The sequence below is a fragment of the Castor canadensis genome, chromosome 5 (genome assembly GCF_047511655.1).
Source record: "Castor canadensis chromosome 5, mCasCan1.hap1v2, whole genome shotgun sequence".
Lineage (NCBI taxonomy): Eukaryota > Metazoa > Chordata > Mammalia > Rodentia > Castoridae > Castor > Castor canadensis.
This window is the reverse complement of record NC_133390.1, coordinates 113,953,499-114,025,587: the sequence shown is the minus strand read 5'-3', so window position 1 is coordinate 114,025,587 and position 72,089 is coordinate 113,953,499. Positions and strand designations below refer to the sequence as shown.

The 72,089-nt window shown below is 37.8% G+C and overlaps 1 long non-coding RNA gene across 1 annotated transcript; it reads right to left on the bottom strand.

Annotated features, from left to right (window-relative positions):
• Positions 1-40,806: 40,806 nt before the first annotated feature.
• Positions 40,807-65,974, bottom strand: LOC141423310 (uncharacterized). The gene is made up of 3 exons (XR_012448072.1): positions 65,832-65,974; positions 45,635-45,767; positions 40,807-41,267 (listed from the first exon to the last, which is right to left on the bottom strand). It is a non-coding gene; the product is annotated as an uncharacterized lncRNA (long non-coding RNA).
• Positions 65,975-72,089: the final 6,115 nt, after the last annotated feature.

Below are 72,089 nucleotides of genomic sequence, written 5' to 3'. Positions count from 1 at the left end.
CTGATCTAGTATTTCCAAGTACAACAAGAACAAGTCACTTCTTGAGTCAACCTCGGTTTACCTGATGTATCAGTCAATAAGCAGTGGTATAATGGGAGAAATTCGAAGATAGCAAACAATCATGTCAGAATGTCAAAACAAAAGATATGGATTAAATTCAATATATAATTTAAAAAATAATTATTCAAACTAAACATTTAAACAGAGCCACCAAAAATTCCCAAGTAAAATATTAAAATGTAAGTCCTAGAAGAGTGATATCAGTAGGGATAATAAAAGAGTTTGGCTTTCTGGTGAAGATCTTGGAAGTCAGGCTCATTATACTGCATGGAAAAAATGTTAATGAAGATGCCAACAAGTGTGCTTTGTTTAAACTTAGATTTGACTTAGGTCCACAATACATCCTCTTAATATCCACCAGTCATAGCAAAAATACATCTATCCTAGCAAAGACATAATTTTTTATCGGGTAAAATACATGTTAACAATAATAAGCTTTATCATATTAAATTAGCAGTGATAACAGTGTAATAATTCGTATGTTTACTCAGCGCCTCTCTAAGCCTGTTAAAAATCAGTGCTCTCATTTTCAACTGCAAAGCTTGTCATAATAATTTGTTTTTATTCCTATGACATGAGGCATTCCACTAGGCATTGCCTTGATCTAAATGCAGAAAACCAACACATGAATAAGCTATTTCACTCTTGCTAAGCAGATTGACCTTACTATAATCAGTATAAAAGGAAGTTGGTTTGGATTCATGAATTCAGCTCCTAGAAAAGCACTTTGCCTACCCAGTAGGCACCCAAACAATATTTCCTGCATAAACAAATCAATTATACCTGGTAAATAAGCATAAAAGAAGATAGCATGTCTTTCTTTGAACATGGTAGCAAAGGAATTTGTGATTCTGTATTTACTAATAAAGTAAAACATAAACATAGAGGGGAAGACTTCTGGTTTTAGACCTGGCATGGAAGGAGCTTAGAAGTTACCACTCTGTCCTCAAAATAATTATAAAATGCTTTCAAAAGTGAACATCTTAGATCTATCAGAAAGTTGAGGTCACAGGGTAAACTATTGTTCCCATGTTACAGAGACAGACGGGTACAGTCAGAGAATCACAACTTAGTGAAGTATAAATCCATGAGCAAAAGCCCTCAGGGACCAGCACCAAGGTGGGAAAACCTGAACCACAGCTGATGAATTGCTGAATGTTCATTGTGGACAAGGCAGAGAGTAAAGCTGCAGGGATAGCCAGTCAAAGTGGGTCCTACACATTGGGAGTTTTACCTTCAGCAGCTCCATCAGTCATATTGGAGAAAAATCTCTTCCTATTTCTTGGGAGGAGGAAAAGGAACCAGTTTGAAGTAGTCTAGAGCATTCTGTTTGTTGTAATGAGCTCTTCCCTCAAGATACACAGTTTTAGGAAAGGCTAACCTGCTAGGATTTGATTAGAGCCTAACTTATCTGCAGATAGGGAATACTTAACTTCAGGTAGATCTAGCCTTCTCATGGGGGAAGGAAGTCTCAGCTCCAAGCCCTCTAGGGTTCTGTCATTCTGTCAATCTACCTGGGGGGAAGAGGAGACATGAGAAGCTCTTGTGAGGCTCCCAGATGAGGTGCTAGCTCACCGAAATATGGAGATCTAATCATTAGACTTTTGAAGTGTTTCCTCTCCTCTCACACTTCACCACAGGATTACTAAAGGCTTATTTGCCACAGTTTTGTTTGTTTGTTTTTTCTTTTTGGCAGTACTGGGGTTTGAACTCAGGGCTCACATACTTGCCACTGCTTATGACATGCCTCTTTCCTTTTTTTCCTCTGGTTATTTTGGAGATAGGGTCTCACTTTTTAACCCAGGTTGGCCTGGACTATGATTATTCTAATCTAAGCCTCCCAAGTAATTTGGGATGACAGGCACATGCCACTGCACCCAGCTATTGGTTGAGATGGGATCTTGCTAACTTTTTGCCTGGGCTGGTCACAAACTCCTAACCTCCAGATCTCAGCCTTTCAATTAGCTAAGGGTTTTTTTGTGTTTTGTTTTGTTTGCTTATTTGTGTTTTGGGGTGGGACTGGAGTTTGAACTCAGGGCTTCATGCTTTCAAAGCAGGTGCTCTACCACTTGAATCATACCTCCAGTCCATTGTGCTCTGGTTATTTTGGAGATGAGGTTTTGTGAACTATTTGCCTGGGCTGGCCTTGAGCTGAGATCCTCCTGATCTCAGCCTCCCAAGTATCCACGGGCACCCAGTTTTATAGTTTCTTTTAACTAGTATATCATGTCTGTTTCTCAATAAAAAAGTACAAGGTGTGCTGGAAGGCAAAAAACAGTTTGAAGAGACTGAATAAACATCAAAACCAGTTACATGTGGCAGCAATGTTAGAATTAAAAGAGCAAGAATTATTTAAATCTATGATTAATATGCTAAGAAATTTAAGAAGTAGCATGTGAGAAAAGGTAGGCAATAGAAGCAGAGAGATGGAAATTTTAAGAATCAAAAAGTAATGGCAGATATCAGCATTGCAACAAAAATAAAGCATAGTTTCATGGACTCATTAGAAGACTGGACAAATGTTACTGAGGCAGGCTAGAGTTAAGGATAATTCAGGACTCATAGAAAATATATGACTTAATATCACATTTCAGATTGACCAGGCCCTGGCTCAGGGACGGCTCGGACCACCCTTACCTGGCCTAGAACTGCCCATGCGCCTCCCCACTCACTGATTATTGGATGGAAATCCTCTGGTTCTTCCCTTTCCATAGGTTAGAGTAGGTTTTAAAAGCACATGGAGAAGAGAAGCATGCTCTACTGGGGCCCACCATTCTCCCTGTTGTATTTCCCTTCCCTAACTTTTAATAAACTCCAATTATACCCATGTGTCCTGCTATGGATTCTTCCACACAGAACACAAAGACTTTGGAAATTTGATCAGAGACTGCACTGTTGCCGTTAACATTATGGTTTGGATGTGAAGTTATCCTCCCACCCTCTCAAAAAAAGGTCTTGTGGGGTTGTCTGAACCCTAGTTAAGAGGTTATTGGTTTTAAAGAGTGCTGACCACATCAATGGATTAATCCATTAATGATTTCTGCCACATATTCATCACCATGATGTTTACCCTCATTTCATGTCTATAGCAATGGAGTCAGTCAACCATAGACTGAAACCAAGTTGCTTTTCTCAAGGCTTGGGCCAAAGTGAAGAAAAGCTGACTGACTTACAAGGCTGAAGAAAGACTTTCAGGTTGAGACATGTCAATGGAAATTTAAATAAAGCAAAAACAAAGAAACAAAAGATAAGGAAAAAAAGAACAAAATATCCAAGCTCTGTTGGAAAACTAAAAAATGTGTTAGTTTTAGTTACGCATAGTTGGGATATCAGAAAGAAAGAAATGAGAAATATTTTAAACTAATATCTATGACTATCCTTAACTGCAATCATAGCTCTAGGAAGCTGGGAGAGCACCAAACAAGATAAATTCCAAAACAAGAACAGCTAGGCATGTCTTATTCATATTTCACAAAATCAAGGACAAAGAAAAAAATCCTGAAAGAAGCCAGAGGGGATAAAACACCTTACCTATAAAGGACCAAAGAATTAATAGGACTTTTTCTCAGGAGCCATGCAAACAAAAAGAGAGTGTAGTGAAATATTTAAAGTGTTGAAAAAACAACTTAGAATTCTGTAACTTGTGAAATTATCCTTCAAAAGTGAAGGAAAAATAAAGATCCTCTAAGTCTAACCACAACTGAGAAAATTAGTTGCCAGCCTTGAAATGAAATGAATGACAGAAAGACATTCATCAGAGAGAAGAACAATGATCTAAGTAGCAAACTTAGATCTACATAAAGGATGATCCTCAGAGAATGAATAATGAAAGTAAAACAAAGGCTTTTATTTTTCTTATTCTTAATAGATCTAACACATAACAGTTTATGCAGAATAATAGCAATAATGTACTTACCTATGAATAGGAATACACACATACACAGATATATATACCTATATATGTATACTCACACATAAACAAGTATATTAAATTTATGTGCAATTGAAATAAATAACAATAATGATTCAAGGGAAGGGAGAAAGGAAATAAAGTTATTTTGTTATCATAAGGTACTCATGTTAACTGTGAAGTGGTGTTGAGTTATTTGAAAGTAGACTTAGATTAATTGTAAATGTACATTATAAACTCTAGAGTGTCCACCAAAAAAGCAAAGATATCTAATTGATATAATAAGAAAAGAAAAGAAAATTACATAAAATTTGCAATTAAAAACACAAGAAGCAGAAAAAAATGTGGAAAACAAATACAGATGTAAAGAATAAGAGCATAAAATAAATAGTAGTAACAAATAAGGGAAATATTCAACCAACTATATCAATAATTACATTAAATGTCAATGCTCCGAATGCACCAATGAAATGACATAGATTTTCAGAGTGGATCAGAAAACAACCTAACAATATCTTGTCTACAAGAAGCCAAATTTAAATATAAAAACACCCATAGATTAAAATGAAATGGAATTCCAAGAGCCAGACCCCTGACTAGAAGTTCCTAATGCTCGTCTTCTTCTTCCACTAAAATGGACCAAAACAATGACTAAGCAAGTACATTTTGACTAACATCACCTAAAGGAGAGAGCTGGAGCTCATCAAGGAAGTGATAGAAACTCTATGAAGCATAGAACTCAGAAGAAGTTCTGAGTTCTCCTCAGAAGGAGACTGAAACCTCCTGCCTCTGCCATCCCATCCCCCCATTCAAGATGTTTGGAACCAGGAGAGACCACTCCCTACAAGGAAAGGGTAAAAGACTCCCAGCAACCTCCCTTACTACCATGAACACCTCAGTTTTGCTGGTGGAGAATCCAACAGCCTGTCAGGCTCTGAGCCCAATTTAGGTAACTGTCTCAAGCTCATAGGAAAGGAAAGGAAGCAGCTGAAGAAGGTAAATGGGGACTACATTGCTGTTGCCCTTTAGAACCAGAGCCAAAGCCCCATATCCAACCCACACCCCAGCAGCCATCAATAAGGGAAAGTCTTTCCCTACAAGAAACTCTATAAAATTGTAAGAGGTGGCTATTCCTCCAAATTCACTGATACATTAGTCCAGGGACAGAAGGAATATGAATAAACAAGGAAGCATGATACACCAAAGGAACACAATAATTCTCCACCAACTCACTATGAACAAATGGAAATTTCCAAATTGCTTCAAAAGGAATTCCAAATAATGACCTAAAGAAACTCGGTAAGATACAAGAGAATGCAGATAGACAATTCAATAAAATCAGGAAAGCAGTTCATGACCTGAATGAGAAGTTCAATGAAGAGATAATATAAAAAGAATCACACAGACATCTCAGAGCTAAAGAATTTAATGAACAAAATTTAAAAATACAATTCAGAACTTCAATTAAGACTAGATCAAGAAGAATTTATGAATTTAAAGGCAGGTCTTTTGAAATAGACCAGTAAGTTGGGAATAAAAGAAAAAATAGCTAAAAAGAGTTAAGAAATCCTAGGTAGCACTATTGAGCAAGTACATGTTTACGTTATAGGCATTCCATAGAAAATGGGAAAAGGCACAGAAAGCTTATTTAGCAAAATAATTGTTGAAAATTTCCCAAGACTTGGAAGGGATATAAACATCCAGATCCATGAAGTTCTGGAGTCCCCAAGTAGAGAGTTGACTCAAAGACACCCTTTTCAAGGTACACTATAATCAATCAAACCGTCAAAAGTGAAAGACAAAGAGAATTTTAAGAGCAACATAAGCAAATTTTTATGTAACCTATAAAAAATCTCCATTATACTATCAGTGGATTTCTCAGCAGAAACCTTGCATATCAGGAGAGAATGGCTTAATACACTCAAAGTCCTAAAAAAAAAAAAAATGCCATTCAATAATACCATGCCCAGTTAAGCTGCCTGTCAGAAATAGAGAAATAAAGTCCAGAAAACCAAAGACAAGGGAATTTATCACCTCTTACAGACCTAAGAAAATTGCTATAACAACAAATGTTAGCAAGAATGTGGGGGAAAAGGAGCCCTCATACACTGCTGGTGGAAATGTAAATTAGTACAAACACTATGGAAAATAGTATGAAGACTCCTCAAAAAAAAAAAATCAAAACACTAAAAATAGAACTGCCATATGATCCAGCAATAACACTCATAGAGCTATACCCCAAGGAATGTGAGTCAGGTTACAACAAAGGCACTTGCACACCCATGTTTATTGCAGCACTGTTCACAATAGCTAAGCTATGGAAATAGCCAAGATGAAGCACAACTGATGAATTGGTTAAGAAATGTGGTATGGATATACAATGGTATACTACTTAGTCACAAAGAAGAAGGAAATTCTGTCATTTGCAGGTAAATGTATGGAACTGGAGAACATCATCTTAAGTGAAGTTAGCCAGGTTCAGAAGGACAAAAGCTGCATGTTTTCTCTCTTATGTAGAATATAAAGCTAATACAAATACAGCAATATTATAAAAAACAGTTCATACTAAGGCGAGGTCACACACGAGAGGGGTACGGTAAAAGAAGGAAACTAAGAAGGTGAGTATTGTTGATGTACCCTTTATTCAATAATGAATATAGAACTTTTTAAATGGTTGAAACCACCATAAGAAAGAGAGTAAGGTAGAATGAAGAAAAATAGAGGAGATGAACCAGTTGTGGTTGTAATACATATATACAAGGAAACTCCATGTGCAACTATGTTTATCTTAAATAATGAAAATGTCATTTCTTTCTTTTTTTTTGCTACAAAATTAGAGAACAGGTCCTGTGGTAGGAGGGAGAGGAGTTGGGAGAGAGTAGGAGGGAGGGGAGATCAGTACCAGTGGGATGGGGGAGGTGGTAGAGAAAGAGGGTAAGAAGGTGAATTCATTGCAAATATTGTATACACATGTATGTAAATACAAAAATGATACCTGTTGAAACTGTTCCAGGAATGGGGGAAAGGGAGGATAAAAAAGAGCAGTGGAGGGTCTAAGTATGATATATTTGATACATCTTAAGAACTTTTGTAAATGCCACAATGTACCCCCGCCCAGCATAACAATTGAAGAAGAAGGAAGGAAAACACACACACAAAAAGAAAACTGCTTAAGGAAATGCTTCAACAGGATGTGAAAGGATAATTACTATCATGAAAATATGAATTTCACTAGTGGCAGTAAATTCAAAAACAAATTCAGAATGCTCTATCACTGCAATTTCAAACTTCTAGTATAAATGTTAAAAGTCAAAATGGCTAAAAATAGCTATAGCTACAATAAGTTGTTAAGGAATATGCAATACAAATTGTAGCAAAAAATACAGATTGTATGAAGAGAGTAAAAGTCTAGAGTATTTGCATATAAGCAAAGTTAAATTATCATCAGCTTAAATAACCTGTTCTAACATAAGGTTTTTTTATATAAGCCTCAAAAAATTATAGCAGATACCCAAATGAGAACAAAAAAGGAATCAAAGCTTAGCAATATAGAAAATCACCAAACCACAAAGATACAAATAAGAGAAGATAAGAAGAGATGAACAAAGCAACCAGAATTTAATAAACAAAAATGGCAGCAGGAAGTCCCTGCCTAATCAGTAATAACCTTGAGTGTAAATGGATTAAACTTTTCAGTTAAAGGATATACAGTAGCTGAGTGGATTTTTTAAAGAGATCCAAATATGTACTGCCTACAAGAAACCCATTTTAACTTTAAGGACTCATATAAGCTGAAAATGAGGGGATGGCATAAAATATTCCATGAAAATCATAATCAAAATAGAGTAAGCATGGCTATACTTACACCAGATAAAATAATTTCAAGTTAAAAACTGTTCCAAAAGAGAATGATGGGCAGAATGATAAGAAAGTTAATTCTTCAAGAGGACATAACAAATATAAATATATATACAACCAACATTGGAGTACCTAAATACATAAGGAAAATATTAATGGACATGAAGAGAAAGATAAAAATGTAATGATAATAGGACAATTCAATGACCTACTTTCAACAGTGAATAGATCAGACATAAAGTCACCAGGGGTATTGGACTGGAAATGTAAAGCAAATGAACCTAACAAATGTATTTAGAACTTCCCATGTAACAACAGCAAAATGTGCACTCTTTTCAAGTACATGTGGAATACTGTCCAGGTCAGACCATATGTTAGGTCTCAAAATATGTCTTAACAACTTCAAGAAGATTAAAATCCTATCTAGCATTGCTTCTGACATCAACAGTATGAAACTAGGAATCAATAACAAGAGCAATATTGGAAAATTAAAAATGGTGCGGAAACTGAGCAACCAATGAATCAAAGAAAAAAAAGCAAGAGAAATTAGCAAATACCTTCAGATAAACAGTAATGGAAACACAACATACCAAAATATATGAGATGCAGCAATTTAAAAAGAGGGGAGATTTCAAACAAATAGCCTAACATTATGCCCCAAGGAGCTAGAAAAGAAGACCAAACTAAACCCAAGTTAACAAACATAAAGAAATAATAAAGATCAGAGCAGAAATAAGCAAAAGAGAACAAAAATACCCAAAGATAAAAGCAACAAAACCAAGATTTATTTCTTTGAAAAAGTAGACTAAAGAAACAGAGAAGACTAAAATAAAGAAAACCATAAGCGAAGGTGGAGATATGACAATCAAGGATTCAAAAATAAAATGGATCATAAGGTACTATTATGAACAATATTAACAAATTGAATAAAGTGGAGGAAATGTATAAATTCCTAAAAACAGGAGGAATTATTACAATAAATAAGAGACAGATATCGGAGTAATCCCAAATGTTTAGAAATTAAATAATGCAATTCTAAATGGGTCATGAGTTAAAAAGGAATTAAGAAATCAGAAAATACATTGATCTGGATAGAATATGAAATTCAATTAAAGTGCTACTTAGTAAAAAATTGTAGTAGCAATGGAAGACTATGAAAGAAAAAAAAGCCCAACTTAATAACGTCAACTTCTACAGTAAGAAACTAGAAAAGGCTATACAGCCAAGATGACCCACTACTGATGAATGGATCAAGAAAATGTGGTACCTATACACAATGGAATTTTATGCAGCCATGGAGAAGAATGAAATGTTATCATTTGCAGGTAAGTGGATGGAATTGGAGAACATCATTCTGAGTGAGGTTAGCCTGGCCCAAAAGACCAAAAATCATATGTTCTCTCTTATATGCGGACATCAGATCAAGGGCAAACACAACAAGGTGATTGGACTTTGATCACAAGATAAAAGCAAGAGCACACAAGGGAGATATGAGGATAGGTAAGACACCTAAAAAACTAGCTAGCATTTGTTGCCCTTAATGCAGAGAAACTAAAGTAGATACCTTAAAAGCAACTGAGGCCAATAGGAGAAGGGGACCAGGAACTAGAGAAAAGGTTAGATCAGGAAGAATTAACTTAGAAGGTAACACCCACGCACAGGAAATCAATGTGAGTCAACTCCCTGTATAGCTTCCTTATCTCAACTAGTAAAACCCCTTGTTCCTTCCTATTATTGCTTATACTCTCTCTTCAACAAAATTAGAGATAAGGGCAAAATAGTTTCTGCCGGGAGGGAGAGGGAGGGGGCAGGGTGGGTGGTAAGGGAGGGGGTGGAGGGAGGAGGGGAGAAATGACCCAAACATTGTATGCACATATGAATAAAAAAAAAATTGGAAAAAATAAAGAAACTATAAAAGGAAAAGCAAATTCAATTCAAATTTAGCAAAAATTGTTTGTGAATTTTATGTGAATAAAATTAACTGAGTTGAAATGGGAGAAAATATTTATCAACCCACCTCCAAGAAGTAGATAACAGAAATAATTCAATATTTACTTTAAAATTGAATTTGTAGTGAAAAACCCTCACAAAAAAAATCACACCCAAGTAACTTCTTGAGGAATTCTAGCAAATATTTAAGGAAGAAATTTTACCTTGTAAATAAACAGTCTTTGAGAAAACTGAGAAGGAAAGAAGATCCCCAACACATTCTATGAGGCCAGCACTGGCTCTACTAGCAAAATCTGACAGACATGACTAGAAAACTGAAGACTATAATTCCTCACGCACACGTGGCAGAGTTCCCAAGCTGAGTCTTAGCCTGTTTTGTTCACAGTTAGAAAAAAATAGTTGCACCTCATACCTTCTCTTTTCAGTCACAGTCTGTTTATATACAAATTTGTTCTATTTATGTTCTCAGATCTCATATAGGGCTTTCTGAAGCCATTTTCTGTTCATGTTCCAGTGGAGTTTGGTAAACTCAGAGAAGGAAGCCTACTCACAGAGTACAGCCCAATGAACTTTCTTACACTGAACAGCTACCTTGCCAGACCCAGAGGGAGAAACAGAGCATCATCTGCACCAGAACCCTCTTTGTGTAGCATTCTGGTCACTCCCTGTCCCTCCCAATAATAATCACCATTCTCACTTGTAATTACGAAGATAGTTTTAAGGTACTTGGTCTTTACCAGTCAACTTTCTAAAACTCTTAGGCACTTGATGGTCATTTAAAATTAAAAATCCAAATCTTTTTGGATGATCATCCATTTTATTAAGACATCCCTACTATTTATGTACACAAATATCAATTAAAAATCATTAGCTATTATTATTTCCTAGCACAGTTGTGGTGGTCTGGTCTCAGGTGTACTGTAGCAATTGCTGGGAACTTCGTCTTTCTTAAGCAGTAGAAGAATGGCACAAAGTCATGAACAGCAGGGTAAGCAAAAGAGCGGAGTTTTTTTTAAGCCGAATGACAGGAGTAGAAAAGCTTCCATACACATGGAGGAGTCTCAGAAACACTGAGCTCTCAAGGCTCTTTGGTGGTTTTATAAGGATTTTATTTCCTGGTTGAAGGGAAGCCAGTTGTGTCTCTGTGCTATTGGTCCATTCAGGGGATGGACATCTGTGCCAGCCCATGGACATCACAGGGGCACTGTGAATGACCCTCTTTCCCTGCCCAATGGCCCTGAGATCCTGTGCACTGGGCAAGACATCCTACCAGGTTACTGGCTCATGTGCCATTCATTTCCTTCAGTAGTTTCAAGGCCTGGGTGAGCAGTTTCAACACGCCCCAGACTCCTCTTACCTATTTATCTCATCTCCGTGTCCTTGGTAAGTTTCCATCTAGATTCCCCATCTGTGTTTTGCCTGACCATTTCCTATCTCCTAAGTTCCAGTCTCACAATTTTCTCTATGAGATGGTTCATCACTAACATAAATCCATTTTAAGTCGATTTCCTGGTAATTAAAGTTGTATAACAAACTCTCCTACTACATCATGATTCTATATTCCTTGGACTGAAGTTATGAAGTGCCATGATGTGTAATTCATTCTTGATCTGAACATAATCTCAATTTAAGTGTTCCGTAGAGAATCTTTTTGGGGACACTTGTCCATTTTGTGAGAGTAATTTTGGTTAAAACTGCTTAATAGTCTGCAAGCCTACTGAGCTAAACACACTTCCATTGTAATATAGTCCATTTTTCCTCTCAATTTCTTGATGGGTATGTATCAGTCAGAGTTCTCAGAGAAATAATATAAACAATATGTGGAAAGAGAGGAGAAAGAAGGAAACCCAGAGATTTGTTTTAAGGAATTGATTCACACACTTGGAAACTTGGTAAATACACAATCTGTGGAATGAGAGTGGTAAGGCTGGAGACCCAGGGAAGAGTTGTGGTATAAGTCCACAGGCAGCTGGCTGGCAGAAGTGCCTCTTGCTCTGCAGGTCATTCTTTGTTCTGTTAGAACTTCAACTGGTTGGATGAGGCCCACCTCCATTAGGGACAGTAATATGCTTAACTCAAAGTCTACTAATTTAAATATGAATTTCATCCAGAAAACATCTTCACAGAAGCATCTACCATAATGTTGGATCAGATATCTGGTACCTTGGCCCACCCAATACAAAATTAACCATCATAGCACAGAGCTTATTCTTCTGATGAAAAGGCCCCATGCCCTGAAACCTTGACAAAGGAGGACTCCTGCACCAATCCAGGTTTGAAAAAGCAATGAAGTAGCATGCCTTATTATTTTAGATTTAAACATGTACATTATTAGCATATAACAATATAAATATGTTTAAATGCAAATAAAATTTGTAATATAGTCAACCACAATGACTTGTCTTCTAATGTCCTGATATTTTTTCTAATTGATGCAGGGATTTTTACTTTTATTTATCTATTTAATTATTTTTCATTGTTTGCAGTACTGGGAATTGTACTCAGGACTTTGTGCTTGCTAGGGAAGCACTTTACCATTTGAGCCATACCCCGACTAAAGGCAGGGATTTTTAAAAAGCAATATTGGTATAAGTGAATAAAATACATCTTAGCTTAAACAACTTGGTAAAATAAAGCCTTTTGTATTGATTATATCATCACCCCAAATATTGTATTTCTATTCAGTTATTGTATTCATCTTTACATGCCTATTACCTACAACTTTACTTATAAGTGTCCTGGTACCCAACAACTTAATCAAGCAATGATCTGGGAAGGCATTAACTCGAGGGAAATTAAATCCTCTGTGAATAGATGCAAAATATTCTGCTAAGTATTTTGTGTATTTTTTTCTGTCTGCAGTACTAGGGATTGAACCCAGCCCTCTATGCAAGCTCTCTACCTCTTGAACCACATTCCGGCCCTTCTCTATATTTTTCGAGATCAGGTCTTACTAACTTTGCTCAGATTGGCCTCCAGTGGTGAGTCTTCTGCCTTCACCTCCCCAGTAGCTCCAATTATAGTCATGTGCCACCTCAACAGGCTGCATTGTTTGGAGAAGTCCAAGATTCATTCATTTTTGACCAATGGACATTTTCAGGCTCTGTGTTTCAGGTAAACAAGCATCTGCTTTTTAAATACTCCAACAATGACAAAACAATAAAGTTAGAAATTTCTAGTTGAGGCAACCTGGACCCCTGTCTCTGTCTGGCCACTAGTGGCTGATATACAAGATGGTGAATATTAACCCCAAAGAAGGACTAAAAATGCTCCCCTCTTTCTGGAAGTGTTTGTGTCATCCTCAACTAGGCCAGTAAGAACAAACACTTTTTTTGTTGTCATTTTGCTTTTTACCTCTTATGTGGATGTAGGGAATATTTAGGAAAAGATGTGTTTTATATGGAGTAAATTTTAAGAACCAAAACATAAAAGGAAGGGGATAAAGGAGAATGATGGAGGGGGTGAATTCAACTATGATATATTGTTAAAAATTTTTGTGAATGTCACAATGTATCCCCTGTACAACAATAAAAAAAGAACCAAAGCATATTTTATTTTAAATAAAGCAATTGACCTTTATCTTACACAGCTAAATTAGTATATTTGCTGAGCTTATTTAAGGGTTAAAAAATTGTATGAATTTTATTTTTTGACTTCAGAGCCTTCTTAACAAAGTCTTGTTACTAGAAAAAAAATCCTTCAACAAGGGGAAGTACATCTACTTCAGACAACTGCATGTTAACAAACATGCAATTCGTTTTTATTCGGATTTCACTCTGAAGAGCTAGCTAGTATCCGCACTTGCGTGGGTGATTCGGTTTCACCATTGTGTACACAATAGCGGGGACCCGCTCAGCCTGGGCCACAGCTTTGGTTTACATTTGCTCTCCTAGAATTTCATTGTGATAGTTTTGTTTGGTATCCAAAGCCTGTGAAGTCCCAGTTTATATTCTCCCCTCAACTGGGTAATTATTAGTTCCACATTTCCTCGGTCCTTGCCAGGGCTTTTTCCTTTCAGCGGTACTGGAAAGTAGTTTTTGTTCTGATTGTGTTTGTTTGCCAAGGGCATTTATTACCAAGACTTGGTAACGGCTCTGATGGGGCCCATTTTCCTCAGCAGGTTCCACTCATACCTGAGACCTTGACTAGCTCCTTTGGTTTGTTTGTTTTAATCTAAAGTTGTTGTTTTTTTCCCCATATGTGCCTTCATGACCTGGAAAGTTTTCGGGGATTATTTTTTTAATCAACTATGAGATCTTCTGAAAACCAGAAGTGCAGCCAAAATCACTTCATTTGTTGAAAGGCAGAACAGCAAATGTTAAAAGCTCAGACTTTGGAGCCTGGGACTAGGCACAATAGGTTTGTGTTGTGGCCCCAAAACTTACTAACCTTCTGTTTCCTTATTCCCTGCTCTAACAAATGGGGAAACTAATAAGAAAGTAGCCTAAAATGTTGCATGTCTATTATGGAGTGCCAAATACACTCTGTTTTTGGAATAAATAGTTGAACAAATTAAGTAACTTAGAGAGTTCATAAATTCTGTAGTAGGTAGTGTAGCTGAATTAGCCAATGTGTTGTTACAATTTCCATACAGGCAAATAACTCTTTTAAATTCAGTGAATTTAAATTTAGAGGCGTTAAGTAGATTTAGTACATCTCCTGGGAATAACTATTAATCATGAACCTCTAGGTGACTAAATTATTAAGATAAAATGAAAGCTACTGTCATTAGCTCCAAATTAACATACTTCGTTGACTTAAAGGCACTTTTCTTCACATTTTAACATCTCTGGTATTAGGATAGGTTTTGCCATCTATATTCTCAGCCAGAGTCAGTCAAGCCTTGACCAAGCAGTCTCAAGATTAGTCATAGTTTTCATGTTCTCATCAATTCATTCAGCTAAAGGTCTTGCTAATATTTATATGTATTGGGTTTACGTGGCTTTTTAAAGATTACAACATAACTGAGCACTGAAGCAAAAGAGTCATCATTTCAGCAGCAAAGCACGGAAACAGAATGGTTGGGTGTACATTCATGCTGGAGAGACAGACGTTCATCTTTGAAGAAGCAGTCAGGATTTCTTTTTTCCTTGCAAAGCAACAATTATGTACTCTTTGGGATCTACAAAAGTCTGACACTAACAAGCATAAAACTTCATGATATGATTTGTTCCTGAAATACATGTAACCATCCATAGTCAGGTCAATAATTATGGAGAGAAAAACCCACAGAATATATTGGAAAAGTCTTTAAAGTAATGCTATGTCCTTAACTTTTTAATAACACAAAGGGTAATATTATTTGTGAGATACAGACACCACAATTATAAGTTGAAAAGTCAGACAGAACTATTAGACTCTGATGTAAAGACATTTAAGAAATACCGCCTCCGGAAGCCAGTGACTCATACCCATAATCCTAGCTACTCAGGAGGCAGAGATCAGGAAGATCACAGTTCAAAGCCAGCCCCGGGAAAATAGTTCAACCCTATCTTGAAAAAACCCATCACAAAAATAGAGCTTGTGTAGGGGCTCAAGGTGAGAGCCCTGAGGTCAAGCCCCAGTACTGCAAAAAAAAAAAAAAAAAACCATCATTAATGTATTGCATTAATATTCATAGCTATACAAAAAAAATATGATTTTTAAAAATTATGTTCAAAGTCTAAAGGAGTTCTTTCACTGACTAAATTTTTAGCTAAGCAATATAGATGCATTGAGTATAGAGTCATTGGTAGTTTTAATCTCTTATTTTGTGATGTAAAAATTGCTAGACCAGGAATAGTTCATGGCCCAGAATGATGTGTGGGCCACACTTTGAACATCACTGATCTTTGTGACTATAGAAATGACTTAATCATTGAACTGTTAGGTACTCTCAGGGATGGCTAGTGAAGTTCAGAAAAAGATAAGCCTTAGGTTTTCTTTCTGATAGATGTCAACACCATCTCTTATATTTGAGCAGATCTTTACAGTTTATAAAATACTTTTCACAATTAAGCCTTTCAATCAAGTTGGCTGCATAAGCTCAGGCTTTGATGCGTACTCTATATCCCAAATACAGACATAGAATGGTTTTGACCCTTGGTTTACAGAGGCCAAAGAGGTGAATATGGTAGAAAGATTATGTGCTCGTGTATGTAAATGGAAAAATGAGACCTGTTGAAACTGTTCCGGGAATGGGGAGAGAGGGATAAAGGAGAATGATGGAGGGGGTAAATTCAACCATGATATATTGCAAAACCTTTTGTAAATGTCACAACATACCCCCAGTACAATAATAATTTTAAAACAGAGAGAAGGAGAGAGAAATAGCGAGGACAAAAAGACAAAGTCCAGCTCAAAAAAACAAAATCAGCCTTTTTATTGGACAGAAATGCAAAACAAAGACCAGAAACACAGGCACTAGCAACCAGGAGCTTAGCCCTCATTGAGTAAACAGACCAGACAGTGCTCCATGCAGGAAGGCAACAGATATGCCAGAGGCTGGAATGAAGTTCCTGCTCTCATGAAAAGAGGTAGACAAAAACAGCTGCTGACTCCAAGTCTGAAAGAAGCTGTGAGTGCAAAGAGGCAAGATCACAAAGAGATGTTTTGCGACCAGGCACTGGAGCGTGCCCACATATCCTGGCGGTTCTGGATTGGAATGCCAACCTCCTCGGCTCCCAAGATGCTTCTGTGCTCTTTGGTTCAAATGATCCTCTCAACTTCCTGAAAGACAAACTCCTATTTTACAAATGAGAAAACTCCTATCTTAGAAATAAGATTTACCTAGCTAGGATCAAGAGCATTCAATCAAGTATCAGAATCAGGGCTATGTCTCCCTGCCTTGTGCTGTGCGCAGCCTGCAACGCTGTCTCAAAAGCACAACCTTAGTTGGATGTGATAGTTGACGTTAACAGAACCACTAGTAGAAAACTTGGTCTTTCTTGCAAGTTCAGGAATTTTTCAATTAAAACCGAGTAAGTATTATGTATGCTTCATGGCTCCTGCAATCATTTTCCCTCTCATACGAAAGAATGTTAGTTTTTATGTTAACGTTTCAACAGGAAGGGAATGGACAAACTTTTGCCTCTCCCAGTTCAGTATATTACTTCCCATCTGGTATAACAGACTCTGATGTGTCAACACTTTTTTCAAGAAAGAGGAAAGAGAGGGTGTCCATGTTTTATTAGATGTGGAGTAGCCACCAGCAACCTAACCAAAACCCCAGGCAGGAAACTTCAAAGGACTTAGGACAATAATTGAAAAAATACTACGCACCAGTACACATCCTGGAATTTTCAAAATAGTCCCAATTCCATGTGACTTTTTCTTCTTCTAATTAGATTTGTTTACTACATTATTAATAAATGTGATTTAATTCCAATGGCTTTGTAAGGTGCAGTGTATAAATTACAGTACCTTGATCAATTTCCAGTACTGCCAAAAAATAAAATTAAGAGATAAATCAAGGCACAAAGCAGAAAAAAGAGCACAACTTTTGTCAGATCATTTAACCTAACCTTTTTTAAAATCCAGAATATCCCTGCTGTATTTGAGGGAGAGCCCCTGAAACCAAAGTGCAGCCAGCTGGTCTGTGGGGTCAGGGTTGAACAGACATAGAAACTAGTACAGGAAACACAGTCATAAGAGTGAATATTGTTATCCTATACACCAAAGCCAATCTTACTTTGCCCAGGCTCTTTACTCCTGCCATCTGCCCATCTGTCTGTTGACAAATAATAAGCGCTTTGATCATCTAATTTCACTCTATATCCTGCCAACTGCTTTAGCCAATCCAGGAAGACTTTACAATAAAGAATATATTACAATACTCTACATTCCTTGAAACTGTGTAGCCATTTGTTAGAACTTACAGAATATGTGGTTATGCTTTTTAATTTAAAAGCAAGTATGGATTTTTCTTTTTATCATATTTAATAATTATTCATTCGTATTCTGATAAGACATTAAACTGTGTCATACCATCAAACCTCAGCTATGTTTATAAGTATAGACTTCTTACTATATATGTTAGTTTACATGGGCTTATCCATCACTTGACATCTAATTCTTAGTTTGCACCTTGAAGATGAAAACATAAAATCATTTCCATGCACACAGCGGCAGAGTCAAAATGAGCACACCTTGATTTCTTGTTCTGTGGTTGAGAGACCTTGGAGATTTATTCTACTTTCTTCAAAAGCAATCCAGAGCACCATTCTTAACCCTGAAGTCCACTGGGGAAAGGATTCCAAGAATATTAACTCATATAAAAATAGTTGATGATTTGAAACAGTCTGTTTCTTTCAAGGTTATAAGAATGAATAAATAATGAAAAGATTATTGAAATGTTGAGTTTATGTCTTAACAATTAAGAGTATTAATCACAAAAAAACAAAAAATATTTACAATTTGCATATTTGTAAAATCTCTGAATTTGAAAATGAATAGCTATGGGGAAGGATAATATTCCTAATATTTAACAATCATTTAATAACCCAGACACTCACTCTGGTTTTCAGCATTGAACCAGTGCCAGCAGCACACCTGCTGTGCCAATTGGGTTCCATTGAAAAGATTGGGGTGGTTGGCACTTGTGGTGGTGAAGGACATGGGGGCTCAAGACAGGGAATGTTTTCTAAGTAAGCAGAAGGCTTTTTGGCATTTAAGCAACTGGAATGGCTGAATATTAGCTCTGGTTGTGATGGAAGGCAAAAATAGCAGGCCCCAGGAGAGATTCACTCCCATTTCTAAACAAACCAATTACCACGTAAATTCACAGAAATTTTCTTCTGTGCATCACGAAACACTATCTACCACCTCAGTTCAAGGTCTGGTGAAAAAGAAAAAGAGTTGAGAGTTGAGGGATCCAAGTTGGTGTTCTGGCTCTGCCCTTTAATATTGCACGACCTCAGGCAAATATTTAACATTTCTGAACTTCATTATTTTCCTTTGTAAAATAGAACTAATAGCATTTACCCTACTACCTCCCAGGGATGAAGTGTGGATCAAGTAACATATTATACACAAAGGAGCTTTGTGGTTTCTGAAGCTGTCCATAAAAGATGGTTATTGTTGCAATAAGACTGTAACCTGAGTTTCCCTAAGCATCCTCAGGCTGCAGAAGTTCTAATGACATAGGAATGACATTAATTTAAGATGCAGTAGATAGTCCTTGTTCCTGCCTGCACACTCAGGATCTCAGTTCCAGCAGCATTCTCCTGAGCTTACCAGAGCTCTTAAAGTAGTCCACCCTTCACCCTGAGTAGCACAACTTCTGTGAGGATACACCATCTTGAAAGCATGGCCATTGCTTCTCCAGATTCCAACCGGCACCTTCCAGGGCCCTGCAATGATACATCACCGCTTCCTCACTGTCTCTCAGTCACTGCCTTGTTCCACCAGGAATTATGGCTGTACCCTTCAACCACTTCCTGCTGGGTGCTTCTACTGTAGCCCAAAGAAGGCCTACCTACAGCAGTGATCCTCAACCCCAGCTTCACACTAAGCTCTCCTGGGAGGGTTTAAAAAACATGTATCAATGCCTAGATCCTCCTTCTACCAAACAAATTGAAATTAAGTCCTTCATTTAGAGTGTAGGCACTAGCACTTTTTGGACACACAAGTAAGTCTCTTGTGAAGTGTTGAGGCACCCTGTGGGGTGGAGGAGCAGCCATCTCTCCTGCAAGGTTTTTCCAGTTAAAGAAATCACAAAAACAATGCTGAAGATGACCAAGGCTGGAACCTTGAAAAAAATACAGAATTAAAACAATGGCTATAGTATATTTTTCTTTATTTTTCAATCTGTGGTTATTGATACACTATATGAGAAAACATTATTCCCTTCTTATATACTTTTATGTTATTTTATGCAAGTTTATTGTATAATATAGTACATAAATGAGTGCATATTTATATATCAATTGCATATACTCAAAATATTTTATTTGTAAAGATATAAGGTCAAAATTTATGGAGGAAAGCTATTGTCTTTCGGCATTAATGACATACCATAGTTTCTTATTATAAAATTAACTCAATTTTTTCCTAAACTAAAGTATATCCACAACCCATTCATGAAATAGTCTTATATATAGGTTGCTAAAAGTTATAGATGCTTGTTTGTTTTTGTCAAGCTGTTCTCCTGACTCCAGGACCAAGAGAATTTTAAAAACATATTTAAATATCATATGTTTTAAACTAAATATGAGGGCATATATACTGAAAATTAGAGTTCTGTCTGTGCAATAAAGATAACTTTAAAATTATGGAAGCTACTTCCTTAGGGGTTTCTAAACTGACAGTAGAATACTGATCTGTATTTTAGCACGTGAAGCCCTCCAACATAACACTTATTACCTCCTTTCATGATGACTTTGTAAACAGCATGCCCCTCAATTAAACAACATCAAAGTGCACATCCAAGTGACTCGTCACAACTTTGTTTCTTGGGGATTGAAAGGGGACTGTAATTACTAGGACATGTTCCCTGCAAATAGTTACACACACACACACACACACACACACACACAAAGTATGCTTGCCTTTTTCATGCCATGCTGTGAATTATTTACTCCACTGTACAAGTTATTGAAACAAAACAGGTACAAAAAGCCTTAGTTGTCATATTATAAAATCTTTATATTTTATTAGAAGGTGGAAAAAACATTTCCTGTGATTCTCAAATCAAAACTCCTTTGGGTCCCATTACAGGCCCTTCAGAAACAGCTCTCAGCATTGAGACAAGGATATTTTGCCCACATAAGAAGCTCAACTCCACTTTTTTTCGGAAGTGATGACTAAAGTTGAATTCATTGGATCACGTGGTCCGGAAATGCTGTGCCAGTTTGGAACTAGTTTGAATTTCCTTAATAAACTCAATGCATTTTTGTTCAAAGATGTGGAGACTTGTTGGCAAGTTTTTGGAAACATTTAGCAAACCATATTAAGGCCAACGTCAAGACACTTCATTTATAACCTGTAAGAATTCCAGCTGTTTTTCCTTGAGTCTGTTTTTCTGTGGACTACTTTTCTTCCATTAAATTCTATATCACAGAGGAAATAACTTTCTATAAAACATACTCATTAATTTTCTTTTAACTAAATATGTGTTCAAGGAAAGTTGTCTAAACCCTTCAAGCCATTACTAAAATTAGAATGTCCTAGATTTAGATAATGAGTCAGGAATGTAAACTTGATTTTGGTCACAAAAAATTACTCGTTTTAGATATTTCCAATCATATAATTTTATTCTAAGCTAGTTTTCTTTCTTCTCCTCTAGTTTCCCCTGGTCATCTCAGAAGTTGGACATTTTTTGCATCCTCGTGCACATGCACTACAGATGGGTGGTATTTTATTTCAAAGCATAATCACCATAACTAACAAAGTCACTCCACATCTCTCTCATGTCTGTATTTCCCTTTGATGAGAAATCGCAACAAGTGCTTTTAGTAAACAGGGAATTCAGATGAAAACAATCTATTACCTAGTGAGGAAAATACAAAGTAAATATTTTTAGTTATTCACAGTGAATTATTTCAGAATGTCCCTGCTTTTAAAGATTGGGCTTCTGAAGGGTTAGTCTATATTTTTAATAGAGATTATTTTTTAAGGCAGTCTAGGAAATGTCAACATTATTCACTGATTCTGTTTCTCAAATTTTTTAACATTTATATAAGAACATTAAGAGATAAGAACCTACTAGAAAATAGGATGCAGATAAGAAGTCAAACAGATATGGCAAAGACATAACTTGAAGTAGTGGTGACAAAAATGCCAACAACAGGCCAAGATAAAAGATATGGAAGAAGAAGTGTCTGTAATATTTTGGTCCCAGGTATAGATTTTAAAAAAATGCCTGGCTTTCCATATGGGATCTTATAACTCTTTGGACTGGATTTAGTGTACAAAAGTACTTTAAGTTCTAATTTCATATTGATTATTTTTTCACCTCAAGCACACATACACACATGATATACTAACATACAACCTTGGAAATGTAAGGAAATGCTATATAAGGAAGTTCCAAGTAAATCATTTACAAAGAGGAAAGCTACCAATATACATATTTAAAAATTATAGAATATGTAATTAAATATATATATATTAAATGAATTAACAGCTAAAAATTATCCAACTGTGGATAAAAATTGTCCACAGCTCTAAAACTATGGCTTCAATTGTTTGCATGAGTTATTTTATTTACAAAAATAAGACATTACCATTAATGAGAATTTGACAAAGAGAAAACATTGCATTTGTTGTTTCATCAGATGAGGGCATACAGAGAAGAGAAAAATGACACAAAATCAAGGCTGATTTGGGCAAAAAGAAAAGAAAATCCAAAGTAATTTACTTATTTGATGAATGATGAAATGAATTTCTTTTAAGCATTGTTTTAAAGACGTGGCCTATTATGTCGGATTTCGCTTCAAGAGGTAAGTAGCTGGTGATAACTTTCGTTGAACATCTGACTGCTCTGCTCTTTCCTTTAACCTCACAATACCTCTGCAAGTCAACAGCTGCTGTCTCCATGTCACAACAAAACAAAGGCTTAGATGGGCTAAAACTTGACCCAACTTTTAGTTGGGTGTCAATGAAGAAAATATTTTAAGTCCAGCTCTGTATGTGTCAAATGCCACTTTTAGAATCTTTAATTTCATTTGGGAAAGCCCTGTGTGTCAGAAAAGGTGTCAAAGGACAAGATGGACAGGATCTTTGGAACAAAATTATTTTACTGATCTATATGAGATCAGTAAAAATATATAAATAAGTCTCTAGTGAAAAAGCTTTAAAACAGTCTACTATACAATGTTGCCTTCTGGTTTACCTTTCAGAAGTTCCAAACTGAAAGAATCTTGACAGATAAGCATACCCAGTTGACATTCTTTCTCTGGAGATGCTAAAGCAACAATGAATAGTTGTATTTTGAGAATGAAGTATACTCACTTTCTTCCTTAAACTACAATATTATAAGAGATTACTATTCAGATACTTTCTAGACTCAGGATGACAGTTTCAGGGCACCCCTGCATGCTTATTAGTTAACGCTGGGCTAAACTGGAGCCTTAGAATGACTTTCAGCAGAGCATGCCCAGCATTTCAATCAATCAGAGGTATATAAACTATTTCATGTTGCTTATAAACCCCTCTTTTCCTGAAAAAAGAAAAAACTGCAATAGTAAAAGATAGAATAACATATCCTGAAGAAATTTACTTTCCTCAAAATTAAAAGAAAAAAGGACTTCAATCTTGAATCTTCAAAATTAAAAAAAAAAACAACTCAGTGCTGTTCCTATAGTCAGTGAAAAGGACTCCAGTGCAGACTTTGTACTGATGCTCCTCCTTCTCCATTTGTCACCTGTGACCCACAACTCGCCCTGCTTCTCTCATGTTCACTGCTTTCATTGGTCTCTGTTGGACGACTCAGCTCAGGCTAAATGGAAAGAGTAGAAGAAAAAGGCTTTCTTTACCCTTTCTGACAACTTGCAGATGTATAACCCCTCTAGAATCACAAAACCCCAAGGCAATGGCACTCTGAAGCTCGTAAATGCGATCAGAATGTGCTACTGTGAGTAGCAATTCTATGAGCATTTTGTTAAAAACCTGGACGTGATTTATGTTAGAAGTAGAAAGTGTTAGGGAAAACACATGTTGTGCCCTCCCTATTCCTGTCTGCATTTCACTTCTGCCTTCTCCAGGATGAGATCATGTCAGGTATCAAGATCAAACTAACAGCTACTGCTGTTAAGAGCTCACTTAGAAACGCAGAGACTGAAGGAGAAAGAGTGTTCATTAAATCTGGGTTCAGGAAAGGTGACAAAACTATTCTCTCCCTTCCCTTTGCAAGAAGATATAAAACAGACCAGAATGTCGGAAAACTTTGTTAGGTAAAAGGAAAAGATTTAAAAGTTAAAAAGAAATTTAGTAGCTGGTGGGCACATTTTTTCTGCTCTACTTTTAGGAGTGGAGTTTCAGATGATGGGAATTTGTCTAAGACATTTTCAAGGTTTCCAAAGCTTTCAAGAGATTTCATGGGCTGTGCAGGCAGAAAGGAAGGCAAGATGGTTACACATCCCACAAAACCATAGAAGGCCAAGCTGGAGATGCTAGACTATTGGAACAAAGGTCAACAGGGTCCTTGAGATTTTTTTGTTTTTTCTTAGAGACAAGGTCTCCCTATGTAGCCCAAACTGTCCTGGAACCTACAAGCCTCCTGACCTGGACTCTGGAATGCTAGAATTACAAGTCTAAGCCTTACATCAACTTATTGGCATATATTAAATATACATACTAAGGGGCTTCATTATAACATCTCCATACATACATATAATACTTTCAGTGTTTTGTTTTGTTTTTGTTTTTTGCAAACACTAACGATGGAACCCAGAGCCTCACACATGCTAGGCAAGTGCTCTACCACTGAGCTGCATCCTCAGCCACAAGATTTGTTCTTGCCTATCCAACATTAGGCTTAGCATTAGGAGGAAGGTTAGATTCCAGGATAACTCCACAGAAAGACAAAGCCATAGAACACTGCAATCTCAACAAGATCTTACTGGCTTAAACCAGCAGCTTTGTTTCTGCATATCCACTTACTATGTTTGTGATATTCTCTCTGGGAACACCTACCGTCTCAACCATTTATTTGAGAGAAAAGACAATTCTTAAGGCTCCATATCACAATAAATGATTGCTTTAGAAGTAACACATTACTCGGAACCAGTCTCATAGCCCCACTTAGCCACATGGGAACAGGAAGTATGAACCCAGGTGCCCAGAACAGGAGAGGGAGGAACATTAGGTGAACAGAAACTAGAGTGCTCGAAAGTCAAACAGCGTGCAGGAGTTGATGAGCCACTAGAAGATAAAGAGACGCCCATCATTTTTAGGGTGTGCATCACTGGGCTTGCATCAGCATCCTGGGGCAGAAGCTGAACTATTTTTAGTCATGTTTCCACCTCTTAGCTGGGGCAGGGCAAGGTGTCCTTATTAACAAAATAATTAGTCTTACACAGGGTGGGGAAGAGGCCAGTTCCTGAAAAGAATGTGGGTTGTTTTAACCAAGGTCGAGGCAAAACAGCATGCTGGCTAATATAACAAAATAAAATAGCAATAAAATAACAAATATCTACTGTACTAGGATCTATTCCTAAGAATTTTGAAATTTAACAAAATGGTTTTCAAATTGCACACAAACTTCCACATAAGTCCTGTGGTAGAAGCTAGATAACAAAAGACCTTGTATGCTAGGTGGTTGGGATTTTGCCATGTAGGCAATGAGACGCCACTAAAGTGTTGCTTACACGTGATACCATAGGGTCAGATTCATGTTTGTGTGTTTGTTCAACTATACTGATGGAAATGTGTGGAGTGGGTTAAAGAAGTAAACCACAGGAAGGAGGAAGCCTGGTTAAGCAATTGACAGTAATTTAGTGCAAAGTTATAGGAACTTGATCTAAGACAAATAGCAGTGGAGACAGGAAGAAAAGAACTATATAAATCAGCTTCTTTTCATATAGCAAACCACCCCCATACTTAGAGGTTTAAAGCAAATACCATTTATTTAGCTCATTGGTCTTCAGCCAGTGGAGGAGAGGGTGACATTTGGCAATGTCAGAAGATATTTTCAGTTGGCTCAATTTTGGGGTGAAGGTGTTACAGCAGTTAGTGGTGAGAGACCAGGGCTGCTGCTAAACATCTTATAGTGCACAGGACAGCCTCCCAAGAGTCATGGGGTCCATAATGGCACTATGTTGAGAAACTAATTTAGTTTATGGTTCTTTGGGCCATCTAGGTCATTTGGTTTAGCTAGGATGCTGTTGATTTGGGTCAGTCTCAGCTGATTGCAACTTGCTGGTTCAATTATCTGCAGTCATGTTGCTAGTCAGCTAGGATCCGGCTAATCTAAGGTAACTAAACTAGCCCCTCCCTGATCCCCATGGTTTCCAGGGTTTATTCACGTGGTAGAACCAGGACTGTAAGAGACCAACAAGAAATGTGCAAGTCATGTGGCCCAGCCTCACAATGCATCAAGAGCACATCAGCCTCATTCTGTTGGCCAAAGCAAGTCCCAAGACCAGCCCAAATTAAAAGAGTAGGGTTGGAGATGGAGCTCAAATGGTATAGCACTTGCATAGCAGGTGCCAGGCCCTGAGTTCTGCAATAATAATAATAATAATAATAAAGATTAAAGAGTAGAGAAATAGACTGTACTTCTTGATACAAAGGCTACAGAGAATTGTCGTCATTTTTGTGTCTACCAAACAGACAGACTCTTGAACTTAGAGAATATAGAATCAAAACAGTAAGCAGCTGATGGTAAAAGGGAAGAGATACTGATGTTAAAATTATGTCAAGCAAGTAAACAGATGAAATCAATTTAAGTGTCCATCTAAGGATATGTGGAAAGAAAATGTGTATACATATATACAATGGAATATTGTCCAGCCATGAGAAAGGATGGCATCCACTCATTTGCAGCATCATAAGAGGAGCTGAAGGCATGTTAAGTAAAATAAATCCAGTCCAGAAAGACAAATACCACATTTACCTGTGAAAGTTAAAAGGTTGATCATACAGTACCAGAGAGTTGAAAAGAAATTACCAGTGACTGAGAAGGGCATAGGAAGGTAAAGAGGGTATGGATAGTAGGTACAGGAGTACAGTTGAATTGGAAGAATAACATTTAATATTCTATAGCACAATAAGATAACTATGACTGACAACAACTAATCATGCATTTCAAGAAGCAGTAGAGAGGATATGGAATGTTCTCAACAAAAAGGAGTGATAAATGCTTAAGGTAATGGATATGCCATTTACCCTGACTGGATCACTAGCATGGAAATCCCACACTGTACCCCATAAATATGAACAATTATAATCTGTCAATTAAAAATAATTTAAAAAGCATTTGAAAGATTATATTGACCAGAGATCTATAGTTAATTAAATCCTGTTTTAGCTACCTACCTCTCCACATAGTTCCCAGAAGAAAGTATTTGCACAGAGAACAAAGTGAGGCAAAAATGACCCATTCCATTTTCACCTGGGGATTTTGACTGAAAAACTAGTAGAAAGAGCTTGCAAATTATTTGTTTTCAAGAGAAGTTTGTTTTACTAAGCAAATTCAACCTTTAAAATCTGTAAGAAAAGCAGAATGAAAGACCTTCTCTGTCTTGTCCATCCCAAAATGTAATGCTTTCTCCATTATGCAGAAATATCATATCCCTGGAGAGGTGAGGTGAGGAGGAAGCAAGATAAGGGAAAAAAGGGGGAAGTAGGGGAGTGGAAAGAGGAGAAGAGAGGAGACATGCGGTTGACTGGAGGCAGTGGGCGTGGGGGACCCACATCCACGTGCTTTCCTCTCACCAGGGTAGTGATGGAACACAATGCTCTGGCACTATCCGCACCACCCCCAGGAAGTACACAAATGACTGCTCTGCAGTCTGATCTGATCTCTGGGAGAGAAAGCAGGGAGAAGGAAATTAGTCAGTTCAGCTTCTATCTGCTAGTCAGTTGTGACATACTGGATGTGAGAGATGAGAGAAGGAAAAGTCAAAGATGACTTTCAAGTTCCTAACTGGGCACTTGCGAATTCAGACTTTTATCTGGATTGAACGTAGATATTTGAGAGTCCTTCAGCACTGTTGATAGTAGACATTGTGTGTGTGTGTAAAGATAATTAACTGAGGAGTGTGTTCAAAGAGTGAAGTAAGCCAAGGACAGAATCTTGACAAAAAAGAACATTTAAGCAGTTAGTAGGAAAAGAGGGCTCAGAGAGTAGACTTAATAGATTGGAGGTGAAAAATCAGGAGTGTATATGAGCTAAACAGTCAGAAAGAAGAAAGGTTCAGAACAGAGCCTATGACCAATGAAGTCAAATGCAACAAAGGGTACAGGGAAGATTCTTCTGTAGTTTCCAGAAGTCTGTGGAAAAAGAGATTGGGATTATAAATAGAGTTGCAGGTAGTGATTACTATTTTATTGCATAGAAACCAGGAAGCACAGAAGTATAGAAACACTTGAAAGGAATGGGAAAGTGAATGTGGTTTGTGGAAGAGGTTAGACTTGTGGGTTTTCAAGCAAATAGATGCTTCTCTCTCTACCAAGCAGGTGAGAAGCCATCAGTTAAGTGAGACAGGCAAAGGCCATGGGGAGATGAGGGCCAGAGGACTGCAGGATAATGATGATCATCATTTTATACTCTTCATGGACAGTTTCTATTTTATTGAGAATGGGAGGAACTAAGATAAAAAATAGTGATATCCAGAAAATAAACAAAAATTATAGGTATTTGAATAGAAGCTGATTTAGTAATGTTTAATTTCATGAATCGAAGACAAACACAGAAGAAACACACATGAATTATGGGGAATGCACAGGAACATACTGCATGGCACATATTCTACGTGCACTGAGTAACTGTGCCAGATCTTCAAGGAAAAACGAAGAACCCTTGGTCCTGGCCATTGAAGAGCTCACACTCTGGCAAGAGAGAAAAATCAGACAAATCCTTGTAAGAGAAGTAAACCATGATACAGACAGGCACATGTGGCACCTGGAAGGAGATGAAGGAGCACTTAACCGATCAGGAGAGGAGGAAGGTAATCAAAGTCAGAGAAGGATTCTGGAAATAAGGAGCATTTGATCTGAGACTCGAAGATAGGAAGGAATTCATTAAGAGGCTAGAAACTGGGTCACAAAGGGCACTCTGAATAAATGTGCAGAGGTGCTGAGAGAGTATCGAGAAGAATCAAGTAAACTGCGCGATCAAAAGCCCTCATTTCTCTACTGGTTACTCAAATAGGAGCTAGCCAGGCACTTCAATAATCCCTGTTTCCATTTAAAGCTTCTCAGCCCTTCAAACACATCCCGAATAACAAAAGTGGGGCAAGAAAATCAGGGCTTTCCCTCCTCCATTATTATCATAAATACTTGGCACTATTCTCCCCCAAGTTCTTGCTAGGTAATCTGATAAATATATTTCCACAGGAGAGTCATAGATGAATCCTTGCTTTGCATTTAACTTCTTATACAGGTATTTGCATTCTATTCCCACACTTCTAGACACAAAGCCTCTCTAATAGAGAAATTTTAGGCTCCAAAGAGGAAGAAAAGGGAAGGTAAGTAGAAAAGAGTGATTCTTAGCCCTTCTTCTCCAATCCTATGTCACAGCGTTTACTCCACTATGCTGGTCCTGAATGACTGAAAATGTTGTCTTCAATTTTAAAAAGTCATGTAATATACAAACTACTCACCACGTTAATTCAGATGCAACCTTGGACAAATTGCTTTTGTCCAAGCAATTTTTAGCCACTAAGCAAGGTTAACGGGAAATGCTCCACTCTGCATGACGGAGCCTCTGGGAAACAGTGAATTTGAAATTTTAAAAGTAATTCAAATGCATACAGAAAAGATAGAAGAAATATGTTTTCTAAAATATTGGTAAAAAATGCTAGCTGAGTTCAATTTAATGTGCTATTATTCTAATCTTTCTATTAAAAGATAAAACATGAGAGAAAACCTTACATGCTTTTCTAACTTTTGCTTATGTGTAGGAATGCAATTTATTTTTTTAAAGAACATAACATACACACAACTTCAATTCTTGAAAATAACAAGCTTAGTTAAAAATGAAGTGGTTTTTTTTTTGGGGGGGGGAGGAGGAATTGCCTGGACAAGCAAAGAAGCATAAGTAAATGCATTTTTAATAATTATAAAAGCCTTTTTCATGAGGCCCTCACCTGTGTTTGTCAGAGCTGTCAGCAAACAACAGGAGCTTCTTTACTGGTTCCAGTTAAAAAGGCAAAAACCAACTTAAGCAGGATTCCTAAATCTACAATCATGTTTTTCTTGAATATGAAAGAGAAATTTGAATATTTCAGATGCTTCAGGATGATACTGAGTTCCTTGCATTTTGTTTTTTACCCATGAAGCCCCAGATGTGCTGAAGATCTAAAACCATGAGCAGCAAGATCCACTGGGCAAGGCATGGGCACATCAAATATTTCGTATTTCTTTTTTTTTTTTTTCCATTTTTCTTTTATTATTCATATGTGCATACAAGGCTTGGTTCATTTCTCCCCCCTGCCCCCACCCCCTCCCTTACCACCCACTCCATCCCCTCCCGCTCCCCCCCTCAATACCCAGCAGAAACTATTTTGCCCTTATCTCTAATTTTGTTGTAGAGAGAGTATAAGCAATAATAGGAAGGAACAAGGGGTTTTGCTGGTTGAGATAAGGATAGCTATACAGGGCATTGACTCACATTGATTTCCTGTGCATGGGTGTTACCTTCTAGGTTAATTCTTTTTGATCTAACCTTTTCTCTAGTTCCTGGTCCCCTTTTCCTATTGGCCTCAGTTGCTTTAAGGTATCTGCTTTAGTTTCTCTGCATTAAGGGCAACAAATGCTAGCTAGTTTTTTAGGTGTCTTACCTATCCTCACCCCTCCCTTGTGTGCTCTCGCTTTTATCATGTGCTCATAGTCCAATCCCCTTGTTGTGTTTGCCCTTGATCTAATGTCCACATATGAGGGAGAACATATGATTTTTGGTCTTTTGGGCCAGGCTAACCTCACTCAGAATGATGTTCTCCAGTTCCATCCATTTACCAGCGAATGATAACATTTCGTTCTTCTTCATGGCTGCATAGAATTCCATTGTGTATAGATACCACATTTTCTTAATCCATTCGTCAGTGCTGGGGCATCTTGGCTGTTTCCATAACTTGGCTATTGTGAATAGTGCCGCAATAAACATGGATGTGCAGGTGCCTCTGGAGTAACAGTCTTTTGGGTATATCCCCAAGAGTGGTATTGCTGGATCAAATGGTAGATCGATGTCCAGCTTTTTAAGTAGCCTCCAAATTTTTTTCCAGAGTGGTTGTACTAGTCTACATTCCCACCAACAGTGTAAGAGGGTTCCTTTTTCCCCGCATCCTCGCCAACACCTGTTGTTGGTGGTGTTGCTGATGATGGCTATTCTAACAGGGGTGAGGTGGAATCTTAGTGTGGTTTTAATTTGCATTTCCTTTATTGCTAGAGATGGTGAGCATTTTTTCATGTGTTTTCTGGCCATTTGAATTTCTTCTTTTGAGAAAGTTCTGTTTAGTTCACATGCCCATTTCTTTATTGGTTCATTAGTTTTGGGAGAATTTAGTTTTTTAAGTTCCCTGTATATTCTGGTTATCAGTCCTTTGTCTGATGTATAATTGGCAAATATTTTCTCCCACTCTGTGGGTGTTCTCTTCAGTTTAGAGACCATTTCTTTTGATGAACAGAAGCTTTTTAGTTTTATGAGGTCCCATTTATCTATGCTATCTCTTAGTTGCTGTGTTGCTGGGGTTTCATTGAGAAAGTTCTTACCTATACCTACTAACTCCAGAGTATTTCCTACTCTTTCTTGTATCAACTTAAGAGTTTGTGGTCTGATATTAAGATCCTTGATCCATTTTGAGTTCATCTTGGTATAGGGTGATATACATGGATCTAGTTTCAGTTTTTTGCAGACTGCTAACCAGTTTTCCCAGCAGTTTTTGTTGAAGAGGCTGCTATTTCTCCATCGTATATTTTTAGCTCCTTTGTCAAAGATAAGTTGCTCATAGTTGTGTGGCTTCATATCTGGATCCTCTATTCTGTTCCACTGGTCTTCATGTCTGTTTTTGTGCCAGTACCATGCTGTTTTTATTGTTATTGCTTTGTAATATAGTTTGAAGTCAGGTATTGTGATACCTCCTGCATTGTTCTTTTGACTGAGTATTGCCTTGGCTATTCGTGGCCTCTTGTGTTTCCATATAAATTTCACAGTAGATTTTTCAATCTCTTTAATGAATGTCATTGGAATTTTGATGGGAATTGCATTAAACATGTAGATTACTTTGGGGAGTATCAACATTTTTACTATGTTGATTCTACCAATCCATGAGCATGGGAGATCTCTCCACTTTCTATAGTCTTCCTCAATCTCTTTCTTCAGAAGTGTACAGTTTTCCTTGTAGAGGTCTTTCACATCTTTTGTTAGGTTTATACCTAGGTATTTGATTTTTTTTGAGGCTATTGTAAATGGAATTGTTTTCATACATTCTTTTTCCGTTTGCTCATTGTTAGTGTATAGAAATGCTAATGATTTTTCTATGTTGATTTTATATCCTGCTACTTTGCTATAGCTATTGATGATGTCTAGAAGCTTCTGAGTAGAGTTTTTTGGGTCTTTAAGGTATAGGATCATGTCGTCTGCAAATAGGGATATTTTGACAGTTTCTTTACCTATTTGTATTCCTTTTATTCCTTCTTCTTGCCTAATTGCTCTGGCTAGGAATTCCAGTACTATGTTGAATAGGAGTGGAGATAGTGGGCATCCTTGTCTGGTTCCTGATTTTAGAGGGAATGGTTTTAGTTTTTCTCCGTTAAGTGTAATGCTGGCTGTAGGTTTGTCATATATAGCTTTTATAATGTTGAGGAACTTTCCTTCTATTCCTAGTTTTCTTAGAGCTTTTATCATGAAATGATGTTGGATCTTATCAAAGGCTTTTTCTGCATCTATTGAGATGATCAAGTGGTTTTTGTCTTTGCTTCTGTTAATGTGGTTTATTACGTTTATTGATTTTCGTATGTTGAACCACCCCTGCATCCCTGGGATGAAGCCTACCTGGTCGTGGTGAATAATCTTTTTGATGTGTTGCTGAATTCGATTTGCCATTATTTTGTTGAGGATTTTTGCATCAATGTTCATTAAGGAGATTGGCCTATAGTTCTCCTTTTTGGAGGTGTCTTTGCCTGGTTTTGGGATAAGTGTAATACTGGCTTCCTAAAATGTGTTTGGCAGTTTTCCTTCCCTTTCTATTTCATGGAACAGTTTAAGGAGGGTTGGTATCAGTTCTTCTTTAAAGGTCTGATAGAATTCATCAGAGAATCCATCAGGTCCTGGACTTTTCTTTTTGGGGAGACTCTTGATTGCTGCTTCAATTTCATTTTGTGTTATAGGTCTATTCAGGTGATTAATTTCCTCTTGGTTCAGTTTTGGATGATCATATGTATCTAGAAATCTGTCCATTTCTTTTAGATTTTCAAATTTATTTGAATATAGGTTCTCAAAGTAGTCTCTGATGATTTCCTGGACTTCCATGGTGTTTGTTGTTATCTCCCCTTTTGCATTCCTGATTCTACTAATTTGGGTTTTTTCTCTCCTCATTTTAGTCAGGTTTGCCAGGGGTCTATCGATCTTGTTTATTTTTTCAAAGAACCAACTTTTTGTTTCATTAATTCTTTGAATGGTTTTTTTGGTTTCTATTTCATTGATTTCAGCTCTTATTTTTATTATTTCTCTCCTTCTATTTGTTTTGGGATTTGCTTGTTCTTGTTTTTCTAGGAGTTTGAGATGTATCATTAGGTCATTGATTTGGGATCTTTCAATCTTTTTAATATATGCACTCATGGCTATAAACTTTCCTCTCAAGACTGCCTTAGCTGTGTCCCATAGGTTCCGGTAGGTTGTGTTTTCATTTTCATTGACTTCCAGGAACATTTTAATTTCCTCTTTTATTGCATCGATGATCCATTCTTCATTAAGTAATGAGTTATTTAGTTTCCAGCTGTTTGCATGTTTTTTGTCTTTACTTTTGTTGTTGAGTTGTACTTTTACTGCATTGTGGTCAGATAGTATGCACGGTATTATTTCTATTTTCTTATATTTGCTAAGGCTTGCTTTGTGCCCTAGGATATGATCTATTTTGGAGAAGGTTCCATGGGCTGCTGAGAAGAATGTATATTGTGTAGAGGTTGGATGAAATGTTCTATAGACATCTACTAGGTCCACTTGATCTATTGCATATTTTAGATCTTGGATTTCTTTATTGAGTTTTTGTTTGGATGACCTATCTATTGATGATAATGGAGTGTTAAAGTCTCCCACAACCACTGTGTTGGTGTTTATATATGCTTTTAGGTCTTTCAGGGTATGTTTGATGAAATTGGGTGTGTTGACATTGGGTGCGTACAGATTGATGATTATTATTTCCTTTTGGTCTATTTCCCCTTTTATTAGTATGGAATGTCCTTCTTTGTCTCGTTTGATCAATGTAGGTTTGAAGTCTACTTTGTCAGAGATAAGTATTGCTACTCCTGCTTGTTTTCGGGGGCCATTAGCTTGGTAAATCTTCTTCCAGCCTTTCATCCTAAGCATATGCTTATTTCTGTCGGTGAGATGAGTCTCCTGTAAGCAACAAATTGTTGGATCTTCTTTTTTAATCCATTTTGTCAAACGGTGTCTTTTGATGGGTGAATTAAGTCCATTGACATTAAGTGTTAGTACTGATAGGTATGTGGTGATTCCTGCCATTTAGTTATCTTAGTTGTTTGAAGGTTTGATTGTGTGTACCTAACTTGATGTTACTCTCTACTGTCTTGCGTTTTCTTATCCTGTGGTTTGGTGCTGCCTGCCTTTTCATGGTTAAGTTGGGTGTCACTTTCTGTGTGCAGGATCCCTTGCAGAATCTTTTGTAATGGTGGCTTTGTGGTCACATATTGTTTTAGTTTCTGCTTATCATGGAAGACTTTTATTGCTCCATCTATTTTGAATGATAGCTTTGCTGGGTAGAGTATCCTGGGGTTGAAGTTATTTTCATTCAGTGCCCGGAAGATCTCACCCCACGCTCTTCTTGCTTTTAATGTTTCTGTTGAGAAGTCTGCTGTGATTTTGATGGGTTTACCTTTGTATGTTACTTGTTTTTTCTCTCTTGCAGCCTTCAATATTCTTTCCTTAGTTTCTGAACTTGTTGTTTTAATGATGATATGTCGTGGAGTAGTTCTATTTTGATCTGGTCTGTTTGGTGTCCTGGAGGCCTCTTGCATTTGTATGGGAATATCTTTCTCTAGATTTGGGAAATTTTCCATTATTATTTTGTTGAATATATTACGCATTCCCTTCGCTTGCACCTCTTCTCCTTCTTCGATGCCCATGATTCTCAAGTTTGGTCTTTTGATGGAGTCAGTGAGTTCTTGCATTTTCTTTTCACAGGTCTTGAGTTGTTTAATTAATAGTTCTTCAGTTTTTCCTTTAATTACCATTTCATCTTCAAGTTCTGAGATTCTGTCTTCTGTTTGTTCTATTCTGCTGGATTGGCCTTCCGTTTTGTTTTGCAGTTCTGTTTCATTTTTTTTTCTGAGGTTTTTCCATATCCTGGCTGTTTTCTTCTTTATTGTTGTCTATTTTTGTCCTGAGTTCATTTATCCATTTATTCATTGTGTTCTCTCTTTCACTTTGGTGTTTATACAGTGCTTCTATGGTTTCCTTTATTTCTTCTTTTGCTTTTTCAAATTCTCTATTTTTATTGTCTTGGAATTTCTTGAGTGTCTCCTGTACATTTTGATTGACCCTATCCAGTATCATTTCTATAAAATTCTCATTGAGTACTTGTAGTATGTCTTCTTTTAAATTATTCTTGTAGGCTTCATTGGGTCCTTTGGCATAGTTTATCTTCATTTTGTTGGAGTCTGGATCTGAGTTTCTGTTCTCTTCATTCCCCTCTGGTTCCTGTACTAATTTTTTGCTGTGGGGAAACTGGTTTCCTTGTTTTTTCTGTCTTCCTGTCATTGTCCTTGGTGTTGTTACTGTCCCTGTACTGCGTGTAATTAAGTATTTTCTAGCTTGTAATAATAACAATGGTAATATTGAGAATGGAAGAGTGAGCTGAGATGGAAAGCAAGAAGTTAAAGAAAAGGGGAAAACAAATATACAGACAAGAGGGAGAAAGCAGAACAAGGTATCAGACAAGAGAGTTTCAAAGGTATAAACAGGGAGTCTTAGTGTACTAATCGACAGTAAGCTGAACAGACAATAGAGTGACAGAGAGAGGATTGAAAATCAAAGATAAGAAAAATAAAAAATAAGTATATGAAAGTAATATCTATTTATAAAAATGAATTAAAATAAAATGGAAAATAGAAAATTAAAAAAAAAACAAAAAACCAAAAAACTTCCAAGTTTATATGCAATGCAATTTCAGTCTTAATAATTTGGATGTCCGTCTCAATCTCCAGTCCTGGAGTTGGTGCCTCAGATGTTGTTCTGTAGTTGTCTCATCAAAGGGGATGCATAAAGTAGAACAAAACTACACTCACACACACACAGAAGAAAAAAAAAAAAAAAAAGCCCCACCAAGTGTCCCCAGTTCAAATGCAATACAGTTTCAGTAAGTTTTTCGGCTTGTGGGTGTAATTCGGTTGTTCTCTCATCAAAGGTAGGGAGAAAAAGAAAAAAAAGCATCTGGAGGCAGTTCTGAGAGTGGTATCTGCAACTGTGGCTTGCCTGCCTGCTGCTCTCAGCCTGTAGCTGGCGGCGTTATTTATGCAGATCTCTGGGGTGAGCTAGCGCTCACCTGGTCCCACAGGCTTTGTTTGCTCAGAGTTCTCCTGTGCAGCAGCCTCTGCTACAGGCTTTCCCCTTTCCAAGCACTGGGAAAGGTGCCACTGCCCCGCGTTGTCAGGCCTGCGTGTTTATTTACAGTTCACGTGGGAAGTGGGTCTTCCCTCCTCTCACAAGCGTCCCCGCTCCTGGTTGCTGGGCGCGCCCCACTCCCGCCAGAGGCTCTCCGGCCCGCCCGGCTTGTTTATTTCCAGTCCCGGGAAGGGTTCCCTTCCCCCAATCTTCAGCGCTCAGGGCGCCCCACCCTCTTTCCAGCGTGTCTTAACTGTTCTTATTGCTTAGTACTCAGTTTCTCTTTTTTCCCCGGGTGGAGGTCAGTCTGTCCAGGGGGCTATGCTGCTCTGGCCCAGGCTTGTCTGTGGGAGAACCGCGGAACCGCGAAGCTCACCTGGTCCGCGTCTTCCCACGCCGTATGGGTGCCGGCCACTGGCGGCCCCGGGGGGCCTCCTCTGTTCTCCGTTTAACGTGAGGTGGAGATTCTCTGCACCGGCTGGAGATGTGGAGGGGTCAAAGTTATGCCTTTTCTCAGTGATTATGCCTGCAAAGTGTGTCTCCAGCGTCTCTCCAAGATTTCACTATAGGAGGGTCGCTTTCTGCTTCCTCCCTCTAGCTGCCATCTTGGAATTCCTCTCGTATTTCTTTTTAAACCCATCATGTATTTAAGAGTTAATTTATTTCCAGCAGAAAGTAGAGTACATTTCTAGAGTGTTCCAGTCATTACAGGAAAGGACTAGTCAAGATGACCAAGTTCAAAATTATTCTTTTTCCCAAAATATAACCATTGAGAAAAAAAAATTTAGAATACTCCTACATCAGCAAGATATATATAATTATGTAAAGTTATTAGGAAGTTATTTTTCTAGGTATACAGATTCTTTGGGGACATTTTCTTCTGTGGAACTACATAAAATTTTAAAGAACCTTCTATCCCTCTGTTCCACCCCAGTTCCATTCATTCCTGCCAATTCTCTTAGGCAAGAGTCTTAGAGATGCCCTAGATGAAAGATTATAGCTTCTGCTCTGGTCTCTGTGAAAGTCTCCCTCTGACACTGCACCTAGAGCTCCAAGCACTTCTTCCCTACCTCATCCCATAGCTCTCCCAGTGTCATTCTCCAACCATCTGACCTCTCTCTCTGGAACAGTTTTCCTGGACTTAGTACCTTCTTACCACCAGTTCTTTCCACCTGGAATATTTTTTCCCCCTTATCATCAGCTGACTTGGTCCTTATCATTTAAGTCTCATTGCTAAATACTCAGTCACTGGTAGCGAATGCCTATTCTGACTACCCATTACTCTGGTTTCAAAAAGTATTTTTTACTGATACTATCACATTTGTTTGTTTACTTGTTTCCTGTCTATTTCCCCTCACCAATCTCACCCTGCCTCCTGCCACTACTATGAAAATGTAAACTCCTCAGTGCTTATAACAGTGACCAGGGCATGATAGCAATTCAGTACATATTATTGTAATGAGTGAATGGAAAATGAACGCCTGTCTCCCCCCTAAACAGAGAGTTCCTACAGGGAAGGAACAATGCTTCATTCACTTTTGTGTCCCTTGTATTTAACATTAAGGGCACAAAGAAACATAGAGGGGTTAAATATATTCTTACTAAGAAAATAATCCATCAATGAATGAGTGAATAATGAATACTTGTATTTTTATTGTACACATAGGACAATGTCAAACTTGAACACATTAATGTCTACCTACAATTTATTAAACAGCTTCAGATCAGCTTACAAAGGCAGGGAAGCTGTCTTTGTATAATTAGGTGGTAGTCATGGGTCTTCTAAACCTTCATAGTTTGTTTTAAATTGAAAGAGGCTAGATGATTGCCACAGTATTTAAGAGTAATAAAATTGTATCTCTAAAACAAAACTTATTTAATTCTTTGCAATGTATCTTTGCTGTATCTTTCCTTCTAATGCCACAGAAATTGTGGCTCACTTACGGCATCGGGCTCAGAAAGATTGCCAAGTGTTTGACTCTGAAGCTTGAGGTCCGCAAAGAGAGTGAAGCAGATGGAATGCATCATGTCCCTGCCATGTCTCCAAGGACAGAGAGATGCTGCCACTGAGAAGATGAGTTCTCCTAGCTATGTTTAAATTTTCCAAGCCCCAAAAATTGTGACATACAGTCTGCGAAAAAGACCTGGGCACAATAGATAGGGTGCTTGAGCCTAAAGCCAGGTCAGGAAATCTAGGACTAGCAGTTGCAATATTTATAGGGGAGGAAGTCTTGCATTCTTTCACAGGGGTGAAATGTCCCACAAAAGCTCTCACCTCTGCCAACTCTAATTGATTCCAAATGTCTCATTCAGTTTCAGGATGACTTAATTCCACTCACAGGATCCTTATACCTTGAATGTAAGTGTTCTGATATCTAGCAGATGCTGCCCTAGGGAAGGGTCATGAACTGATCTGTTGTAAATTTGATTAGGGCTGAGTCAGTCTCAGAAGATTGGATACCTCCTAAGGTTCTTCCCAATGCTGGAATTCTGTGATCTTTTATTCAATTCCTTGAAACCTAATGTCCCCGGTTTGAATGGTTAGGACAGAGAGGAATGGATGCTCAAATCTGAACCAAGGGATTGAAGCCTCAAGTCCTCCCTTAAGACTGTGCCTCATGAAACCAAGAGACTTTACTTTCTTAATCCCAAGGTCTGAGCTACAGCAGCCATGTTTAAGGGTATTTGTCCCACTTTGTACCTGCAGTCTCCAGCTTGGTAACATCCTGTTGGTAGAATTCTGTCAACATCACCAAGTAACTAAAGGATCTCTTCACTCCTCACACAGTCTTTAGAAAACTCCATCTCATTGCATCTAAACAATAGGAGAAGAAAGGGCTTTCATCCTAGGTAAATTATTTATGCTATTCCAAACCATATGACACATATATGTCAGCATATATGTGGCTCAGTGACCACAGAACATTTTCTGTGACCAATTTTTGTTTATTGGCATCAAACTAGGCCTCAGAAAAATCAGGAAGTAAAAGTATATGCTGAGTTGATAAAGAAACCCATGAACAGAATTGTATTAAAAGACCAGGGGGCTGTGGATATAGCTCAGTGGTAAAGCACTTGCCTAGCATGTGCAAAACCCTGGGTTTAATCCCTAGTGCTGTCAAAAAAGAAGACCTGGTATGGATTCAGGGCATGGTACAATGGTAGACCATGTACCTGAGCTTAATCCCCACACTGCAATATAATTACCTGTATATTTTTTTAAATAAAGTAACCTCCAAATTCTCAATCAACAAGAATATGCTGTACATTGATGCACACTTGATTCACAAAGTGTGGTCCATGGATCTGCAGCATCAATATCTCTCAGTAGAAGAATTTTGAGCCCCATCCAGGACCCACTGGATCTGAGTCAAGCTCCCAATGTGATTAAATTTTGTAAAAGACTTGTCAAAGGAAACAGTGATCTTCAAACTATGCTCTATGAACAAAGAACACCCAATCAATGTCACTTGGAAACTCACCAGAATGCAGAACCATGAGCCTGCTCCAGACTACTGAATCTAAAATTCTGGGGTGTGGTACAGTAATCTGTGTTTTAGCACACCCTGCAGGTAACTCTGATCTTCCTCAAGTAGAAGAATTTCTGCCTCTGGCTTTTTAAAATTTGTATTCAGGAGGCGCTAACTTTTAAGAAAAGCTATTTTAATTCTCAATTTTTAAGTGACTAAGACAACCATATATCTATCTGGACACCAGTATTTTCCAAAGGAATATCCTTATCATTTTATTTAAGCCTAGTCACCACTGATGAATGTACATGTTGAATACCATTTGCTAACTCATCTGACATCTGGCAAAACCATATCACATTGATATGATGGATGATCCTGCTTCTATGGAATGAGAAAACTTCCACATGGAGGCACAATAATTATTTCTGAAGGAATGGACATAATGGAAGCTGTCATCACGGATAAATTTTGTAGGCAAAGGAGGCTGAGGAGAAAGGTATCATTTTTTTAAGACACTAGGCTCAGCAATGGTACCTGTGGTCTTGCTCCCACCCAAAGCTGTTGTCAGAACATCTTAGACATTTCTGCCCTTGTGGATTTAGGCTTCATTTACCAGAGGATGGAAAATTTCAAACTGCTTTCCCTCAATGCACTTGAAACATTTTTCTACCTTGGAACTTTTTCACCCCTCAAAGGCAAGGTAGCCGCTAATGTAAAGAAGCAGCCAAAATGAGTGTAATAAATATAATAGTGTCTTACACAAATGTAGCTTTGCCCAGATGAAATTTTTAAAGATATTTTATGAAGAATGTTAAAGTACATCTAGTTATTTTCTAAATCAATTCATCCAGCAAACTTATTTCTCAAAACATATATTAAAATCTCCCTGGAGGAGTATATAGCATAAATATTTTTAAAAATTCATTGTAGCAGAGAATGCTGGGAACAAAAAAATGTCCAGTTACACAGAGTAACCACCAGAGAACCTTCCTTCAAGGAGGCACTCTGGTGTGTACCTGGCAATCATTCTAGTTTCCAGACCATGCAGTACACCAGTGCATTCATCTCCTAAGGCTGCCATAAGAAAACACCAAAGACTGGATAGCTTAAACAACAGAAATTTATTCTCTCACAGTTCTGGAGGCTGCAAATCCAAGATCAAGGTGTTTGCAGACTTAATTTCTTCTGAGACTTCTCTCCTTGGTTTGTAGACAGCTGCCTCTTGCAGTATCCTTACAAGGCTTTTTCTTTACTGGTGGACAATCTTGGTCATTCTGCTTCTTATAAGGACACCAGTGATATTGGATTAAAGCACCACCCAAAAGACTTTATTTTAACCTAATCACCTCTTCAAAGACTCCTGAATTTCAACAAACCAGTTTTGCAGGCACAATTCTGTCCATATCAAGCCACGTTTCTTAGAGAGTGGCTGGATGTCACAACCAGTTGGGTAGAATATATCAGTAAGTGGCAGCTGATTATTAGCCCTGACAAGGGCTCTATAAGGATTTGGAAAACATCTTGTGAGATTTGGGAGAGTTTTTGAGGTAGTTTCAAGGTTGAAGATTGAGGCTCACGAGGTGGGCTGAGACCATTTCTGGAAGGAAATAATGTAATAGCTAGTAGATAAAAAACAGGCCCTGGGTAGGAACACAGGGTTTGAAACCAGAGTTTGCATTGCTGTTTTCCACATGTAAAATAAATAGAATTGTGCCAATCTCTTAGAATGTTGTGAGTAATAAGATAATGAGGTAAAATGCTTGTGATATTCCAAGCCCAAAGTAGATGCTCAATAAATGACACATTACTATGCTTCTGTAGAATATGCTTGCATACACACAGGACTGTAAGACCCACCATTACATTCAATGATCTCTAAAGTCACTCTTAGCTCTAAAATTCTGTGATTCCAAGTGACACTTGTCCGCTGATTTACAGTGAAAGGAATGAAACTTTTAAATACATTTATTACTTTCAATATAAAGACAAGCTGTGTTTTCCTGCTCTGTGGGAGTTATATCTATTTTTGTCAGTCACATTGCTTAATTTAACATGGATATGTTGAAATAACAGCCTTATACTCACCAGGTAAACATCGTAACTCTCTGTGAGATTACTTTTTCTTTGGTTATCATATTATTAAACATGATACTTATGTATTGCGAATCAAATGAGATATGTAATCATTAAAATAATGAAATACATATTTTATGTACAATATGGAATAATCTTGAAGATGTATTATTCTGTGACAAAAGCAAAGTACACAGAGATACCCACTAAATGCTACCATATGTTTACAAAAGAACTGTCTTTTTCTATTATTTACATTTTTACCATGTGCATGCATTGCCTTTTGAAAAACTAGATTTTCTTTTTCACAGTAAAATGAAACAGGAGAATAAATGCCCAAAATTTCATTTTCAAACAGAAATCCCAATCAACAGCACCAGTAGCAGCTGCTGTTTATCTTTGTTTGATAAGAGCAAAACAGCAGATAAAACGAAAAAATAAACTAAATGAAAAGGCATCAGCAAAGATCAAATTCCAAATGACTCTTATCCCTGTTGCCTCTGCAGTAAGTTCCCAAATAGTGTTTAAAGACTAAGAAATGCCCTGATTTAATAGGGTGAACAAAAGAATCTGGCCAGGCAAAGCTAGGTTCTAATTCTAGTCCTCCTACTTTCTAATTGTGAAAACACAGGCAAATGACTTCAACCTCTGAACCAGACTTTAATCATCACACATTTTTAGTGATGATTTGCCTACCCTTCCACCTCTTAGTGTGGCCTTGAGGTTTAAACGAAATCATATGTGTACAAGCACAAAGCAATTGATGTAGACCAAGTATGCTCTCTTCTCATCTCTTTCAGAAACTCATTAGTAATCCTTGTGGCATACAGACATACATCATTCCTTCAGTTAGCAATGACAAATGGACTCCTCTAAACACTGGGGCTGAAATAGAATGCAGAGCATACACACTTCCTGGCCTCTTGAAGCATAGATTCTAGCAGGGGATGAAAGGGCAGTTAAACATGCAGTGTGATAAACTGTGTCCTCCACTAGATGTAGTATAGGACACCATGGAAACACATATCAGGAATATCTAATCACAGAAGGTGTCTGGAAAGTCTTCCAGAGGAACTCATGTTCAAAGTCTGGCCTGATGCAAGAGCAGGAGCTCATGAGAGGACTCTTGAGTGGACTGTCCTAGGCCACCCACTGGCTCGACTGACTCCTGGAAGATGAAATCTGAAAATGAACAATGTGAGTACAGAGCTCACAAAGCAGCTCCCTCTCCACTTAGAACGTCACACCCATTTTTTTTTTAACCATCTGGTGAATGTAGGTATTGTCAGAACAGATGAAGAGTGTGAAACCTGCAGCTCAGAGAAAAGAAGTCTGTCTAAGATCACACAGCTTCTGAATTGGCAAAGCCAAGGTTCTGATTGTCTCTGATATTTTTGAGCAGATCAAGGGAATCTTTATTTTTGTTTTAATTTTTTATTATTGTATATATATTTGTAGAATTTGTCACATAATATTGAGATAATAACTCAGTGTTAGTTATGTCTAGGTTCTCAGACACATTAAAATACCTAGAAGAATGTTTGGTGCATAATAAGTGCTCAGTAACTATCTCTTTAATAAATTAATTAAATCCCATGTTTAAAAGCCAAACCTCTTGGAAACAACCTCTGTTTTTCAATAATTTGAATTAATTTATGTTCCAGCACATCAACTAAAATTTAATCATCTTAAAGGCCTTAGAGAATTCTGAAGCCAGGGTGTTTTGAAGCTAGATTGGGTCTCTTTTCTACAAAATGCTAGGATGGCACACAGCTTACAGAACCAGCTCCATCAAGAGGTCCACTTGGGCTCTGAGATGTGTGGAAGAGACATTTCACAATAGTGGAACTGGAAAACTAGGGAAATAAACCAGAGAACCAGCAAAGGATCATGTGAGGATTAGGGATCTAGCTTAGACTGAGGGAAGGAGCCTCCCTAGTATCAAGTTGATATGACTCATTCATTTTGAGTTGGCAGAAGAACTTTCAGACCTATTTTTGAAAAACATCACTTGGTTTTCCTTTTACAACATAGATTTGATCCTTGTACTTGCCAAACCAATCTACATGGAAGCCTGTGCCTGAGAATAAAAACAGAATCAGCATGACTTTACTCCTTTTCCTTTTACCTGACACCAAGGTATGAGAAAGTCAAGTTTGAATAGATTGAACAAACTCTTGTACTTTCTGGAAAACTTTGGTCTTGTGGAATTACTTTCCAGCTTTTAAACATGGCATCTGACTCTTAATTGCCTTGTTTTAATTCTGAGTAATCTAATTCTAGAAGGTAAATTAGGCTCTTTCAGTGCTCTATTAACTTTTTCTTGCCCCAGGGGGAAAATTGTTAAATTCTCTTTATGTGTTCTGAGAAAGCAGACTTTGGAACTGACCCATAAGCTTGTAAGAGCCTAATTCTGACCAAGGAGTGAGTTTTCACTAGCTTCTAATGTTATTTTAATTTGAGCCATCTCTTTCTCTCTCTCTCTCTCTCTCTCTCTCTCTCTCTCTCTCTCTCTCTCTCTCCCTCCCTCCCTCGTCCCTTTCTTTTTCTCTTCTTTTATATACAAATACATACACACACTGCCATTTTCTCTTTCTCAATACACGTGAAAAGTTAGGGTTTTTTTTAATTCATTTTTATGGTTTACCTTACTCTCAGTATCTCAAAGCCTCTGAACCAAGTTCAGGTTTTTCTCCCATTTCCTTTTACTACAACTCATCTGTCTCCAACATGTAAACCCCATGATGGAAGGGACTGTGTCTCCAGCTGACATCTAGCAACATACCTCCAATGTGGTAGACTCAATACATTTTTTCTTAAATAAGTAAATGAATGAGTACATTGAGCTAATACTCACATGCTTAGAGATAAAATGAAGCACACCGATTCAATCAATTCATTGGCTATCCTCTATCAAGAAAGAAGTAATAAATTTTCCAGGTTAAAATCACCTATCACAACATGAAAAGTTTCTCCTTAAAACCTCTGGGATGAACAAGTAGACCAAATATATATATATTCAAGCTAACTATACTTAATAACATGCTTTCCATAAGTATGGAAACACAATTTATGAGCAAGGTGATTAGCTGTTGTGTGCAAGAGTTAGGTAGAAGTTGCATTATCTTTATTTTTTAGCATTTGCCAACTTGCAATATAATGCCCATGTTACACGACAAAGGGGAAAATGGAGACTTTTGACTCCCAGTTTGATGCTCTTCAATGCAATATGCAGATAACAAGAAGTTATTAGAAAGAACTCAAAGAAAATCCAAGACGGAATTGTCACAAAAAGACACTTTCTGTTGTAAGCAAGTAAATAACAGAAATAGACCTCTGCAGGCATATGCTAAAACATACAGGGGAAATACCACATTAAGATTTAGTTCCAAATACAGTTTTGAAAACCAAAACTTCATTTAATACCGCTGCATTTCCCAAGATCACACACCCAGGAACACACACGGCTGTCAATTATTGGTAACTAAGTCAGTCTGTGGTTTACCTCCCATGGCCTCTCTCTCCTTGGTTTCTGTTAATATTGGCAACAGAACCAGTGTTGGAAGGCCACTGTGAAATCCAGAATTCACACAGTCTGAAACTGCTTATGTCAGGCTTTTCTTCAGGGTGAAAATAATATTCAACAACGTTCAGCATGTGCTTACCACATCTGCACCCATTTTGGGTCAATCAGAAAAAAAAAAAAGAGAGAGAGAGAGAGAACTGCTGGAAAGAAATATGCTACCCATTCAAAAGTAAAAACGGGAAAAGCCAGCTGCATACAAACCCTGAAGATTGCACTGATGAGAGCCATGGATGGGCAGAAAGAGCTGCTTCAGGAATAGAAAATCGAACTTCTGAACAGAAAAGTCTCCGACAAAAAGTACTTACCCTCCATCCAAAGCAATTCCTAGGAATCCGATGAGAACATCTCCATTCCACCCCAGAAGTATTCACAAAGAAGATTTCTTCCCATATGTGTGTATTCATTGATTTGCCTTTAGTCCCCTCATTATATGTTTTACTGAAGAAAATACAGAGAAACACACAGAAGAAAAGATGAAAAATCACTCACAGAAATGTCTCTTTTATATTTCCACTGCTGGTTAAAACCTCACCCATAATTCCCCATAATCATCAATAAACTATAGAGAAGTGTTTTCTATTAAACTTTCTTTCAGAGAATTTATGTCAGTTCTTTCTACAGTCACGTGTCTCCTTTGTATGAGTTTTTAATAGGCAAGACAAGACCCAAGATAGAATCTAGTGTGTGCAATAGTTTCCCCAAATTGTATAAAGTTTGTTCCCTTTTCATTATTATTTCATGTAGTCCTAAGAGTAATTCTATAGAATAATTATTATTACAGGAGAAAATGAGATATAAGGAGATTAATAACTAACCCAAGATTATGCTGGACATAATAAGAGGACAAGAATTAAGATTCTAAACTAAATCCATGCTTTGCCTACTACATTTGCTAGCTTTGTTGGAGAGAGCAAATCTCAAATATATCTTTCAGATGTTAGGTGAATAAAAACCTCTTTGTATATAAATACAAATGGATAAATAGAAGTGTTACATGTGTGTATTAAAAAACATACAAACACAAGTGTGTATGCACACACAGATACATATATCTATCTATATACATATATGTGTATGTATCTCAGTGAACACAAAATTTTTAGGATCCTATAATATCAAATAGTCAAAATTCCTACAGAAATTTTAGTAAAGCATAAACCTCATATCTGCATGTCTTTATGTGTGGATAACATTTCTACTCATGTAGTTTTTGATAAAGATTAAATAGGAAAATAAGTGAGGAGTCTGGAGTGGACATGTCTATAATCCCAGCACTCAGACTGAGCCAAAAGGATCACACATTTAAGACAAGCCTGGCCTATATAATGACATCCTGTATCAAAAAGGAAAAGAAAAACAGAAAAAGAAGAAAATAAGTGGTATTGTAATATATAAACTATCAAGCACTGTGAACAAATAGAGAGTATTAGTCCTCAAGGACATAGTCGACCAAAACCCTCTGCAAACCATACATATTGAGAGTGAGGTTCAAACACTTGTATTTCTTCTAAACTATCTAATGAACCATCCCTTTTAAATCCCTGCTGAAGTTGCTCAGTCAACACCTATTTATTGAGTTCTTTTGCATCATGAGCACAAGACTGTACAGATGTAAGTCTCTGCTTTGCTTTCATGAACTTTTCATAAGTCCTTCATCTCCTCTTCAGATCTATTTGGGAAGAGAAGCGCACACCTCCAGCAGCTTGGGTTGGCACTGATCCGTGCACTGTGGCTTGGGGAACTGTCACCACTGGCTAAGAAGTTGTCTCTTCCATCCCCTTCTCTGCACCTCTGGATATGCAGAAGGATAACAGACATAACTGGCCTGGTCAATGAGACTTTACTTAGCTGACAGCATGGAGTAGCCAAATGAGCTAAAAACTGGCCATGGTAACTGATTTCTGTCTATAGCACTAATAAGTTTTCTGGATAAAAATCGTAATTCTAAAAAGCTGAGCTTTGTCAGAGCTAACTGACATTTTCTTTAAAATTGCTTAACACAACATGCTGACCCAGTATAGCTGCTGGGAAAATGATAAGTTAAATTTTAGGGCAATTGACAGCATGGCTTTGGAAAAATTATTTATCATTTTTTAAAAAAAAAGGAATCAAGGGTGATGAATAGAAAGACAAGATGGAGAAATGAGAAAGGAGACAAAGGAGGCAGAAAGAATGAATCTCACACCAATTTAATCCAACCACTACTGATGAATCATCTATCACATACAGGGCCCATATAAAGTAATTGGGTGGCAACAAAGATAAATAAAATATATCCATTCAACAAATATTTATTAAGGTAGGAGAAGAGCAGATATCCTAATATCCATGTCAACTGGGAATAAATTTAATAGTACCTAAATTAGAAATAAATCAGCAGTGTACTCAAAACTAACCTGCTTATTTAAGCAATTGTTAGAAAATTATATTTCCTCAAAAAAACAACCCTTGTCTTTTCTTGGAGCAGCACTGAGTGATGGCTAATCAGTTTGGCCCAGATCTACCATTTACAGAAAAATTCTATCAGCTGTTAAGCAGGACCAACATCCCGACAATTTAGTGAGGTTTGAATGTGGTTTATCCCAACAAAACGCAGGCTGAGACTTAATTCCCCAGTGTAATGGGATAAGGTGGTGAGAACTCTGTGAGGTCATTAGGTCTTGGGGGCTGCATCTTGGGGCTGGGGGGCCAAGTCTCAAAGGACTGGATTTAAATGCCTAAAAAGTAGGTTGCTATAAAGGGATGTCACCCCACTTATTTATCTTCTTTCACAACTACTCTTCACTCTTGCACATGTTCCTGTTATGTGATCATCTGCTATGCTGTGACACAGCCAGGGGGCCTTTGTCAGTCACTAGCACTATACCATTCAACTTTCCAGCTACCAGAATCCTGAGCCAAATGAACCTCTTCTCTTTATATATTACCTAGTGCCAGATACTTTGTCATAGCAAGTAAAGAGTAAGACATCGGGATAGCAATTTTCCAGAGGTTTTCTGACTGACAGTATGATGTAGCACAGGGACAAGTAAGTTGGAGTTTCTGACATGTGAGTTCTAAACTTATCTATGTCACTAATTACCCTTGAAATAACTAGAGTAGAAGATACAGTGTTTATTTTCCAACTTAACATTCCAACTCAATTACATGTTTCAAAAATATGATAGTAACTGGGAAAAAACTTTTCCCAATTAATTATATTTGAAAATAATATAAACATTCAATTCCTATATATTTCTAATTTGAATATACAAATATTAACATATTTCAAATAAAAGTTCTGTTGGGTGGGCCAAAAATCAGTACAGTTGGCTCTCCTCATAGATAAAACCAATTACAGATTGAAAACATTTTTAATAGCATCAACAGTAAACATGTATATGTCTCTTTCCCTGTCACTATTTCTTAAACAATATAGCACCACAATTACTTACACAGTATTTAGATTGTGTTCAGTATTATAGATCATCCAGAGATTATTTAAAGTGTGCAGGAAGATGTGAATACATTATATGCAAATACTATGCTATTGTACGTAAGAGATGTGAGCATCCTTGAATTTTGGTATCAAAGGGATTCCTAGAATCAGCCTCCAAGGATATCATGGAATGTCTGACACTCACCTGTAAACCCAACTCTAGGGATACTGAGGCAGGAGGATCAAGAGTTCAAGTCCACCCTGGGATATAAAGCAAGACGTCTCAAAAAATCAAAAAAAAGAAAAATACAAAAAGATGACTGTATTATGGATGTGAAAAGTAATTGATTCCTTAAACTTTGTGAACTCATTCCTGTATCTTCTATCCATATTCCAAAATCTTCTAGCTAAGCCTTGAAACTTCAGTAGACTCACTGTTGTAAATAATCACACCAGAGGAGTGGTGTGAAAAAGAATGAAGCTTTCTCTGTGCACCATTTCCCACTGACTCACACAACTATGTTTCAACTGAACAAAGTTCAAGTAGTTATGCCTTTCTTCCTACCAAGATTTGTTCAGAACATGTTTCCAGGAGCACTGGAGATGGAATTGTATCTGGAAAAAGGCAATAATTGACATTATAAATAATGAACAAATGAGTACAAATTGCTAGGAAACACCTCACATAATTCTCTATAAATCAAAAGTACATGCGATTGGATTCATGACATATATATACTTAATTAAAAAAACCGTATTTTCTTTTTTTTTCTTTTATTATTCATATGTGCATACAAGGCTTGGTTCATTTCTCCCCCCTGCCCCCACCCCCTCCCTTACCACCCACTCCACCCCCTCCCGCTCCCCCCCCTCAATACCCAGCAGAAACTATTTTGCCCTTATCTCTAATTTTGTTGTAGAGAGAGTATAAGCAATAATAGGAAGGAACAAGGGGTTTTGCTGGCTGAGATAAGGATAGCTATACAGGGCATTGACTCACATTGATTTCCTGTGCATGGGTGTTACCTTCTAGGTTAATTCTTTTTGATCTAACCTTTTCTCTAGTTCCTGGTCCCCTTTTCCTATTGGCCTCAGTTGCTTTAAGGTATCTGCTTTAGTTTCTCTGCGTTAAGGGCAACAAATGCTAGCTAGTTTTTTAAATGTCTTACCTATTCTCACCCCTCCCTTGTGTGCTCTCGCTTTTATCATGTGCTCATAGTCCAATCCCCTTGTTGTGTTTGCCCTTGATCTAATGTCCACATATGAGGGAGAACATATGATTTTTGGTCTTTTGGGCCAGGCTAACCTCACTCAGAATGATGTTCTCCAGTTCCATCCATTTACCAGCGAATGATAACATTTCGTTCTTCTTCATGGCTGCATAGAATTCCATTGTGTATAGATACCACATTTTCTTAATCCATTCGTCAGTGCTGGGGCATCTTGGCTGTTTCCATAACTTGGCTATTGTGAATAGTGCCGCAATAAACATGGATGTGCAGGTGCCTCTGGAGTAACAGTCTTTTGGGTATATCCCCAAGAGTGGTATTGCTGGATCAAATGGTAGATCGATGTCCAGCTTTTTAAGTAGCCTCCAAATTTTTTTCCAGAGTGGTTGTACTAGTCTACATTCCCACCAACAGTGTAAGAGGGTTCCTTTTTCCCCGCATCCTCGCCAACACCTGTTGTTGGTGGTGTTGCTGATGATGGCTATTCTAACAGGGGTGAGGTGGAATCTTAGTGTGGTTTTAATTTGCATTTCCTTTATTGCTAGAGATGGTGAGCATTTTTTCATGTGTTTTCTGGCCATTTGAATTTCTTCTTTTGAGAAAGTTCTGTTTAGTTCACATGCCCATTTCTTTATTGGTTCATTAGTTTTGGGAGAATTTAGTTTTTTAAGTTCCCTGTATATTCTGGTTATCAGTCCTTTGTCTGATGTATAATTGGCAAATATTTTCTCCCACTCTGTGGGTGTTCTCTTCAGTTTAGAGACCATTTCTTTTGATGAACAGAAGCTTTTTAATTTTATGAGGTCCCATTTATCTATGCTATCTCTTAGTTGCTGTGTTGCTGGGGTTTCATTGAGAAAGTTCTTACCTATACCTACTAACTCCAGAGTATTTCCTACTCTTTCTTGTATCAACTTAAGAGTTTGGGGTCTGATATTAAGATCCTTGATCCATTTTGAGTTAATCTTGGTATAGGGTGATATACATGGATCTAGTTTCAGTTTTTTGCAGACTGCTAACCAGTTTTCCCAGCAGTTTTTGTTGAAGAGGCTGCTATTTCTCCATCGTATATTTTTAGCTCCTTTGTCAAAGATAAGTTGCTCATAGTTGTGTGGCTTCATATCTGGATCCTTTATTCTGTTCCACTGGTCTTCATGTCTGTTTTTGTGCCAGTACCATGCTGTTTTTATTGTTATTGCTTTGTAATATAGTTTGAAGTCAGGTATTGTGATTCCTCCTGCATTGTTCTTTTGACTGAGTATTGCCTTGGCTATTCGTGGCCTCTTGTGTTTCCATATAAATTTAACAGTAGATTTTTCAATCTCTTTAATGAATGTCATTGGAATTTTGATGGGAATTGCATTAAACATGTAGATTACTTTGGGGAGTATCGACATTTTTACTATGTTGATTCTACCAATCCATGAGCATGGGAGATCTCTCCACTTTCTATAGTCTTCCTCAATCTCTTTCTTCAGAAGTGTATAGTTTTCCTTGTAGAGGTCTTTCACATCTTTTGTTAGGTTTACACCTAGGTATTTGATTTTTTTTGAGGCTATTGTAAATGGAATTGTTTTCATACATTCTTTTCCCGTTTGCTCATTGTTAGTGTATAGAAACGTCAATGATTTTTCTATGTTGATTTTATATCCTGCTACCTTGCTATAGCTATTGATGATGTCTAGCAGCTTCTGAGTAGAGTTTTTTGGGTCTTTAAGGTATAGGATCATGTCGTCTGCAAATAGGGATATTTTGACAGTTTCTTTACCTATTTGTATTCCTTTTATTCCTTCTTCTTGCCTAATTGCTCTGGCTAGGAATTCCAGTACTATGTTGAATAGGAGTGGAGATAGTGGGCATCCTTGTCTGGTTCCTGATTTTAGAGGGAATGGTTTTAATTTTTCTCCGTTAAGTATAATGCTGGCTGTAGGTTTGTCATATATAGCTTTTATAATGTTGAGGAACTTTCCTTCTATTCCTAGTTTTCTTAGAGCTTTTATCATGAAATGATGTTGGATCTTATCAAAGGCTTTTTCTGCATCTATTGAGATGATCAAGTGGTTTTTGTCTTTGCTTCTGTTAATGTGGTTTATTACGTTTATTGATTTTCGTATGTTGAACCACCCCTGCATCCCTAGGATGAAGCCTACCTGGTCGTGGTGAATAATCTTTTTGATGTGTTGCTGAATTCGATTTGCCATTATTTTGTTGAGGATTTTTGCATCAATGTTCATTAAGAAGATTGGCCTATGGTTCTCCTTTTTGGAGGTGTCTTTGCCTGGTTTTGGGATAAGTGTAATACTGGCTTCCTAAAATGTGTTTGGCAGTTTTCCTTCCCTTTCTATTTCATGGAACAGTTTAAGGAGGGTTGGTATCAGTTCTTCTTTAAAGGTCTGATAGAATTCAGCAGAGAATCCAGCAGGTCCTGGACTTTTCTTTTTGGGGAGACTCTTGATTGCTGCTTCAATTTCATTTTGTGTTATAGGTCTATTCAGGTGATTAATTTCCTCTTGGTTCAGTTTTGGATGATCATATGTATCTAGAAATCTGTCCATTTCTTTTAGATTTTCAAATTTATTTGAATATAGGTTCTCAAAGTAGTCTCTGATGATTTCCTGGACTTCCATGGTGTTTGTTGTTATCTCCCCTTTTGCATTCCTAATTCTACTAATTTGGATTTTTTCTCTCCTCATTTTAGTCAGGTTTGCCAGGGGTCTATCGATCTTGTTTATTTTTTCAAAGAACCAACTTTTTGTTTCATTAATTCTTTGAATGGTTTTTTTGGTTTCTATTTCATTGATTTCAGCTCTTATTTTTATTATTTCTCTCCTTCTATTTGTTTTGGGATTTGCTTGTTCTTGTTTTTCTAGGAGTTTGAGATGTATCATTAGGTCATTGATTTGGGATCTTTCAATCTTTTTAATATATGCACTCATGGCTATAAACTTTCCTCTCAAGACTGCCTTAGCTGTGTCCCATAGGTTCCGGTAGGTTGTGTTTTCATTTTCATTGACTTCCAGGAACATTTTAATTTCCTCTTTTATTGCATCGATGATCCATTCTTCATTAAGTAATGAGTTATTTAGTTTCCAGCTGTTTGCATGTTTTTTGTCTTTACTTTTGTTGTTGAGTTCTACTTTTATTGCATTGTGGTCAGATAGTATGCACGGTATTATTTCTATTTTCTTATATTTGCTGAGGCTTGCTTTGTGCCCTAGGATATGATCTATTTTGGAGAAGGTTCCATGGGCTGCTGAGAAGAATGTATATTGTGTAGAGGTTGGATGAAATGTTCTGTAGACATCTACTAGGTCCACTTGATCTATTGCATATTTTAGATCTTGGATTTCTTTATTGAGTTTTTGTTTGGATGACCTATCTATTGATGATAATGGAGTGTTAAAGTCTCCCACAACCACTGTGTTGGCGTTTATATATGCTTTTAGGTCTTTCAGGGTATGTTTGATGAAATTGGGTGCGTTGACATTGGGTGCGTACAGATTGATGATTATTATTTCCTTTTGGTCTATTTCCCCTTTTATTAGTATGGAATGTCCTTCTTTATCTCATTTGATCAATGTAGGTTTGAAGTCTACTTTGTCAGAGATAAGTATTGCTACTCCTGCTTGTTTTCGGGGGCCATTGGCTTGGTAAATCTTCTTCCAGCCTTTCATCCTAAGCATATGCTTATTTCTGTCGGTGAGATGGGTCTCCTGTAAGCAACAAATTGTTGGATCTTCTTTTTTAATCCATTTTGTCAAACGGTGTCTTTTGATGGGTGAATTAAGTCCATTAACATTAAGTGTTAGTACTGATAGGTATGTGGTGATTCCTGCCATTTAGTTATCTTAGTTGTTTGAAGGTTTGATTGTGTGTACCTAACTTGATGTTACTCTCTACTGTCTTGCTTTTTCTTATCCTGTGGTTTGGTGCTGCCTGCCTTTTCATGGTTAAGTTGGGTGTCACTTTCTGTGTGCAGGATCCCTTGCAGAATCTTTTGTAATGGTGGCTTTGTGGTCACATATTGTTTTAGTTTCTGCTTATCATGGAAGACTTTTATTGCTCCATCTATTTTGAATGATAGCTTTGCTGGGTAGAGTATCCTGGGGTCAAAAACTGCTCTTTATAGTCTTAATGGTATATTTAGTTAATTGTTTGTGTCTAACTTCAGTTATATGATATTAGCTTATGTATTTTGAAATATCAGATGGGACAAATTTCTATTTCACGGATTAAAACAAAGGCATGTCGTACAAACTAGATGCAGTCCTCTTCAGCATTGAAAGAGGGGAGTGACTATTATAGGAATTATTTCTGTTCACTAAAAAGCACTATTCAGTAAAGCAATCAAACTATTAAATAATCAAAAATTCAATCCTTGGAACAAATACTTCAATAGAAAGGTGCATGATAACTCCTAAATATTCCCTTACCAATTTTGACAGAACAAGGAACAGAAGGACCATCTGTCCTTTTGTATGGGCTTTCATATATGGTTGACTTTTGCCACATGGAGATCCAGTTTCTCATTTACTGCAACCGACCTCCACCCAACAAATACCATAATTTTTAGGCAGCTTAAGAAATCTATGCTATTGGTTCTTCTTCTAGAAATTTGACCATCACACTTTAGTCTTCCAGCAAATTTTCTTCAAAGAAAAAGGATAAAATATTGAACATCAACCTTGTCTCATGTAGCTGCAGGATTATACTTTTATCAGTTTAAATAACTGATGAACAGCCTTGTCTGGGTGATGGTAATGATGATGATGATAATTGCAGAATGCTTTGTATGTTTTTACTTTTTTATTTTTGAATGTTTCTCCTATAATTTTATTTTAGTTCAATTCACCCAAAATATATTTACAATTCTTTTGCTGCAAGCACCAGGAAATAACATAGACATGTAAATATATTTTCAACAAAGCACAGAGCAGTAGGTTCAAACCCTACACCTGTCAATAAGCAAGCAATGCTGCTAGAGAACTATAAGGGGGATTGAACACTGTCTGGTGGAGAAAGTAATGGAGGAAACAAAGAAGACATCAAATCTAAGGTTTTATCTACAGAAGGGGGGAAAAATCAGGTGAACATGAAAAGGCAGGTGCGTTAAGACACCAGTAAATGAAAAGATAGTAGCTTAAAAACTTAGTTGTAGGCTGAATTATGAAAATCCTTGAATGTCGTTCGAAGAATTCAGGCTCTGTCCTCCCTCTGTCAACGACTGCAGGTGGGGAAAGATGGACAGAAACACATAAAATATCTACCATCTTTTGTTTATTCCAAAATATATGTTTCTCATTTTTTTTTGCCAATTCTGACATTAGAAAGCATCTCATCTCTCAATGGATAGAGTTTTACAGCAGAAGTTGTGACATAATTGTCACTACCTGCACCTGCAGCTTTTATTTTCCTGCTTATGCATGCACAAGCATGGTACATAAAGAAAATCTGGAAAAAAAATCTTAAAAAAGACTAGGTATGAAAAGGAGAGTCTAAGTGACAAGCTTATTTCATAGCTTAATTGGTAGCACTTTTTTTTTGGTGATACATAAGAGATCAGTGTGGTAGATTGCTTTAAAAGTTCACTGGTCACAATGCAAAATGCATAAATAGAGAAGCAACAATCAAAATGGTCCTGAACAATATTTCCTGCAAAATGCTAGTGCATTTATTAGAAAGGGAGAAGTGGACCACAGTGGAAGCTAGAAGCTGTTCTAATAGTCCAGACAAGAAATGATGGAGTGTGGACTGTGGTAATGGTGCGGAGATCTGAGAGACAGAGTCAAGGTTCATCTTAATGGTGAATTTAATGAGAATTGCTGTATATCTGGATGTGATTGAAAAGAGAAGGTATTTCTATTTTTCACTGCTCTGTTTTGGCAGTGCTCGGGATCAAACTCAGGGCCTCGTGCATGTAAACCAAGTGCTCTACTACTGAATCAGACCTCCAGCCCAAGACAATGACTTCAAGGTAACTCCTATTAGATTTGTTCATTTTTTAGTGTTTGTTTTTAACTACTGCCTGCATTTGTTATTTATTAAAATCCAAGTTTTTATATAGGGCCCCGATCTTATAAATAGCAATGTTGTCAGTAAAGGAAATGAAACATCTTTCTCCCTTTGGCTCTGTGAGTAGGCCTTTTAAACCTCCATTTTATAAGAGTTGTCATTGTGTCCATCACATAATCTTCATGGCTTTGAGAGTGACTTTTGGCAACTACTGATAATCTGATACATAAAACCCTCACCTATACAACCTGCTGAGCCAGGCTCTCTTATTTCCGAGGAGATAACTCCTGTTCCAGACACTGAGGAAGGTCTATGACACCTGTGCTATCTCCAGGGCCATTTGGTATTTATTGAAAGAATTAAAGGCACGGTGAGTTTCTGGCATTAAATTGCTCCATGATTGGCCCCCAACATGAGCCAAACAGGAAGTATAGCATTCGTAGAACAAACCTTCCACAAATTTCTTTTTTGGGAAACTGCCACAATCCTGAACATATCCACAACCCTCTCTAAGCATGGACAGTAAAGAATAAATACTAAAGAAAGAGAGAAGAGGGAGAGCTCCTTTCATGTTTACTTTTCCTTCGGTATGGTTTTAATAAAACCAAAAGGCATGGTTGAGATTTCCTACACATGAGTTTGATTTTTCCAAAAATTGAAGAAGTTAACTAGCAATGGAATTAACCACTGAAAGCCTGGTGGGATTAATCTCCTGGTGATCACCACTTTTAACAAACAGATCATCACATCTACACCCTTGGTAACCAAGACACTAGAATCCAAAAGTCTCAAAAACAAAACTCTGCTAATGTAACTGGATCAGGACACTTTCCATCCTACGAAAGTGTTGAGTATTGAGAATTAAAGCCAGGCTGGGAATGGTGGGTCACAGAGCCTCAGCTACTTGAGAGGCAGAGACTGGGAGGACTGAGGCTCAAATACAGCCCAGTAAAAAAGTTAGCAGGACAGCATCTCAACAAACAGCCTGCACACGGCAATGCACATCCAAACTCCCAGCTTCATGGGCAGGCATAGGTAGGAGGATCACAGTCCACAGTCAGGGCAAAAACACATGACCTTACATGAAAAATTACTAAAGCAGAAAAAGGTTGGGGGTGTGATTCAAGTGGTAGAGCACCTGCCTAGCAAGTGTGAGGCCCTGAGTTCAAACCCTAGTGCCAACAACAAAAAAAATTACTTTTTTATATAAATTTATAAATACAAATGGGAGGGATTTATTGTGTTTAGCTGGACAAGTTTCAAAATATACTGACAAACATACACCCTTGGCTTCAAATCCTTCTCAACAATATCTCCACCCTCATCTTATTCCTATTAGCTCTTTAAAAGCTTCCTTCTCCTCCTCCTTTTCCTCCTCCTTCTCCTCCTCCTCCTTCTTCTTCTTCTCCTCCTTCTCCTCCTCCTCCACCTCTCCTTCCTCCTTTTTCCTTTGTTTCTCTTGTCTATTGTTTTTCTTAAGATAGAGTCTTGCTATGTAGCACATTTTGGTCTCAAACTCCCTATGAATCCCAGGCTAGCCTGGAACTTGTGATCCTCCTGCCTCAGTTTCCCAAGTGCTTGTTTACACAAACTTGGAAACAAGCTTTTTACTTTATCTAAACGTCTGCATGTTTCCCTTAATTATCATTTGACTATTCATTGTGTTTATATTGGACATAACAACATTCTCTGTAATTTTCCACCAAATTTTCTTTTGAGTCTTCAGAATTTTAGGTTCTCACCCTACAGTCAAATGCACCACCACCACAATCACTACCACCACCCTCATCATCATCACCCCATCCAGAGAGAGAGAGATGATCAGAATTCCATGTACAGGATGGATTCATCAGGATTTTCAGAGTGGCCTTACATGGATGACTATGTAATTTACTGTTTATACCAGCAAATTTTTTTGAGTGAACGGGAAGATTACTAATAGTCCACAGGAGCAGTGGTGCAATCTGCCTCAGGAAGAGTGGGCGTGTAACTGGAAAGGGACTGAGTGATCTGGCTGTGTAGTTACATATTAGTGAATGGATATATCCCTCCACTAATATAACAATTTTAGAATTGAACAAAGCTCTTTTTAGGAATATCAAATTCTGACAACTAATTCCCAATAGGTCACTTTTTGACCAAAAGCCACTTGAGTTGAAAAGGAAAATATTTGGTTAAATTAACTTACATTGTAATCTAATATTCCTAAAAGAGTTTGTGAAGATAAGATTAAGGTAGAATTTCCCTGGACATGTTCCACAGACCATTGATGTAGGATTCCAACAAAGTTTTATGTCCAAGAAGATTCAAACCTCAAGTTAAGATAAGCCACCAAGACCATCTTAGATCATGAATCTCCAAGAAAGGGATAGTACTCCATATTTCTCAACTTAAGAGAGTCTGGAAATCTCTCTCCAGGAAATAAATATTTCTTTTGCTCCATGGAAAACTTTTTGGGGAATGCTGGTCAAGAGAAAAACACTTTCCCTCCATTTAAGACTCCAATGTGTGTGTATACTGCCTATTTTCTCCATAGTAAGTGTTCAATATTTATTTACAGCCCTGCAACACTAGTTTAGGCTGATTGAGGGTAGTCACTTCCTTTGTCAACTCACTACTGCCCCTGACTATTGTTATGTTTAGGTTTGAGCATATAGATATATGCAGCAGTGATACCCCAGGGGGTACAGAAGTCATTGCTATGGTGTGTTTGCAGGTAGGAGCTTTCCATGTGCACAAGCAGTCTTCTAAGGCCCACAGAATGTACAGCATTCCATCAAACTGTCTTTACAACCAGCTTCCTCATTCCCTTTATTCCCATATTGTGAATGAGCTAGCCAAACTGGATGTTTCCTGTCTGGGTAATCAGGAGTTAGGGCATGCTTTTTCTTAGTTTAGTAAGTCTATTGCAAAGTGAAAAATAAAACTTGGCAGAGTTATTGAGACAAATCCTTAAATGAAACTCAGCCAAAGGCACATGCACACTTAGTAACCATCTCCTTTTGAGATAAGAAAAAAAAAAAACCCAAATTTAAAAGGATATAATGACATTTGGGGAGCAATCATTCCAAGCAATTTTTAAAAGTGGAAATTTAGAAACATTGTCTGCCAGAGAATGATTTTTCTGCAAGAGATATAATTTAAACATGAATTTCTTTTGATAAGTGGATAAAGTTATTTCACTCAGTCTCAGAGTTTTAAAATAATGTTCCATATGTCATTCGATAAAACAGCTAAACCTAAAAGGACCTCAAGACAAAATTTCTGATTGCCAGATTTATTGATTTTCTTCTGCTTTGTGACCCCAAAATGTAACAAACATTTTTGCTGTAGTTAATTTGTAATGAAAATAATTTTAGAGTGCAGTTCAAAATTAACGGAAGAAAGGAAGGGAGAGTAGGAAGGAGGAAAGAACAAAGAAGGAGAGAGAGAGAGAAACATTGACCACTAAATATCATAATTTTCCAAATAACATTAAGCAAAATACTTAGCTTAGCTGAGGGTGTGTCTCAAGTGGTAGAGCACCTGCTAGCAAGACCTTGAGTTCAAATACCAGTATCATCCCTTCCCCCTGAAAATACTAATATTTAAATCATAGAATGGAGAATAAATTGGTAAGAAGCTTACTTGGAGAAGCTTGGGTGACTAGTATACTCTTTATTTCTGCATCTGTTTCTGCAGAATGTACACTATAGAGATTTTGATCTCAGACTTAAGTTAAACAGGCTGGATGTAAATTCTAGCTCTGTGTCTGAATAATCTAGCATCCAGTGAATTTCCACCTGTTGTGTGTCTGCTGTCTGCAGTAGATACATGTGTGTGCCAACAGATGTCTTTTGTTTAAGTCACATTATATCCAGAATCAAGCTCTTAGCTTTCCTTATCTTTCTCTCTCTTTCATTCACTAATCTGTGCTTTGTTTTCTTTCTCCTCTTTTCTGGGATAGCAGCTTTGAAAATTCAATACCTGCTTTACTGTTGAAAGAAAATCTATAGAAAACAAAACATTCGAAATAACATGGGTGTTAGACTACGCTCACCAGTGTTTCTAAGGATCAGATGTTTTTGCCTACTTGGCCACCATACCCTACCATCACCTTAGAAAAGTAAACTTACGCAAACTGTTATTGCCAGTCAATATTAGTGCCTACTTCTACAGACTTTGAATTAATCTGCTGGGGCTTACAAAGCAAAATAGCGCAGATTCAGTGAATGAAACAACAAAAATTTACTTTCTCATAGTTCTGGAGGATGGAAGTCTAAAATCAAGTTTAGGTCATGATGGGAGCTCTCTTCCTGGCTTGTAGAGAGCTGCCTCTTGCCCCACTTCTCATGGCTTTGTGTGTGTGTGTGTGTGTGTGTGTAGAGGGGGAGGGAAGAGAAAAGAGAAGAGAGAGACAAAGAGAGAGATCTGGTGTCATTTCTTACGAAGGCATTAGTCCTAACATATTTAGACCCTCCCTTCTGACTTCATTTAACCTTAACTGCTCCCTTAAGGTCCCCATCTCCAAATATAGCCACATGGAGAGCAAGCATTCAACTCATGAATTTGGGAGTACAATTCAGTCCATATCAGTCTTGATTTTAACTATCACCATGCAGACTACATGTAAGACCCCTTCTCCCCCAATATTTAAACACATTTAGGGAGAACAAAGAACAAAGGAGGAAAGGGAAGGAATTGTAGATGTCTGAAGTAATTCAAATAATATTATTCATTTTTTATACTTTTTCAAATGAAAAGTAGAGATACTTTTTGAAAACTCAAAACATTGATAACTGCTTTCTTTCCATCTATCTTTGCCAGTTTGGGCTGCTCTAACAAATACAAAGAAAACTGGGTCACTTAAACCACAAACATTTAGTTCTCACAGTTCTGGAGGCTGAAAGCCCAAGAGATACCAACATGGTGGATTCTGGTGAGGGTTTATTTCTGGGTTACAGATTGCTGTCTTCTTGTTGTGTCCTCACACGGCAGGAAAAGAATGCTAACTAGCTCTCTGGCCTCTTCTTGTAATGTAGCTAATTCCTTTCTACCCTCATGGCCTAATTAAAGTTAGCCCTCCATTTGCTGGTTTCGTGGATCAAAAATACAGTATTTGAAAGAAAAAAAAAAAAACTAGCATCTGCACTGAACATGTATAGGTTTGTTTTCATGTCATTCTTACCTAAACAGTACAGTAGAACAGCTGCTCACATCACGTTTACAATGTATTAGATATTACAGTCATCCAGAGATGATTTAAAGTACACAGGAGAAATGTAAATATGATGATGTTTTACATAAGGCATTTGGGCATGCACCAACTTTGGTATCTGTGGGGGATCCTAGAATCAATCAGGAATAACTGTATCTCCCAATAGCCTCCAAATACCATCTCCTTGAGATTAGGGTCATAACATGTGGATTTTGAGGAGATATAAACTGCAGTCTCTAGCACCTTCTAATAAACTCCTAAAGACCTTTCAGCATCTCTCATAACCTCTTTGCAATATTTAGTAGTCACATGTTTCATTCTTCTTTCAAAATACACAAGTAGTTGGAGAGTGAGATCTGCACCCAGTTATTTTATTCCTCAGAATAATTAAGTATAGTGTCTTCCAGAAATCAATCTTTCATTGACTCAGTCTATTTCAGTTCAGTGCTTACCATATGCTGCTTGATTAGAAGTTCCTAATAAACGTATGAATGAACTTATGAAGTATGAAACAATTAAAGTGGTTGAAAACTGGAATAGTAATGTTCTGATCCTGTTGCTGAGATATTTATAAAGTATACTCAAAATTTATCATCACTCCTGTCATACATATCAGCAAATGTATGGTTCAGAAATCTTTTCCTTTTGCTTCTATATCACACAGAATTGCAAGTAAAATTCCTCAGTGCTACTTTCACAATGAGGAGAGAATAACTTCAAGTTGCCCAGCACTAAGCTTTTTCTTAATGTGGCTGGTAGAAAATTTAGAATCTTATAAGCTTTCATTGTACAGCACTAGTACAAGCTGGTCACAGGTGCAGCTTAGATAGCTTACCTGGAATAATACTCTGCCAGCATGGGTAGATTCATTACAACCAGCCTAAACTTTTTAAACTTTATTTTTATACTTATCTTTGGCTTCATAAGAGCTTGTTCGCAGAGCAAATAGAATGGGAACACCTGATATGGTTCAAGTGCCATACTTCTATACTTTTTAGCACCTATTTAAAACAAGTGGTTGAATTTGAAAATTTACCGTGTGACAAAGAATAGTCCAAAAGTCATCATGTGGCTTCTTGGCAACTAGTTCCTAAGTAGCACCTGGCTGTGGCTCAGAATATATATAAATTGTTGTGGTAGGGTTTTTTTTTGTGCCGGGGGAGCTGTTTTGTCTTTTGGCAGTACTGGCAGTTGAACTCAGGGCCTTGAGCTTGCCAGGCAGGGGCTCTACCACTTGAACCATGCCCCCGACCCCATTTACTATTCCTTCTTTTTATTTTTGGTGATACTAGGAGTTGAACTCAGGGCCTCACAATTGCTAGGTAGGCAGTCTACCACTTGAGCCACTCCTCCAGCCTACTTTGCTTATTTTTGAGACAGGGTTTCACTTTATGCCCGGGGCAACCAGGATCATAATCCTCCTGTTTAAGCTTCCTACTTGGCTGGAATGACAAGCACAATTTTATTGGTTGAGATGGGGTCTTATGAATTTTTTGCCCTGGCTTCTGACCATAATACCTCAGATCTCTGCCTCCCAAATAGATATGATTGCAGGCATGAGCCAGCACGCCTGGCTGTGGTAGTTTATACTGACCTTTAAACATCAGACTTAAACCAGAAATCAGATATTTTACAATATCCATCTCTAAAGAAAATTAAAACTGGGCTGCTATTGCAGCAATACTTTTGAAGAATTAAAAAGACAATGCCATGAATAAGGAATTTTAATGAGCATTTACATATCGTTTTCATAGACTTAGAGCCCTATCAATGGCATCTCAAGGTTGGTGCAAGCACTTGGATAAGAATAAAATTGGAATCTCACATGTTCATTCATTACGGATGGTGACCTTCAAAACTGCCCTCTGTCTGTTTACTAAATAGATTTCTGTGTATATGGTAGCTTTCTTTTGAATTCCTGATATCAACACTCTGGAAATCATTAGATAACTCACTTGCATTAAGCAGTTCACAATACGTTTTCAAGTTGAATTCAGAAGTCACTTTGTTCCTCCCGTCAGGGCTCATAAGCTACGCCTTCCAATTAAGAGCAATAATTAAGAGATATTTGTAAGGTATGTAATGTATCTCCTCTTTTGTGGCATCTGAAAAGGTTCAGATGGGATAAGAGAATATTCTGCATGGTTTAAAATGCAAGTTAAATCTGGAAGGAGTGTGAGAGTGGAGATTTTATGGAGGCAAAACAGTCAGTGCAGGGACTATGTCAAAGCAGAGCAATTATTAGAAGTGCAGAAGAGAAGGAGGCATGCTTATTTCTTTTAAAAGACAGTGTCCGTTTTCAGAAATGAGCTCTTTAACCTCAGACAGCTGTGAGCCATTTGTCAACTTCCCTGAAGTGTGGAAAAGTCAACCCCTGGGTTTCAGCCATGCAGGTTGGGCTGGTTTCCACTAAGCTGAAAGCACAGGAGGCTGTTTCTGCCTCAAGGACGTCCTGGCTATTGTTAGAGTCCCAGAATGGCAAAACAGCAGAATACGTCCTACAAATTAAGTGAACTAGACTAAATGAAACTGTCAGTGCATGAGAGAGAGACAGAGACACAGAGAGAGAAAGAGAGAGAGAGGCAGAGACAGAGACAGAGAGAGAAGCAAAAACTGCAAATAAAAAGTATCCATCCATAAAGCATGGTGGAAAATCACAGCCATTTGTCATGGCTCTGAATCCTAGCTCTACAGTTTAACTTGCCATCTTAGACACTAGCAATAAATACATTGATAGAACTTAGAAAGGAGATTGCTTTGTACTCACTTTTATAATCTTTGTGATTTGGTATATGAGAAATATTATAACCCAAAAACTTTCTGGGTCTCTGCTTTGTACGTCATGTTCCTTTCAATGACAACAAGACAAGGACTTAGAGCTGACAGAGCTAACAAGGAGTGTCCATGTGCTCCCTGAATTAGGACCCATCTCATTACCCATCTTGATCAGTCTGAAGACTTGTCTTCTGCTCTGGACCCTATTCTTGGATTTTTCTAACCTAGAAAAAGTGGGTGCTACTTCCTTGTTCATCTTTCTTCTTCTCTTGGGGTCTGATCATTCTTTGTACCCACAAAAGGATTATTCAAATGATCTGACAGTAACTATTGACACTGGACTTCCACCTCCTGCAGTAAATTCCAGAACACAATGTGGATTTGGATAATGCTCTGTGTCCTTAGAATGCCAGACTTCACCTCTGCCCTACTTCTAAGGCCAGTAATGCTGTCTCAGGGCTGATACTAGATCTTCCAGATCCCTCATTCAATGCTACTAGAAGACCCAGCCTTAAAAACGAAGCTCGGGAGCTACAACACCTACTTCACCTTCTTCCATTTTTCATATAATTCTGAGCTTAAAGTTGGCTGAATCTCAATCTTACAGAATTGGGATGAGAACACAGAAACTTTGTGGACTTTGTAGAGGAAGTGGCCATGAAGGCAATGAGATGCCTTTCTATTTAGGAAAGGCAACTGAAAAAACATATTTTGAACCAGTAAGTGTAAACCTACTTCCAATCTTTGTTCTTGCTCCTCAGTTCTAACTGTGCTCCTCCCTTTGGGTCAGCTTGTGGTACTCACCTTTGCTCCATGTGGCCTAAAGCAAAATAAAAAAAAAAAAAAGGGAGGAGGGGGAGCTTCATCCCCTTAAGCATAGAAATGAAAAAATAAAGTACCTTCCTTTATAAGTCTGTGTTATGTGTGTAATAAATTTGCCAGCAGTGAGGAATGAGCCTGTGAGAAAGTAACAAAGATACACATCTAATGGAATCTACTGACATAGTACAAAAGCACAATTGTTCCTAAGTTATGAGTTCAATGTCTTTTTTCTTTTCAGCTGGGAGAAACAGTCTCCAGATATTCTGAGCTCCCCCATCCTGATGTGATTCTCCTGTATCTCCTTTGAAAATGACAGTAAAATGTTGTAAATTCTCGGCTACATGGAATGGTGTGGAAACAGGATATGCTAATTAATCTAAGAATTAATAAGAATTTCCTGTAGATATATGAGACAAAATAAGGATAAACCACATTGAAGTACATTGCACTTTCTGATTTTAACAGCCCTGAAAAATCTCTCAAACTCCATAATTGGGATTAAATGCTGCCATTATCAGTATATAATTGGTAGGTGCACTTATCAAGGGATCAAGAGTTCTCCTTGCAAGAATTTCAAACCTCTGTGTCTACAAGCCCTTTTCATCCTCCCCTCACTATCAGCTACTCAAAACATCTCATACATCAGCCACAGAAGACCCCTGAAGGACTACTTCCAGCCTCTCATTTTGTACTCACTGAGCAGACTCCCAACCTCTCCTTGTCTCCCATCTTGACCCACATGAGAGGCCAGACTCTCCTCTGAGCCTGGATTCCATTGCCGCTCATCTTTGCAGGATGACAATGCTCCTCCACGCTGTCTACCCTTCCCTCTCCGCAAGCCCCTCCCCTTCCTACCAGTTCATTTTTATTAGCTTCGGATGTGTCCCCACACATCGCACATAAAGTCCTTTTGTCCCTGTGCTCCTCTCCTGTCAGATGTCCAGGAGAAATTAGAAGGTGAGAAGAGTGATAAACCGTACCCCATTTCCCTACTGTCTTCAGAGCAGAAACTTTTCTGCTTTTTCACCTCCTTCAGTACCCTTTCTTACCTCCTTCATTCTGCTTACACATTCACTGGCTCTCTGAATCTTGTCAGTTGTTATCCATGTCCTTATTGCAAACACAAAGACCAGCCATAGCAAAATGTATACTTTGATCTCTATTTCCTTGTCCTCTGACCTAGGCCACACCAAGACAAAGGTCTCTCTGTTCTCTGTTGTTGCTTCATAAAATGATTGTGGCTGGAGTTGCCCAAAGGCTTCCTTACTCTCATGTCTGGTGCCTGGGAAAGGAAGTCAGAGATAGCTGAGGACTGGATGAGCATATCTCTCTCTCCCCTGCCCTATGTCTTGTTCTCTTCTTCTCTCCTCCTCTTCTCCCCTAACTTCCCCCGCCATGTGGCTTCTCCATATGGCTCGTCTTGGTGGTCTTAGCTCCTGAATGGGAGCTATAAGCTTTTCATGAGCTAACTAGCATCCAAGGCATCAGAATGTCCCACAATTTTATCTTGTTAGTCAAGCCAGTCAATGAGGTCAAGGAAAGGGGAGTTAGACATCACCTCCAATGAGAAGAGTCATTTAACATGCCAAGGCTCTTATTCCTTCCTGCTCCTTCCTGAGGTGTTGGCAGTTTTACTCCTCACCATCCCACAAAATCATCCAACTACCTGTGTGCTCCTCTGTGCATCCTGTTTTAGTTTTTGCCATAATGCTTATCTGTCCATGTGGTCAGAGATTTTTATTCATGTCTATACCCTACCATATAGTACTGTGCCTACTACATAGCAGATAATCAGTGAATATTTGGTGAATGAAATGTGCCAGGCACACTTCTACAGACTTTGTGTGCATATTGTCACGAAATTCTCACAAAGGCCTACTGAGGCAAAAACTATTGTTCAAAGGCCTTCCCATCTTCAACTCACTCACCTCTCAAGAGCACTGGATGCCAGCCACCACACCTTCCCCAAACAGCACACTTTCGTGCTAGTTTTTGCCTCTTTTATTGGCCTCTCTGTCTCTCCACACTTTGTCCTTCTTGAGTCTATCAGGAACATGTTGATGACTCCTACTCTGTACCTCCCACCATGACATCTTCTGGGAACTTCGTGTTTATATGCCCCACTACCTGCTCAGCACCTATGATAAATCTCAACTCTAGTATGTTCAATGTCATAGAAATGTGCTCCGCAACCTCTCTTGTCTTAATCAGTGGCTCACCCACTCAGCTATGCTCAATCCAGACTCCCAGAAGTCATCTTTCTCTCTCACATCCCCTTCCTACCACAACCAATTATCAAACTATGATGATTCCATAACCAAAAAAATCCTGAACACTTCTTTCCATCCACCCAGTATCAGTTGGGTCCAGGTCACCTTCATCATGTGCCCAAATCACTAGCCAATTCTCTCTATTTTTTTTTTACCTCTAAACCATTCACAATACTGTAGGGAACAGATGAGAAAGCTTCTTAAGATCTGCACTGTATCTTGTTACTTTTAGCCTGAAAGCTTTCCATGAGCATAAAATCTAAACCTTATACCTTTTGTCTTTGTTTTACAGAGTTCACTAAAAATTGCAATTATTTATTTTGATATCCCCTCTTGTTTCTTTTCTTAGTGTCCCATTAAAATATAAACCCAGGAGAGAAAGAAAGATGTTTTATTCTCCGTTGAATAGCCAGAACCTCTTGTGAACCTGTTTTAGTGAAGGTTCAATGAATGTTTCCTGAAGAAATAATAAAAGCCTTTAGAATACTATAACTATAGTGAGCTTTCTCATGAGCTCTTATTCTCCTGATCTAACTGGGGGCAACCGGAGATGCAGAAAGGACAAAAGATAGACAAACATGCATAAAGTTGGGGTCAGGTGTTTTGGGCACTCAGATGGAGACACACAATAGTCTCGTTACTTTTTTTACTCTATTATTTTCTTCTTTTACTTTGCTTCTTTTCTTCTCTATTCTTTAAGGCCTTACTTCTTTACTATTCTTAAAAACCTTGCTTCTTTTCTATTCTCTTAGTCTCTAAGTCCCTTTCCTTAGACTCGCACTGTCCCATGTTTTCTTTAATCTCCCTTAAAGTCTTTGCCCTCAGACTTGCACTGTCCAATGTTCTGTCTTGAAGTTTCAGTCCTCAGACTTGCAAATAACAGCGAGCAGCAGCAGCAGCAGCAGCAGCATTCTCACAAGCAGCCCACCAATCAAAAAACCCCATCCTCCTTCAAACAGTCTTTTATATTCAGTGGTAAACAAGAAGGTAGAGCAACAGATCTTGGGGAGGGGCATGGCATTGTAACAAGAGAAACCTGCATTACTCTCAGAACATAAACAACTTAGGAAAAGCAGCTGTGCTGCATTTTGCCTTCCTCTGCCTGGGCCATGCCAAACTCAGCCTGCTGATTATTTGACACAGCTGTGCTTATGTCAAATTCTCATAGGCTTCTCACAATCCACTCCACACGTATAATGAGGTAGAAAGCCTCCCTTACACATTTGAATTGAAGAGTTCTTACTGAATTTGTTGGCTTACTATAATTATTGGCTATATAATTAAGTTAGCTTAACGACAACACACACACAAGTATCTACGGACTAATCCAACCAGGGTTATCAGTATGATACTTTCTTCTACCCAAATTGAAAATGTTTGTTTTTTATGATGTTATGATATACGTATTTTGATTTTCCATTATAGTTCCTGGTTCAAATTACCCCCCCAAAATAAGTCACAGATATTAGACTTTCTCTTCCCCATGGTAGTCATAGAAGCTCTAATCTTGCCTTCCTATCATCGTCAAGCTGGCCATAAATTCTATGGCATGCCTTTGTCTGATAGTAGGTCAAAAGGTCTTTCTCATTCCAGAGGTGTCCTGCCCCATAGCTTGGAGGATGAAACTCTGCACAGAGAGGTGAAGAAGAATCTGAATGGACAGGTCTTGCTGGGTTTTGCAATGAAGTTACTTTAAAAACCCAAAAGGACAGAGTTCAGACAGCCTCTGAATAACTGAATACTTGAGGGTTTCTGGAGGGTGGCTCACCTGGAGAGGGCAGGGAAGCTCCTCACCCTTTCCCCCATAGCTTACCCCATGTGTCTCTTCAAGTGTTATCCTGTGTCATAACACAGCTAAGCATTTCCCTGAGTTCTGTGAGCCACTTGAGAAAATTAATTGAACTTCAAAGAGGGACAGCCTAATGTATAGCAAGGCCATCAGAAGCACTGGTAAAACAACCCAGACGTATGACTGGCATTTGAAATAAGTCTTGGGGACTGAACCCTTAACCTGTGGGGTCTAACACTATCTACAAACAGTATTGGAAGGGAATGGGATTATAGGAAAACTCACTGATGAATAAACTGACTGTTGAGCTTGCTGGAGGGAAGAAATTCCTGCACACCCTTTAAGGTCACAGAAATGATTTCTGTTGTTAATACATAGTAGGAAACCACAGTTTGTTTTTTCCTAAATACCAGAAATTTTAGTCAGGAAAAAATTGATTAGCAGTTTTGTGAAAATATTAAATATCAGAGTATTATGCATTTCCCTACCAATATTTTACATATTTCATATCAATGAAAAGCCCAAAATGACTTATAAAAAAACAAATTTAATACAAATGTCCATACAGACAGCAAAATACCAAAAAAGTGCTAATGTAGAATGTACACGTATGCAAATAAAATCAAGGAAACTTTTTATTTGAACTTAATTTAAAGATGGTAAGTGACAGAATGGACTCTAGACAAGATACTGGGGTTCTGAAGGCAAAAACATGACTGCAAAAAGTAACATGATTTACAAAATGGGATCCCAACACTGCCCAGGAATGCTAAATGAGCAAGGAAACAGGGTATACAAGATACAGGACTTTTCATGTACTTGAAATATTAAATAAATGTAATATTATCTTTGACCAGAATGACATGGTAAGTGCTTTTTATTTACAAGCAAATGTAGTTGGATCCCTTACAAAACACAAAACTCACTTATGCCCAGGTTGTACTCCCAAGTCATTTAAAGCTTTACTAGTTCACATTATTTTCATATTTTCAGAAGCACATAGTGAAGTAGAATGACACTTCCTTTTGTTCTCAGCAGTGGTGATTTCTGTGGAGAGCTGTGCATCAGCAGGTCATCTAGATGGATAGACAATGGTCACAATCTAAAAATTCTCTGACAAGAGTAGGCATTATTTCCATGTTATGTTCTACAGTGGGTTCTAGTGCTTAGTTTTTATTTGCTTACAAGTTACTTCTCCTGACAAAGGCTATATTTAGCTGAATTATGTGATTTGATTTGCAAATCCCTCGCCTCCACACACATACATTTAAGTAATTGTTTCAAAGGTTCACACTCATGCCTTTGTAAGGAAGGCAGAAGGTGTAAGAAAAGCTTTTAGCTGTGTTTGCTTCTGCAGCAAGTTGTTAAAAAGTCCCTTAATAAGAATAGTTAAGCAAATTCCTGTAGATGAAAGTTATTCCTGTCATCTAGCCTGCATGTCAGGTTTCCTGGCAGTGCAAATAGACAGAGCTTGGAAACCACACACACAGTGAAACTGCTTTCATGGGGTTTACAGTTCTTTGTCGTTGTGTCAGGGAAAACGCTTCCAAATGATCACCGTGAGTTCCACAGTAGCTGGTAGTGTGCTGTCATGTAACTGGAAAAAACCTGCAACTTCAATTTAAACAAGCAGAGGAGCTATTCACCGAAGCTGTACTGAACTTAAGTCCAGAGGTGGGGGTCTAGCTCTACTTCTGCCATCTGGCTGTTGAGTGACTTTGCGCAAGTTGCTTGATGTCGCTGAGTCTCCTTTGTAAAACTGGAGGATTATACTCAACAATCCTTATTGTCCTGTGTAGCTATTTTCAAAATTCAATAATCAAGATATTGCTTTAATTATATTTCCTCCTTACATATTGATATATTCTTGGACACTGGGTTTCAAGAGGCATATGCTTTTTAATCTTTAATATTATTCTATTTGTTACATGCAATGTTCTTCAAATATCCTGGTCAATTTATTTTAATGTGTTGTACAGGTATGACAGCACTGCCATAACAAAATATCACAGACTGACTGACTTAAACAACATAAATTTACCTTCTTGAAGCCATGGAGGCTGCAAGTCCAAGATCAAGGTGTCCACAAGTTTGATTTCTCCTGAGCCGTCTCTCCTTGTCTCCCAGTCAGCTGCCTTCTCACTGTGTCTTCATGTGGTTTTGCTCTGTTGCTTTTCATCCATGCTATCTGTTCCTCTTCTTAGAAGAGCACCAGTCATATTGCTTTAGGAACCACCCACATGACTCCATTTTACCTTAATTATTCCTTTTAAGGCCCTGTCTCCAAATTCAGTCACAGTCCATGGTACTGGGGATTAGGATCTTCAGCATATGAATTTTGAGAACACACAATCAGCCCAAAACATATATATTCTAAGACTTCTTTATACGATTATAATCCTTATCCAATAAAATTTTAGTATGAATTTGAAACATATTTTCAATCTGATAACCAACATATACTTTATCTAAGCAGACTTTAACTAGGTACTGTAATTTTAATTACATGAATTAGTGCTGAGAGGATTTTATCAATCTTCCTAGCAGATATGTTCATTTTTTATAAAATATCCTGTGGCAATATTTTCATAACTTCCTCTTCACCTGACAAAGAAATACATTAGTAGCTAATCTCTCATAAATCGCCTTTGGTTTTTGAATCAACTGCTCCCAATGGAAGCCTAATAAACCCTTATAAGTTAATTGATTACTCAAAGGAAACTGAAGACCAAAAAAACAGACGTCAGGGTCTAGGAATCAAACTGCTCTTTGCTGCATAACACACAGCAACAGGACTGGGAGGGTTGTGCTTTCTGTTACATGCCCTTCTAATTGGAAAAAGCACAGTTAAAGATCTCACTGTCCTGATGTGGCTCTTCCTCCTACCCATGCACACCATGCTCCCATCAGCGTAAATTATGGTTACGATGCAGAATGTGAAGGTAACTTTTAGGATCTCTGTGGGATCTGTTAACAGCCTTGTGTCTCTCTTTGGCCTCCTCCTGGTGTTTCAGAGATTTGGGGAGCTTATCTGACCCACCTCTGCAGGGACTCATTCAATCTCATCAGTAGCGGCCCACTTACTGGAGTCTGAATCGAACTTGAGAGACCCTCTGGAGTCTGACATATAGGAAGACATTTAAGAAAAACTACTACTGAACACAGAGTATTCGGAGTTCATCAATTCCAAAAACTACTGCACTTAGAGTTTGGACTGTGTTTGGCAAAGTCACAACATTGAATTTGTG